Source organism: Gigantopelta aegis, chromosome 3 (genome assembly GCF_016097555.1).
Source record: "Gigantopelta aegis isolate Gae_Host chromosome 3, Gae_host_genome, whole genome shotgun sequence".
Taxonomy (NCBI): Eukaryota; Metazoa; Mollusca; class Gastropoda; order Neomphalida; family Peltospiridae; genus Gigantopelta; species Gigantopelta aegis.
This window is the reverse complement of record NC_054701.1, coordinates 33,704,782-33,765,515: the sequence shown is the minus strand read 5'-3', so window position 1 is coordinate 33,765,515 and position 60,734 is coordinate 33,704,782. Positions and strand designations below refer to the sequence as shown.

The following is a 60,734-nucleotide window of genomic DNA, read 5'->3' as shown; positions in this document are numbered from 1 at the left end:
GCACCATATTAGGTAAAGGACATCACATATCACGGCATTTGACATATCAGTCGTGGGTCACTGGTTGGGACGAAAAAAAAAAGAAGCTACATCGAAATGTCACACCTGATGGTGTTCCATATTAACGAAACTGGGTCTAAGGGACGGTCCATAAATATCGATGTGCTTCACAATCCGAACAATGTTAGGAAGGGGGGGGGGGGGGGGGGGGTAAAAGCCATGTTCGGATTGCTTTTCAGGTAAAACATCGGTACATCGAAGGTCAATGTTTCGTACACATTATATCAATGTTTTTGTTAGGATTAGGAGGGGGGGGGGGGAGGGGGTCAAACCCAATCCTAACATTGTTAGGATTATGAAAACCATTGACATTTATGGACCGTCCCTAAGCAACCCAAAAATGAATTCAAATCCACTGTCATTCACAATTATAAAATGTCGACTATTTCTAATGACGAAAACATGCCTGCATTTGCACGTAAACTAGGGCCAACGCGGAAGGTCTGATCAGTGTGCTTTAGTTGCTTTTTCACAAATCGCTTGATTTGCACGCTTTGCACGTGTATTCCATGTCGACCACGCGTATAGTTTCCCTATAATTGGAGCTTGCGTTCATCTACGGTACACATTCCACATTAAACGAATGAACGAATGTTTAACGACACCCCAGCACGAAAAATACATCGGCTATTGGGTGTCAAACTATGGTAATGCAAATAAATAAAGTGATGATCAACATCAATATAAAAATTCAAGACAAACAAAAACAGTGTAAAGAACTGTGCAAAAACACAAATATCACAGAATTTTACGGATACTGAATTTTACTCAAAACTTCAATTTTGTGCTGTATTGGCCTTTCTCAAAGAGAATGTTACACTCCTGCACCACGGTGAGGTTACAGCACACGCAGGGGTCCACATTAAACGATACCGAGTGCAATATCAACTAAATGTTGAAGATCGGGGAAAGGCTCTTGAATGGCATCAGGATGGCAATACACAAAGAAATGTTGGTGTCAGTCGACGTCAGAGCATCGTTGGTCGACTTTGGTAACGGTACCGAGCAACAAATTCTGTTCGAAATCGTCCACATTCGTGAAGATCCCGAAGCACTACAAATAGTGAGAACCGCTACGTCATCAATATGGCTCTACGTCAATCAGTCTAATTACAATTATCTCTACTGGTCTCGCCAGTAGATCTAACAGCATTGCGTGAACTCCCAGGTCCAGGTGACATTTCATCTATAAATAACAATTTAAATATCGACCAATTACACTTCGCCTTTTATAACGTTATTCGGGAGCATACAAATTCTACAAATATCGGTCGAGACTATTTATGCAATAGGCGAACTTGTTGGTCTATTTCAACATTGAAAAAACGAGGGAGAAAGTGCAGTAATAAACTGTATTGTATACTAGTATAAACGGATTTTATGGCTATATCATCACGTTGTTGTTGTTGTTGTTGTTTTTGTCTTGAAACGAATTTTATATAAAATTTTATATTGAAATTAGTTTCCGGCATACTTCGTAATTACCCGAATCATTTCGTATACCCTCGGCATAAACCCGAATGTTTTCAAATTCTTTTCAAATCACTGGCATGATTTTGCAAGTAAGGTTTTGATTGGTCGAATGAAAGGTCAACTGGACATGAGCTCCAACGGGCTGTTGTTAGATCCACATGTAATAGTGGAGCTAATTTTAATTAGATTGTACGTCATCGCAAAATCGATAGCACTGCACGCCGATTACATGACAAGCTACGGACTTCGACCGGAACACTATATATATAGTGTCTGATCAAACCATACGCAGCTACTCTCGATTCACTAATATCAAAACCTATATTAGCTCTGCCATTTACCTTTCGACCGACCGTTCAAAATTGCGCCAAATCTCCTCAAACAAAATTGCGCACGTTTCTCTTTGACATTAACTGTTCCATTCAAAACTCCATAGCACCACCAGCACCCCACCCGCCTGCTACCGATTTGATCGGGCTGCTGGTGCTCCCTTGCACCTGCCAGTGCAGGCGGACCCTCCTCTCCCCTCCCACCTTTCCTGTCATGGACGGAGGAGCCGGCTCTTGTGCCCACGACAGGCGTGCGCTACAACAGCTTGTTCTGAATGTGCACGTAAAACCCTATGACCTGACCTAAACATACGCAATCGTCCGAGAGTCGATAATTTGCGCTGCCGTCGCCAGGTTGTTCGACCACCACTGCTTCCCTTCCCAGTTCAACGACAGACGGGTTCGCGTCTACAGACGTCCAAGAGAGCGCTTCGCTGACGTCAACGTCAGACAACGTCACCAGTTGGGTGGAGACAGCATCGTGGTGTGGGGCGATATCTCCAGCCATCCCTGGACCCCCTCCATATTGGTGGATGACAATCTGACTGGATTCCGCTATCTGAACGAGATTATCCTGACGTTGTTTCTCCCAGGTCTAGCAGCAAATTGGGGACGGGGCAGTTCTGCAGGAAGACAATGCCACGCCAGGGTGGTGACGGACTTTCTCGGGAAACAAGATGTCGCCAGGATGCACTGTGCTTTAGTGCAGCATATTCGCATAGACGTAGCCCAGTGGTAATACAGTTAGAGATTATGTTATAATAGGTTTGGCTTTCTTCATTCCTTCATGGACATTATGGGAGCGGGACGTAGCCCAGTGGTAATACAGTTAGAGATTATGTTATAATAGGTTTGGCTTTCTTCATTCCTTCATGGACATTATGGGAGCGGGACGTAGCCCAGTGGTAAAATGCTCGCCTGATTCGTGGTCAGTTTGAGATCGATCCCCATCGGTGGGCTCATTGGGCTATTTCTTGTTCCAGCCAGTGCACCATGACTGGTATATAAAAGGCCGTGGTATGTGCTATCCTGTCTGTGGAATGGTGCATATAAAAGACCCCTTGCTACCAATGGAAAAATGTAGCCGGTTTTCTAAGACTAGGCCTACATGTCAAAATTATAAAATGTTTGACAGCCAATAGCCGATGATTAATAAATCAGTGTGCTCTAGTGGTGTCGTAAAACAAAACAAACTTTCATGAACATTATAGGTTACGTATGCTTGAATTTAATAGTATATGTTACAATAATTATATGAAAAAAACTTGGAAAAAGTTGGGGGGGGGGCATAACTTCCCCAGCCCCCCCCCCCCCCCCCGGCTCCGACGGGGCCCTGTATCTCCATATTTATGGCCAATATCACGCTGATTTGCTTAGGCATTTGCGTTAGCCAGTCCGTCGTAAATGGCGTGGAAAGCTGTCAACTACCCCTCTGCTGGTTCACAAAAATGTACCAGCTCATTGGTTGTAAAGGCGGCTATGGGGAAACTGGATTCGAGTTGTTCACCCTACCCCGGCGATGTTCTCCCTAGACTATCTGGGTTTGGACAATCTGATCCATATTTCATATATGATATACTATTTATTATTATTAATATTTTTTTTATTTTTTTTTAAATCAGAAACGATATTAAATTTTGCGCGAAGCAACTCGATCGCTGTTAACTGAAAAAAAAGAAGATCTAACGTAACTTGATTTGGTTGCCATCGGTTCTTAATACGAATTTGTCAGACCGTAAAGGTCCGCCAAAAATAAAAATTTAGACCAGAATTTAAGAATAAATATTCCCATGGCAATAAAAATGAGTTATTATTAACATTTAAAAAAAACAAAAACATAAATACGTCGTAGTATATTATTTTAATAGTAACCGTCGAAATACATTTAATGCGGTATTGCAACATGGCAGTTCGCAGCGAAAGCGTTGGCGAAGACAGGTTGAACTGATTTTATTATTTTATTATACTTTCTAAATGTTCCTAAACGCAGTATAGCTGGCGGTAAAAACATTCGATCGATTGTTTTCCCTCACTTTTTCCTTTTCCCCATTAAATGTGAATTATATGGACATTCCAGACCGTCAAAATGCTCGTGCTAGCAGCTGTCAATCATCAATCGATTCAATGTCGCCGTTTGGATCCGTCAGAGTCCAAAACCTTACCGGTGCCGCAGGAAGGCTCACCGCAGGGTGGTCTATAGGCCGTGTAATGTAATGCTAGGCAGCAGACATAACTGAACGGTTCATATTACAGGTGTAACGGGAATCCCTAGATCTCTCGGTGTATCTTAAACCCGTTCAGCGTTTATTAGTTTCCCAGATTCGATTGATCTGATCTGGCTTTCAAAGTAGCTGTCTATGATAAAGAGTTTCACTAAGGTCTAGTGCAGAAGACGAAATGAAAACACAAAATTAACTATGTCAACTTATATTTACACTTAACATAAAATAACACAAAACATTGATTAGGAATAAGATTGCTTCAAACTATTCATCCTACCCCAAACCTAACAATTAACACCTTGAAACTCCATACAACCTAATAAACAAGACATGTTCGTAGCTCAGGCAAACATAGTACCTTTCTGCTGCGAACAAAATCACTAATACAAAACCTCACAACCATTAAGCCACTATTACAAAACCTAACTCAACCACTAAACCACTGTTACCAAACCTAACACAGAACAAAAGACATGGTCTATTCGAACAGAAGTTAGGCATGCATGGTACCTTTGGCTGTCTCCCAAGTAAGACCTAGATATGTAGTACTTCCCCCTTAATATAGTCTCCTTAGGACATCTCAAAATAACAATCTTAAATAATTTCACTTTAATATAATAATAATAATAATTCAGCCAATGTTTAATTAATACCCAACTTAATCTACACTAATTACAAAATATATTTACCAAATTACAATACACAAAATATTACCAAATAAACAAATCTATAACCCATATAATAAAACATTAATTATTAAAAAATAAATCCATATCACCTATTTTCAACACAACTTAATTCCGTTTCCCTTACACAGGGAACAACCCGGAATCACAAAAGGTGTTAAATGGCAGAGTACTCTCACCCTCTGGCTAAGCAACAGATAATTATAATATGAACCGTTTGGTGATGCCTACTACCTAGCATTACACTACACAGCCTATAGACCATCCAGTCAGCTCTCGACCTTAGCGGTAGCCCGTGGTATTTTGGCTACCGATTTCTCACTCAGACTACCAGTTGTCTAACCCTGGTAGTTTGCGGGGCTACCAAATGTTCCAGTCACTCTAGGGATGCAACGATAAGGTCAAAACCGTATTGCGATATAAGAAACTGTATTGCAATATGTATTGCAATATAGTTGATATTATTTAAATTTAATATTTATGGGTTGGTTTTTTAAAAATAAAAACAGAAGGCATAACTTTTTAATGATCTTTATTAGTTTCAGCTGTCAGGCTAAATGTTTTAGGCCATATTTTTTTTTTTTAACACAATACTAGTCTACTAGAACACCGGTGTGACGGTGTCAAACTATTCATAAATTGTCACATTCTGAAATCCTTACTATCAGACTTTTCCATTGCTGCTCGCTTGACACAGAAATGTATGTATTGAGTCGCAATGTTTCGCCAGATCGACCGAACCAGAGCCGAGGTTATTAGCCGAGGTATTTTGAAGTATTCCGAGTTCAGTGAAAAACAGCGAAGTGTGATTCTCACTTGTTGTTTTATTTCTTTGAAGATGATAGCTGTAGCCGTATTCCAATGTAAATGAACAATGAATGATAATGTGTAAGTAACAAAACATTTATTTGTAATTATCGTTAACTGGTTATTTTCATTGGACTTTTAACACATTTTGTTTAGAAGTTAGAACCAAGTATAACCGACCGATCACTTCATATGCCAACAAGTAAGCCGACTACGCTTGACGTGATTGTTACATTTCCTGTCATCACCAATTAATAAAATGATGTGGTTTTTGTTTGTTTGTTTGTTTGCCTATTTCAAGTCAAATAAGATACAAGGAAAAAAAATAGCATATAAAAATTGCGATACGCAAAACTGTACCACAGTTCGTATCGAGCTGATCAATTATCGCGGTATACCGGTATACCAGTTTAATCATTGCAGCACTAAGTCACTCCACAATCAACAAGACGTTTAATTCACAGGGGTCTGAAATTCCACCTTTTGTGTGCGCGCTCTCTGCTGCCAGGAGTTGCTGTAACTGTTAATTGCTCCCCTAGTGTGACCCACAATATGATTTAGTGAAATAAAGGAGTATATATCTGCCAGTGGTAGGATTTGTTTTTTTAACATAGCAGACTAATACAAATAATTTGATGTAATTCAGTGGCCAGATATACAATTACATGGTTCATATGGGTCATGGAATTTTCATTTGGGTCATGGATTATCTATTCGTAGACATTTAAATGACAATCAACAACACAGCCCGTTGTTTTTATGCCTACTTATAACAAACGTTTTGTATGATCAAGACTATTTGCCGCCAGCTGAAGTCTAAACTAAACCATAACTCAGCCGTGGTTTATTTCCTTCTAGGCTACCTATGCAAATTGTCAGATTATTGTTTACAAAATTAATATCATTGAAATGTTAAAGAAATGTATAAATTGACAAATGTTTTCAATGTTAAAAATATTAATCTTTCTTACAAATAATTTTTAATTAAATCTCTTACACATCATTTACTAGCTATTGCTTTGCGTAATAACCTTGCTCAAAATAACATTTGATGTTGTCACGTAATAACACAAATACACATCCCATCTGGGATAATTGGCTTACGGCATTTACAGGTTTATTGTTATCAATAAAAAATGCTATTGTTTTGGAATAAAGGCAAGTTTTGTGAAGATTTTTCAAAATGACACCTATTGAAGATAGTTACGACCGTTTTAAGTATTAAAATATGCAACATTGATCTGAAGATCGTACAATTAGCAGACCGTTCTGCACGTGAAACCTGTATGAAATGTTTCAGTAATATTTTGTAAGCCCTTATTGCAAGATTAGGCCTAAAAACAATAAAAAATAATAAAAAATACTATTGTGTGTTTCTGGAATTGTACCAAACAAGTTAATGTAGGCAGACTAGGTAGGTTTTTTGGTGGTGGTTGTTAGATTATTATTTTTTCCACACCATATTTATCCTGGTTTATTCTGTTTTTTCCTTATGAATTACCAAGTATTAGGTAATTTTTCTGGGCAAGATCTACATACTCAGCCTTTGAACCTCTGCCAGTTGAAGCTGGTCAAAATTGCTGTACATACATAGTGTATGTAGCCTAATTTGAAACCAGAGCACATCAGCAGGGTGTGCTTTTTACAGTCACCAGGCAAGTGAAAACAATGTTGGTCAAGTCAAAACCTTATCGTGAGTTGCCCGTCTAGCGACCATATTTTTGCACATTCATTGCAATGAATTGTTAAAGAATGTTCAAAATGTGATTTTTGTAAAACAACCAAATGGTTAGTTTTGATAATAATTCAATTGACTGGTTCTCCACTATGTATAATATGCAGCCAAAGCAATATATGTTTTTTTATGGAAATTTGGAGCCAACCATTGCAACTTATTTCCTATGCCAAGTACAATATTTTAAAATATAAAATAATTTGGTCTACTAAAAATTGCATGGGCAAATCAAAGTGCTGACATGACTTGCGCGAATGGCAAGTGAAACAAAATCCCAAGTGCACACCCTGCATCAGTAATATACTGTGTGACTGTCCTGAAATTAAATTGTTAATTTAGTTTTTTAATTGATCTATTTATATATTTTCACCTGGTTTATGTGTATGTTTAGTATATTGTCTGTATGTATTATGTAAATGACACTCACTACTATAAAAGATTGTATAAATATTGCTTAAAATAAAAGCACAAAAAACCCCAAAACATGTAGGCCTAAGGAATTGTTTTATTTCCAGCAGATATTTCAACCTAATATGAAAAAAACTAAAATTAATGGAAGTAAACTAAATTATAACATTTTATTATTTGTTATGAACAAAATTGAAGTAATGTCTGATTTGAATTATCAAAAACGGCTTTAATAGTGAAAAATATGCCATAGTGATTAAAATCTAGGGTCTGTCATTTTAATATTTGGACATAATCTGATTTTTAAAACAAAATCACAAAATAAGAGTCAAGACCCTGACTTGTTTAGTTCATAGCTTATTTGGCAAATTATCAGTCCATGTTATTACTTTGGCGCCAGACTACATCGACGCATGTCGTGCCATTTGCAGTGACCAGTCAAATGTTGTTGATTCTCGTCCACATTCATTTCTGAATCAGTAATGCCAGAAAATGTTGTTACAAATTTTGTTCTGTTTTTAATAGGTTACCCTATGAGAGATTCCTGTTAAAAAATATTGTCCAAATGTAAACCCATGAGGCTTAATTTTGGTAAAATATGTTTTTAAGCCCATGACTTCATTTCACGTGGGCTTAGTTACAGGAAATTTCAGCAATAACAGGGCTTCTTAGGTTTTTTGTCTGTCCTGAGCACTCTGAGATCTTGTTAGCATGTTATTAAGAGCTGGAATACATTTCAAGTTATATCAGTCAAATTAAGCTTAAAGGTAGAGTAAACTCAAACAAGAGCCTTATGTGTTGGAAAGATGCATACCCGGACCACCAACAAACACTGACACTTTAACAAATGAAAAACGCGTAATTTTAGAGTTAATAAAAAACACAATTATTCATGCTAACTGGGGGCAACCATTTTGTTTCGTTTTTGTGACGTCCGGTGGTATAGCTTGGGGCGAAGTGACGTCAGCTCCGTCCATCTGCTCTGTGCACAGTGTAAACAAACGCTCTAATTTATGACAAGGTGCTTCGCTTTCATCAACCTGACTTGTAAAACAATATAAATGACTTAATAGTATAATAAACTATTTAATTAAATATATTTCAATTTGCATCAATAGAACGAAATGGAGAAAAAATGCATATTGTTAAGCCTATTGGTATACTATGTTCGAGCAAATATGACCACTCACGATACCCAAGTGATAATTTTCTTTTCTTTGGGACTACGTAATTGGTCAGTTTTGTGATTTTAGATGGGAAAGTCTACTTAATCAAGGGTTTTACAGAATTACTTACAGTAATAAAGCAAGACGGCCGATCGATTACGATTAGAGGGATATCTGTGCGGTTAACACACAATACCCTGTGATCTTAATAAAAGAGGCACGTCTTTTTAGTGTGTCTAGACCATCTAAATATACACCTGCCAATCAGGAATCACAGGTACAGGTCACGGAAAGAAAAGACCAATTAACTAAGAAAACACTCCGATTATTATTTCAGTACATGGGTTAATTTATGTACAAACCATAATAGTTATTTCACCACTTTGACAATGGTGGTTTATTTTGTATTAAAAGTAATATATAATTGTTGCTGGCTTACTGGGATGACTATTATTACAGAATTTTGCGATGCATCCGCAAAAATCAGGTATGTTTTGTTTCTTCAGTTCGAAGACTAATTCCTGACGTGACACGTTAGGTATTACGTAACCACCAGCTCGCCAGAGGGCGTATTCACTGGGATGGTACAAAATGGCTGCGCCCGTTATATATAATAGCTGTCACATTTAAGCGTTTTATTAATTAACTATACGATTATACTTGTTGATATTAAGCAATAATGTGCATTATATATCGTTGAATATGCATACCAGGTCAAATGCCTTGATTGTCCCATCCTTTAACATTTCAGTTTTATTTAGGTAAAATTATTTTGAAGTTGGCATGTTTTTACTCAGTTTGGGCATACATATTTTGAGCGCATTGTTTATCACTTCAACTTTGGTGCAATCTAAAGCCCTGTCTATATAAAGTTATATAATTCTGGATCTTGACTAAAAATAAATGAATACCTTAAAAAATATCCATAATGTAGTTAGATATAGCCTATATTATGGCTATGAAGTGTTTTGCTGTAGGATCCAGCTTTGTGACACAGGTGATATATCTAGATTAGGTGTAACATATGTTTGAGACATAACAGCCACTGAATAAACAGTGTATTGGGGTGTCATTAAAACAAAAACTCCTTTCCAGGTTATGTATTCAGACTCCTGGAAAATTAACCAAAATAGTGCTTAAAGGGACAGACACTAGTTTTTAAACACTACAACATATTTTTCACTATTAGAGCCGTTTGTGATTACTGAAATCAAACATTACTCATATTTTATTGTTTAGATTATCCATTTCCAAAGAACCTAAGTGTTTCTGGTCATCCGGTTGTTTCTAATATCACAAAATGCATTTTTCATATTTTTAAATACACACGTGCGTCTGAGAAGTAGCGGTTATTAATTAGAGTTTAAGTCTATTTTTGTAAGGATATTTTCCTGTTTTAATGTCACAGACTCTTGTTTCACTCTGTTGTAACTTTATCCAAATGTGTTACGGTTTGTAGATTAACTAAACTTAGTGTCCATTTTTACGAGTTGAAACTAGGGTCTGCGCCTTTAAAAGTCCTGGAAAATGAAAATATTTGTAGTGTATGAACTCTGTTCTAGAATACGGTAGCCCAACGCCTGTGGCAAGTGTTTTTCATAGTAGGGCTAGTAAAAAGTTTATTCCACTTTACAAGTAAAAGAAACAAAAAACAAAAAAACATCCCCAATCCCGAGGTGAAATGTCGCCATTTTCTTTCAATCTCATATCAAAATCTAATTATCATCAATATATACCATCGAAAAGTTAATCTACTTGTCAGTTTAATTTTATTCCTATATCTAAGCTGAACAGGCAAAAACAATTTCTAAGAAATACTGTAGCAATGTTGTTTACACTGGTAATCAATGATTTGCTATTTTAAGTAACACACTGTAGGAATATAATGCAAACGATGACCAGGCGAGTGCACAAAATTAGTTTCTGTTGCTGATACGTTAACATTTAGTGATGAAACTGATCTATAAACAATGTTCATTACTTATAAAAAGTGTGATACATTATATTTTATTTACCTGCAAAAAATAAGATAGCACTTGGCATTTGAGATAATTAAATAATGGTGTTTATTAGCAACCCCCAGTTTTGCAGACTGTAATTGCAGTTTGCATTTTTCAGTGGTACACTAAATAAAATATATTAATTTATTTGGAATAGTTAATGGTAAATTAAACATAATACAAATTGCATGTTAACTATTATTAATAGTGATTATAAAATGCTTTGGACATATTTGGGTTAGTTTTGTGGGGTTTTTTTTACTTTCTAGTATTTTTTGGTACAAATTTACGGTAGGGCTAGTAGATTTTTTAACCATGGCTAGTGGATTTTGAAAATCATTGATCCCATGGCTAGTGGATTTTTAGAAAATTCTAGAAGCCCAGTGTATAATCAATGGCGTAGCCAGCATGAGGTAGACGAGGCACTTACCTCGTCTGGAATTTCCCCAGATTTATTTAATTTTTCCCATGACACATTTGGCATGAGTCTCACGCATTTGTAACAAACATCACACTCTCACGCAACGTTACTATAATGTCACACTTTTTCTAAAAATTAAATTATTTTATAATCGTAGTTTATATTTAAGAGCTGAATGGAATTATATATACTGATATGCAGGGTCTTTGAATTCGTTACCTATTAATAATAATACAGCATATTGGTTCATTACTAACAGTCACTTGCGGGTGCTACCGATGATCGACTTGTATGGTTTGAATTAACCGAATTAATTAATAAAACTTGCACTCGCTCGATTTTGTTTGTTTGTTGAGATTTGTATTTTGGACTTGAACAAACAACAATAAAAAAAATCTCGCCCTGAATCTGACCAAGAGCCTACAGTCCCTGGACCCTGACTTCTAACTTTCTCACGCCTAAAAATTGCCACATATTTTTTTTACAGGTCTGGGTTTGCCTCAACGTTTTTTCCTCTGGCTACACCCCAGATAATAATATATAATAGAAATGTAGCGTAGTAGGCTTCATCAAATGCTACCTGAGGATTCAGTACCAAAGCATTTAAAATCCAGCTATACTACATGTATGAAGCCATTAGTCTAATCCTGAGCTTCAGCCCTCACATCAAGAAACTGAAACTGGTATTGGTAATTTAAGACTAACTTGTTTTTATCTTTTTTGCAGTATTCTGATGGAGGAGCTGGCTGTCCTTCAAGCAATATACATTGATGAACTGGTCATAGAGCAAGATGACAGGTACAGTGTAAACAGTTAAAGTTTGTTTTATTTAACAACACCACTAGATCACATTGATTTATTAATCATTAGCTATTGGATGTCAAACATTTGGCAATTTTGACATACAGTCTTAGAGAGGAAACCCGCTACCAGGGCTTCTAGGTTATGGTAGCCCCACTCCCATGGCTAGTGATATAGGCCTCTGAAAATTGCGAGAGTGATAGTTTCGTTTGTGCGTCGCTTGCATACATGTAAGTATAGTTTGCATAACCCATTTTTCGTTTGCGCATTGAATTTATGACATTATTTGCATGTTCATGGTAGGTTACCTAAAAGCGAAATGGGTTATAATTTGTGTAATAATTTCATTATTATCCACATTATCAAAACAAATATTTTTATGAATAAAAACCTACATGTAGGACCATTTCAAAATGTTTCAAACATAACTAAAAAGAGACAGTGAAACAATCATTCTGATAAGCGTTTACACTGGGGAAGCCGCATTAAGTTGTGGCGTCGCTTCACAAAATTACGTCATTCGTTGTGTAGGCCCCTGCGTGTGCTGTAACCTCACCGTGGTGCAGGGGTGTAACATTCTCTTTGAGAATGGCCAATACAGCACAAAATTGAAGTTTTGAGTAAAATTCAGTATCTGTAAAATTCTGTGATATTTGTGTTTTTGCACAGTTCTTTACACTGTTTTTGTTTAAGTCTTGAATTTTTATATTGATGTTGATCATCACTTTATTTATTTGCATTACCATAGTTTGACACCCAATAGCCGATGTATTTTTCATTAAACATTCATTTATTCATTCATTCATTCATTCGTTGTGTAGGTGAAAACATGACACACACATTGGGCATACTGGTTATATTTGCATGAATATCTTGAACTACATGTATGTGGATAATAACTATGAATATCCTAACCCTACCTCAACCCCCAATGTTAGTGTTTTTAATCTCTATCTCCCTCTTTAGGTAACATATCTGATTATAACTATTATTTAGTAAAATTATATTAACTTAATGTAAAGTACGGCTAGTTAGTTTTTAATCGTGGCTAGTAAATTAAAAAAATCACTGATGGCTAGTGGATTAAAAAGCCCTGCAATAACTGGAATATTTTTATTATTTAAGCATATAGAATAGATGATTCACTTCTGTTTGGTACATAAAAGATCCACCACATCGCTATAGTTTCGCAATGCTCGCTTATCTACATTATTATGGTCAACTACAAACTCAATGGCCGGCTTTGATTTTCTTCTTTTAGCAGGACGCCAGTAGAATTGGGACTTTACTTGATTTGTGCAGGTGCTGAGCTTCTCATGTGATTTTGAACAAATTTAACTGTCTTGATTAAGGGGTCGTCTCATATCTCCAAAACATATTTATATCCATAGAGATATGGTACAACACCTTTCCAGGAGTCTGTGGGGGATTTGCCTTGAAATTTTGACAGTGGCCAGCGGTTGGCATACGCGTTACATGTAAGGGGATGCTAATAATTACGTAACACTCTAGGGGTAGAGGAAGAGGGTGTTGTGTTCGATTTACGTAACATTTATCAAGACTATATGTTATTTGTATTCATTACTTAGACCTAAAAAGTTGTTTTATATTTCAATTTTGTTTTTTTTTAGCTTGGGCAGGTAAGGGTTTCGACACCCAATACCCACCCCTGCACATGCACCCGTTTCCTCTTAAATCAATATGCTCTAACATTGATGTTGTTAAACAAAACAAACTAATTTTACCCTTTCCAAACGAAAGAATATTTATTTGAATTTGTCGATTTTAACGTAAAATTAAGAAATGAAAACGTTCATTGTCTACGTTAGTATATTTTTATTTTAAAAATATAAACATGATCAATGTGTTACTAGTATATAAACTAAACTTTAAAAGTTCTACTAACACTTTATAAAATATTAATTCTGAAATAGGAAGGTACCATTGTCGATAATACGTTGTCAAGATCAACCCGGTTTTAACGAAAGACTCTAGTACTGTATCCTTAACTGAATGTTCTTCGTACAGCGCAAGATTTCTCATTTCATTTTTTGAGACGAACCATACAATTTCAAATCCACAAGCCCACGTGTTAACTGAAACTGACAACAGGCTGTTGTTTGTGCGTTGCCAAGCAATGGCGGTACAGGCGACGAATCGAGCTTATACTTTTGACGATCTCCGTTCATAGCGAACACACACAAGTTTTTTAAAAGTGCATTTGTGCTTGTATTTCATATTTGTACATGATGTTATAATATGGTAACCAGAGAATGTAACTTTAAATAGATTCAGTTGAATGTTCTTAATTGTGTGTTGTTTTTACTTTCAGGAACCATCCTTCAACAATAATCCTTGAATTGCATCCATCTACTGGTGATGATTTAACAAAACGTTTTGTCTGTATGACATTGGTTCTGAAACCGCCTCTAGCAGTAAGATTATTAATGATAATTTATTACATGTATGTACATTTCTGAAACAAATCCTCTGAAAATAATGTTAGAATTGACAAATGTTTGACATACATTAGCAGATCATTAATTAATTAATATCAGTGTTCTCGCTGCTCCATTTAAGTGGGGCGGCCCACTCCGCTATTGCATTTTGCCGCCCTCCTTTATTTTTCCACACCCTACTGTATTTTACAGCATGTATCACCGCTATTTCCAAATGCACACTTTTTTTCCACAAAAAAAAATAAAAAATTGATCAGTCTCCACACTGGATATCAAAAGAAAAATGCTGCGTTGTGTGTATGAAAAAGCAACTAACGAAAAACTTCAGTAGATTACGACAGTTACTGTAACGTAATTTTACAGTATTTTTAACAGCTTCTATTTAATCCCATACCTGTATCCATGTGTATGTATGATACACACAATAAAAGCTATATTTTATTTGAGCAATGAAAACATTAGATTTTTTTATGGATTCGGCAATCTCCGACTGAAAAACCACTTATTTGGCACCAAATTTGTCACGTGATCAGAATGGTCATTTTGTGTTTTGTTTCCACTAATTATCATCTGATATTTTGTCCTCAATTGCACATTTAATTGTTTGTAACTGCTGATTTTTACCTTCTGTTTATTCAGCAATTCTTTATAAAATATTATAAACCGTTCATTTTGGGTGGGATATCACTGTTTATAAAAACAACGGAAGTGGTAGTGTTTATCATTAAAATCATTTATCTTGGGTGCCAACTAATATTTATTACCCCAGCAGGCACTCATAACGAGGAAAATAAAAATCATAAAATCTCACTGAGAAATTATCATGAATTGGTTTAACGTACACTACTATTGGATGATTTGACGCCAACAAACCAATCACCTTGTCAGTACTAAATATGTCATCACAATTTGGCAAAGAACACACAATGACGTCACATAGTTTAAAGCGTTTGCGTTTACGTCTTTCTGGTTTCAGTGTTAAACTTGTAATAAAATGGTAATTTTATGCAATTCATTATAGATTTTTTTTTTTACAGAATATATAGAACTTTGGGTTTTAAAAATTATCTGTAAACCGTGAATAAAATACAAAGTTAAAGCAATACCCAGAACAGTAATTTACGTCATTTCTGTATACATGGACGTGTATATCGAAAATAAAGGCTTAAAAAAACAACAACAAATAGCTGGGATAATAAATAGAATAACAAACTCGGTACCAGTTATTATCAAATTCATGTCCCTCGTAAAAATTATTTCATTCAGGACATAAATTTGATAATAACTGATAACTTGTTTATTATTCTCTATATACACCACCTTTACAAAATCAAAACTACTTTTAAGCAGCTGGCCATATCAAAGCGATCGATTAATTCGATGAAGATGGGAAATAAAATATGAACAGATTTTTTAAAATCCCACATTAGGGGATCACTTTACAAACATCTTTATTGTTTTTCATATATCTTGAAATCTTTATTACAATAATAATTTTAAACCGGAACTGCCGTGAATGTCAGTCCAACATCATCTTCTGTTCAATTAAAAGATGAGTCGCCTTGTATTTCGTATAAACTTTTTGTACCAAATACTGAGAGGCAAAATAAAGAGTATGTCTTTTCACAAAGTCGACTAACACACAACAATATATGGTAACCAAGCTTTCCTCTTTTTTTTTTTTTTGGCTATTCGTTGTTTTTTGGGTTTTTTTTTTTTAAATGTGTGCTGCCGTATGGCTGCCTTCCACTGAATATGCTCCAGTGATTTCATTAAATAAAACAAATTTTAACTTTTAATTAGATTCTCATTTCATCTCAAATTCCATCAACCTCTTGAATATATATGGTAGCTTGTGTTTATTGAAAATCTTAAGTAGTAGGGTACATATATTAAAATATTCTCAATTTTTCTCAGTTTACTCAACTTACTTGTGAATAAATGTATCATTGGTTAAGATCGATTGACACTTTTCTGTGCTGCATATGAAATTTGGTGCAGATGTGTTCTTTTTCCTTTTTATATAAATTTTTATTATAAATATATATATACCTCTTAAATGTGTATGATATTGTAAGAAACAATAAATACCAAAATAATAGGATGTCTTAATGTTTTATTTATGCATTATTTATAATTTCAGTATCCAGATGAACTCCCTGAAATCGGCATCAAGAATCCTCGTGGTGTGGGTGATGAAGAATTACAAAGGTTTTATCACCTTGAAATAATTGCTATTGAACATTGTTATGTCAAAGCCGCCAACAATAGCAGGATTAGGCTTATCCTTTCAAATAATAACACTTTTGATGCCAATAAAAAACATTAATTCCTCGTACCTAATATATATATATATGGTCATATACATGTACAAAGAGAAAATGAAACTGCTACAGTGACATTATATTTCAAATGGTAATATTAGATTTGTCAGTAATTATGGGCTTTAGTTTAAGATTTTGTTACATTCAGTGGTACCAAAGCTATTAAAGTATCTATACTATTTATTTATTGATTGTGTTCAAATGTCAAATTTCAAGGGACACCATGAATTCAAAATCATGTTTGTTACAGTTTACAGGAAGCAATGAATGAGTTGGCTGAAATGAAGCGAGGTGGTCCAATGTTATATCAGCTGATTGAGGTAATTGTTATCATAGCTAGTTGTCTGTATGGATGTATCATATTAATGACATGCACTGACCAGTGCCTCACATGATTGGGAAGGCGCTTGAGGGGAAGTTGCCCCCGCCTGCTAAAAATACTAAGTGCTTATTTAGTTTAAACACGCCCTTTTTGTCTAGCTGGAGAAATCCATATACCAAGTTAAAAGTTAAAGTTTGTTTTGTTTAACAACACCACTAGAGCACTAGTGGCAAGGGATCTTTTATGTGCTCTCCCACAGACACGATAGCACATACCATGACCTTTGATATACCAGTCGTGGTGCACTGGCTGGAACGAGAAATAGCCTTAATTTATAAGTTTTGGAAACTGTCATGCATTTCTGGTCATCTTGATGTGAGCTCAAAGTGCATGTTATCTCAAACAGAAGCTTGGGTCAGTGACTTTAATAACATTATACACAAGCAAATAATCTAATGTGTTACTCAGCAAATGAAATGAGCTAACAAAATCTTTGTTCTTCATTCTCACCAGTGCCACACATTTGGTATATCAAATGTAGCATGTTTCCACTGTCATAGTTACTACATGTAAATGTTTGACATCCAGTAGCCGATGATTAATTAATGTGTCGTCAAAACAGAACAAACTAACGTTTTGTTAGTTTTCATCTTTTACATTTTCACTTTTAATTGTTGCAAATTTAATGTGTGTCTTTTCTTTCAGATGGCAAAGGAGACGTTAACTGAAGGGAATGTTCCCCGATGTCCTTGTGTGATCTGCCAGGAACATTTTGATGAAGGAGATGTTTTCACCAGAACAGCTTGCTACCATTACTTCCATAAGATGTGTTTTGGACGCTACATCAAGCATGCCTTGACACAGTCTGAGGATTCGGAACAAGATGAACAAGTTAGTCTTTTTATTTCATCTTTTATTATGGGCGTTATTAAAGGAAGTCTTGTTTTTCATTCTTTATTTTATGTTAAGAATTTAATTATCAGACCCCTTTTGGTTTCTCGCTTTCCAACAACTGTATCTTGATTATGAGATGTGAAGACAAATCTGTCTTTTTGTTGTTACGGAGTTGTCTACTCTAGAGTTGTACAATATCGATTGTAGACAATAATTGAAATATGTTCACTGTTTCTGTAGGTGGTGTGTCCCGTGTGTCGAGAGAACCTGAGTTTTGACTTGGAAGAGCTGGAGGACAGCACTGCGATGGAACTAGATGACTTCAAGTTCGTGCCATCACAGGAGATCAGAGATCTTCAGAAACAGATGGCAGAACTCCTGATAAAGCAGAAGTCTAACGGGGGAATCATTGATCTTCAGGAGGAAAAAGACAAATACCTTGTCAATGCTGTAAGTACAGATGATTTTTCGTTTTTTTTAAGAATTTTTTTATCTTATTATTTCTTGTCTCTGGTTATTTGAATGCAATGCCTGAGGTACACTGAAGATATCATTTTCACAAAACAAAAGCATATATAATTATGTCCTTACAAGTCACATGACATAAAAAGAATGTCAAATAATGCAATAATTATGTACACGTTTATTGTAAACCATGTGGATAATAAATTGGGTTATCAGAGAATAATATACCTTTTGGCAAAAATATGTTCTTTGTTTTCCTATGAGTCACTGTGTCATAATTACATCATTAAGTTTCAAAGATAATCTGTATTGTAAAATACTATATTTTCAGATATGAATACAATTTGAGAAAATAAATTTCATGCAAAAAAGGCTGACTAAAATTAGATGGGGGTGGGTGGGGGGGAAGAAGTTTCAACTGTACAAGTCTGGTGGTAACAATGCTAAACATAAACATTAAAATAAAAAAAGCAATTTATAAATACATACATGATAATAAACAATATTAATACTAAAAAGTTTGTATGATTTTCTTTCTTAAGTGCTGGTGATCAGTTTATCAGATGAAAGCAACATGTGCTGTTAAATGAAAGGGTAAACATGCATTATCACAGTATATTAAAAATGAGAAAATTAAAAGAAATCCAACCTGCATTTGCAATGTTTCTGCCAGAAAGAAATCTTTGGGTATGGCACTATGGAATTGAATGCAACCACAGTTGTGAAAATCATACAGTAATGATAAGAGTAATTAATTTTGTCCAAAAGTTAATTAAAAAACAAACAAATTAAAAACAAATTGGGTATGGCGCCATACCCGTTTTACCCTCTGGCAGAATCCCTGATTTGTATAGTTTGTACTTGTTTCTTCTTCACACTATAGGTTTTGCTTGTTGGCCCATTACAAGCCGTATTGATATAGTATTTTGATGGCAATAAATATTGTTAAAATTAAACTTGAGCTAGCATTGCACCTTCAAATTTGGTTCAGTTTTTATACCAATTTTGAAGATTACGGGAAAAGTGAACACATTTAGCACCTTACTGTATTAAATTGTAAACAGTAAATAGAACATCTTCATAAGGTTCAAAATTGTTAATATCAACTGGAGAATAAATGCTCGCAAATTGACTAATTTTCATTAAATCGCACAAATTTAATCCTGCGAAAATAAAGTATTTTACAGTGTTATCCAGTGAATTAATTCCCAACTCAGAATGTTAATTAGTAGGTAGCAGGTATTTGTTAATAGAAAAAACAACAATTCTGCCGCCTATATTAATAAAAACTTGATCTATTTATACATTATTCATTGACTTTTTTGATGACACTCAGTGGTAGTTGGTTGTACATACTGAATGTTGTTAAACCATTCATTCATTCATTCATTCATGATTTGTTTGTTTGTTTGTTCGTTCGTTCGTTCGTTCGTTCGTTCGTTTCGTTCGTTCGTTCGTTCGTTCGTTCGTTCGTTCGTTCGTTCATTCATCCATCCTTCAAGTGGAACGAAAGCTATTGCACCTTAAAGGGACATATGTTTACAGGAAAAATAATTCTGTTGAAAGGACATATGCAAATTCATTCATTCAATCATAGCTGTTATATGTATTCCTTTCTTTGAAAAGTGCATATAAATTTAATTAATCCCTTCATTCATTGCAGGATATTGTCATAAGTCTACCATCAGATGAGAAAACTGCAGCCAAGGAAAAAAGCCATGCTGAAAACAAACCTAAGGACACACGACATGAAAAAGGACAACACTATGATCGTTCACGAGTAGGACGTGACACTCCGAGAACTAACCCAGAAACCAAACATGTGTCTCATGTTGGAGACAAAGACTGGTACAGTCACAGGGAGAGGAAAGGCTGGGAGAGAAGGAACGATTCTGGCAGAGTGAGAAAGTATGACAATACAAGAAATGATCCAGAAGAAAGATTTGATGGAAGCCGGCGAACTCAACAAAATGGTGATGATTATGGAAGAAGGGGAAATCAACAAAGTAGTAGAAATGTTTGCGAGCATCACTGGAATGAAAATGCGAAAAGGAATAGAACTAGTCACGATAAAGGGAACTTTCAAAGAAGTGGAAGGAAAAACTTTGACAATCATAAAAATAATATAGCAGGTGATGAAGAGTTATCGGAGAAGGTTACAACGAGAAGTAAGAAGGTGCTAACCGGTGTTGATAGCGACTTAGCTCAGTCAGTAGATGTAGACAAACAGGAATCAGTGAAAACAGAAAAACAAGTTACGACCTCCGATTGTGATCGAAATGGACCATCACAAACTGAAAATCATGATACACATCAGCATGAAAATTCTAGGAACAGATGCAGTCCAGAAACAAAAAGCAAGACCTTGGAAGGTAGTTCTCAAAGATCTAAAGCTGATACACATCAAGATAAAGATGGCAAGCATGATAACACATATGAGAAGCAAATGCATAAAAGTGACAAGCCAGATTCTACATGTGACGGAAAAGGGCTGAAAGGAGAGACGCAGGATTCTAGATACAACAGACAGGATTGTAAAGATGACAGACAAAAATCTAAAGGTGACAGAGATCATTCTAGATATGATGGACATGAATCTAATGCTGACAGATGGAATTCTAGATATAACAAACATGATTTTAACAATCGTGAGTTTGAACAGGATTCTAGACGTGACCGGCAAGGATCTAAAGCTGATGGACATTATCCAACATCTGATGCACATAAATCTAACCGTGACGAACAAGGATTCAAAGGTAACAGACAGGGATCTAAAGCGCATGGACATGACTCTACATATGATGGACAGAGATCTAAATCTGACAGACACAGTTCTAAATATGATGAACAAGACGGGCACAGTTCTAAATATGATGAACAAGACAGACAGAGTTCTAAATATGATGAACAAGGCAGACACAGTTCCAGATATGATGAACAAGGCAGACAAGGGTCTAAATTTGATAGGCATGAGACCAGAAATAACAATAATTATGATTCTTATGGTGGAAGACAACATAGGTTTAGAAATAATAGGTATTACGAAGATTACGACAGAGATGGTCATCATAATGATAAATATTCCAGACAGAGAGGTGACCATAGAGACGATGTTTATAGCAAGCATCATGGTGTAAAGGTCAATGGAAAGAGTAAAGATAACAAAAATGTCAGTACAAGCACTAAAGATATTCAGACGTCTAAGAAAGATGCATCTGCTTTACAAGAAAGTTGTCAATCACAGAACAGTGATGAAAACTCACAGTCGAAGCCAGATCAGGAAAAAGTTTATTTTGAAAAACAACTTGACTCTGAGAAAGTAAAAACTGAGAAAAAATCTCTTGCTGAACCATATTCAGAAAGTGAATTTAGCAGTAAACAATCGGGAAGAGGGCGAGGAAGAGGCAGACGAATAAACACAAGGATGGGGCAGATGTATAGTGATAGGGATTCTGAGAGAAAATTGCAGAATACTCAAAGCAAATCAGGTATGAATACTGATGAAACTTCGAAGGAAGAAAAAACAAATTCTGATAACACCCAATGGGAAGACACTGATATTAATGAAAATATATCTGAAAGACTAAGAAGAGAAAATGCAAAATTTGGACAACAGCATTCTGAGGATGATAGTCATTGGTATGAAGAAAATGATAAGAATTTTGGAACAAGAAGGCAAGAAAATGTCAAAATTGGTACATCAGATAAGAGTCAGTTAGGAGAAAGTAACAGGAATAGAAGAGGAGGTCCAAGGACAGGCAGAGGTAGAGCTAGGCTGCCAAATTCTGACAGAGGATATGACGGGGACAGAGGACATGATAGAGACAGAGAACATGATAGAGACAGAAGATATTACAGAAACAGAGGATATGAAAGAGACAGGGGATATGATAGAGACAGAGAAACAAGAGGCAGTGCAAGACATAGGCCTGAATCAGGAAGGATACGGAAATCGGGCTATCATGAGGAAAAGTCTATAAAAAGTTTTTCAAAACGAAATGGTGAACCAGAAAGAGAAGAAGGAATTAGAGAAGTTCAGGTTAGTGAGGACAAAGATGTTTTGAAAACTTGTGGAAAAGAAAAGGAGGAACCAAAGTCTAACCACCAGAATTCTACAAATTCAGCATCTTGTGATTTAGTCTGTGATAAACCAGTGAGAGAGAATAGTTCTGCTGGTAGTGGTCGTGGTCTGGATCAATCATCAACTGTACCTCCTGGTTTTCATCTTACAGGTCCACCACCGGGATTTGACAATCAAAAGACATGCAGATTAAGTGTTAACAAGGACGAAACTGTTCCCGTTGAGAGGGTTGATTCCTCACCATTAGTGCCACCACCTCCAGGTTTTGATGTCCGGTAATTCTGGATGATGATATGCAGGCAACGATGTTCGAAGTCTTTCAAATGAAAATTTGCCAAAGAATCTTTACTACTGCAGAGATATTAGTTTGGTTTTTGAATCTGTTGATTTAAAATGAAAAAAAAGCATATATATGTATTTATATGCATAAATTATTTATTTTAAGACTTATTTTAATCTCATACGGGTGCAAATTGATGACTGTTTTCTTTGGACAGTGATGCATACATGTACTTGCACAAAAGCTTCATGTGTAAATATTGTTTTTGTTTACCCAAGTCAGTCAGGCATTGTCCCATGGTGGTTGTTTTTTTTGGGTTTTTTTGTTTTGTTTGGGTGGTGGGGGTTGGGTTTGTTTTTTAGTTTTTTGTTAATATACACATATTATAAATTAACAGGGACTTTCAGTCTTAAATCTATTTTATTCCTTTTCTCAGCTTTAAAATAAAAATCAATTTTCTAAACTCAAAGCTGTGATAATTGGGAGTAGATTCAGAGAGATTCAGATGCTGTAAAGATGGGTATTTTTCATTGATAACCGAAGTTTGTCAAAAAATTAAGTAAAATGAATTGTATGTATTAAGTTATTAATATTTGTTAACCAGGTATTTTTGTGTTTTTAGTAACTTATTGTTACATGTAGTACGCTATTAATAGATGTCCATTTATATCTTACTTTAATTTATAGAAATAATTTCATTGAAAATATGTTCATAAAGTTGCAAGTGGCATATTTTGCTATTTTATATTTACAGATTGACTGATACCACATATCCAAATTCAGACTAACATCATGCTTCATTCTGATTTACCGGCCTCAGTGGCGTCGTGGTTAGGCCATCAGTCTACAGGCTGGTAGGTACTGGGTTCGGATCCCAGTAGAGGCATGGGATTTTTAATCCAGATACCGACTCCAAACCCTGAGTGAGTGCTCTGCAAGGCTCAGTGGGTAGGTGGCTCTGCAAGGCTCAGTGGGTAGGTGTAAACCACTTGCACCGACCAGTGATCCATAACTGGTTCAACAAAGGCCATGGTTTGTGCTATCCTGACTGGGAAGTGCAAATAAAAGATCCCTTGCTGCTAATCGGAAAGAGTAGCCCATGTAGTGGCGACAGCGGGTTTCCTCTCAAAATCTGTGTGGTCCTTAACCATATGTTTGACGCCATATAACTAAATATGTGTTGAGTGCGTCGTTAAATAAAACATTTCTTTCTTTCACTCTGATTTCCCTTATTAGAATTTCTAATTACAGAAATTTAAAAATAGTAAATAAAATTATTTGATTTCAGGTCAAAGTAAAATGTTAACAGTGATTTAAAACCCACAAGAAAATTCAGTCAAAGTGATTGTTAAGCTGATTGAGGGTTAACTAAGAGATCCTTATTCAGATTTCCAATATTGCACATTTGCATCATCACTATAATTGCACATACAATTTAATAACCACTACATGTCCTTGTATCTAGAGATTTTCTGTTGCTGGGTTTAATGGTCCCAATTGGACAGAAATTTAGATTATGAAAGTTTCTTTTGTTTAATAAAGATCTCTAGATAGAACACATTGAGTTATTCATCATCGATTACTGAATACCAAACATTTTTGTAATTGTGTCATATAGTCTTAGAAGAAATCTGCTACATTTTCCAATTATTAGTAAACAATATTTTATATGCACATAAGCACACACAGTACAACACATACCACAGCCTTTGGTATACCAGTCGTGGGGTACTAGTTGGGATGGGAAAGAATCCTATCAGAAAATGGGTTAACTGAGCATGTTCAGTCGTTCGACTCTACCGACTGAGCTAGATCCGGCCTCTCATTTGTGCAACCAATCATAATGTCAATCTCCCATGGTTTAAACAACAATCAATAAGTAATAGTTAATAGTAATAAAAATCTAACTCTTATTCAATTTTATTAAGAGAAAGAAATGTTATATAGATAAGGACCACAGGTGATAAATAGAGAATATTATATGACTCAGTTTAATGCCATTTTCTAATGTACTTGTTCATAAAAGTGGCATTAAACTGAAAGTCGTGTAGTATTCTCCATCTATTACCTACCTATAATTATTGCTTAGAATTCATCAAACAAAAGTAAACATTCAGAGCAGCTGGTGTTCGAGTGTCAGCATGGGCCCCACCCACAATCGAGGTTAATGACCAGGTTTTGATTTCATAAATAGTTTATTCGATGGAGCTTTTAAAACTATAAAGTTCAGCCAGTCATTTTTCGCTAACATTTATGAGCTATTTTGACTGGTTTCTGAAAGGGTCATTCTTTTTAGCATGAAGCGCATAAACTAGTTTGCCCCCTCCCCACCCCACCCCTGCACTCACACACCAGCTGCACCAATGCATATTAATAAAGAATACGAGAAATATTTGATAGATTAATTCGGTCCAGTTTGTTGCATCAATTTAAGCATGGATCCAAAAGGAGGGTGTTGGAGAGGCACCCACCCTCTCTGAAATGCATGCAATATGTTGTGTTTCACGGAGTGTTAGGCAATCGTTTTTGTCCGTTATTCGTGGTTATGCATGGTCTATAAGGTAGTACGGTACATATTCACTGTTATTTTTAATGCTGATATACACCCCATTCACATTTGTTATCATCAACTGGTGGTGCGTTTATAATGTTGTTCAGTATATTTCTGTGAATGATATACAGATGATATATGTTAGTTTACTTTTCAATACCGTAGATGCCCCTTTTAAGCATTGCACACACTACCTTGAAAAATCCTGCATCTGTCCTGCCAGTTATGGCAGTATTATTTTAAAAATGCAAAATTGCCACACCATACCCACCAGTTTTACAACCGCGTTGGGATCCCTGCTCGATTTCACGTTGGATACGCCACTGGATTATGCTGTGAACAACTAGACTCTGGTATTTCAAAGGATGTGGTATGTGCTGTCCTGTTTATGGGGAAGTGTTTGGTTAGAGCTTAAACCAATGTACGTCTGTGTGTGTGTGTGTGTGTATTGCTTTATATTGGATTATATATAATCTTTTCGACTTGACAAGATGTGGAACGGTGTGGTTGCATCGGTTATACATACCTGACACATTCATATATGAATCACTATCCGATGTATATTGAATACATTTTAATAATGTGATAATATGGAATGGTTAAAATTTTAAACTTGGAAAGATGAAGTAATCCGTTTGTTTTAAAAAGGAACCGATTAATTGCAATGCAACTCTGTGATGAATAAAGTTAAAATTCTTAAAGCAACATATTATTAAGTTTTAAACCCATACCATCTCAAATATAATAATGATAAAACAAATCTTTGTAAATATATATTTGTTTAAATCTCAACAAATTACCATCAAATGATCAGGCCTGTAGCCAATGGGTGACCATGCCTGATGCGATGAATTTTTTTTCAATATGCCCCCGGACCCTCCTAAGCAACATGGGCGCAGCGCCCTCGTGTGAGTCACTTCATGCCTCACCATAAGACTAAACGACCCCGCCCCTCTCAAAATCCTGGCTACGGACCGGTCATTAAATTGTATAGATTAAATCTCATTTTTAATACAGACGTGAAAACAAAATGCTAGAAAAGCCAATGTATACAGGTTCAATTGCATTCTCATTAAAGTAATCAATAATTCAGTACAAGGTGAATTAAGATAGAATTACGCATGCTTTAGTTAGGCTGTATCGAAAAATAATATTTAACCTATAAAATTTGATGGTGATTTGTAAAGAAACTTCTTTTTTATTTACATTGAAATTTAAAAACAAAATATTATTTGAGTTGCTAATGGTTTACAACTTAATAATATGTTTTAATAGGAATATTAACTTTATTCATTATAAAGTTACATGCCAATTCATCATTTCCTTTTTGACGCAAATGGACTATAGTTGCCACATGGAAAGCTGGTTCACTGCCAATGCCTTGACATTGTGATAGATTATTCCTCTTTTCCATGTAGGGGCGAGACGTAGCCCAGTGGTAAAGCACTCTCTTGATGCGCGGTCGGTTTGGGATCGATCCCCGTCAGTGGGCCTATTTGGCTATTTCTCACTCCAGACAGTGCACCATGACTGGTATATCAAAGGCCGTGGTATGTACTACCCTGTCTGGGATGGTGCACATAAAAGATCCTTTGCTGCTAATCGGAAAGAGTAGCCCATGAAGGGACCACAGCGGGTTTCCTCTCTCAATATCTGTGTGGTTCTTAACCATGTCCGATGCCATATAACCGTAAATAAAATGTGTTGAGTGTGCGTCGTTAAATAAAACATTTCCTTATCATCAGCTATGACATTGGTGTCTGCATGCCTCCACGAAGCATAATATGTCCCTGGCCTCCGTTCAAGCCACTAAGTGGCTGCCCCAAGTCTTGCACTGCATGTTATCTACTACTACTGGGTCAGACACACAATTATTTTCAGATATCTATTCCGGATACCTTTTTGAGATATAGGTGTACTGTGATATGTAAAAGACCAAACAAGAAGTATTCACCAAGGAATTCTGTCCTGTCATCTGTTACATGTTTGTTGGTATCATTTGTAAGAAAGTCATCCCATACAAACATCTTTAGTAAGATTTGACCGAGTTCAGAGATTCTCTGCTTTTGCCTGAATTCAACAAAAATGTCCGAATGTAGAAAATAAATAAATCATTCAATCATATTAGCATTACTACCAAACAGCTATATAGGGTTGTAAACAAATCACTGCACATTTGTACATGGACCCTAATTTTGAGGGTAGAATTATGGAAATTCATGATAAAAAGGTCTCGGGTTGGCATATTTTTCCCGAATATCTATAATGTTTGCCCGAATTTGAGGTTTTGAGGATATGTACAAGACCATACAAGAAGTATTCACCAAGGAATTCTGTCCTGTCATCTGTTACATGTTTGTCGGTATCATTTGTAAGAAAGTCATCCCATACAAACATCTTTAGTAAGATTTGACCGAGTTCAGAGATTCTTAAGAATAAATTCATCTGGTTTGTAGATATTTATACTATTAGAAACTTCATTCTATCCTTTAAAAAAGAAAGAAAATTGTAAATACAAAAATCAATTCAACAGAAACAAAATCAATTCAGCAACAAACGACAAACTTGTAGTACATGTAGGCAAGGTTAAAGTGATTGTACACCAAAATATAGCTCCATTTATTTTCGGCAATTTAAAACATAATTATATCTGTTGTAAGATGTGTTCTTTAACTTATTTTGAAGAGTAGCCACCAAAATTAATATCACACAACATTTATAACGGGAGTGATGGTACAATATAATCATAAATAGCGGGTTATTAAAAAAACTAAACAAGATGGCTAACGTCCGACACCCATCCACCTACCACTCCAAAATTTGCCATCATGGATTTTGTTATTCTACAATGCTTGTATTGGATTAATCATCATTGGAGTCAGCAAAGTATACTTTACGGTCTCCAATGTCTTGTACGGGCCGATAGTTGTTGACAAGAGGCTCGTACTCAGTACCCACCATGTGAGAGGTAAGCAGTCCTCGGAACTTCATCAGCTGTTGGAAATATAGTCAATATTATATATATATATATATATATATATATATATATATATATATATATATATATAATGTATGTTGAGGTTGACTGTTACATACATAGATATTAACGCACTGGCGCAGGGGATAATTAAATATTTTCTGGCCTCACAAAGTGTCCCATGCCATCGCTGGGACTCGAACCTATGGCATCGAATCGCCTGCAACTTGCAGACTTGCTACGATACCTTTTGAGCTATTGAGGCATCCATAAAAAGGATGCTCTTTAACTCAATTATATGCATGGGGCATGTATTGTGTGTGTGTGTGTGTATATATGTATATGTGTGTGTGTGTGTGTATATATATATATATATATATGTGTGTGTGTGTGTATACATGCTTGTGTGTATCTTTGCATGTGTGTATGTATAAGCATATATATTACGTAGATGCAAACATGCATGCACATGCACGCGTGCTCACACACATATACATTATGTTATGCCAGTCGGTCAAACAAGTCATATGGTGAAATGACTGACATGTTTAGTCACTTGTCCAAACCAGTATAAAGTATGGGAAAATAACTACATGTAATATGTCATGTCTTCTGGCCCAGTCATATGATAAAATAACTGTCAACACATTACCAGTAGTTACATTTCGCTTCACATCTATTCCTACTGCTAGAGATACTGTAGGTTATTTAAGTTATAAACCTGTTTCGAACATAGACTAATCTATTTGGACGTAGTCGCCCACCTGTTCACTGGATATCTTGATTGTTTCACGAAATATTGTCCACACAACAGCCTCGTTACAGTCTGGGGTGGTCAGACTTCCATAGTAACGGTAGTATTCTGTCAAGTTGGAGGGTAATACGTCACCGAGTACGAAACCATTGATACTAGAGGACGAATCTAAAGAAAAAGAAAATTAACGTCATTACTAAAAACCAGGTACACACACGCACACACACGCACACACACACATACAATTTCTCACACATGACAGAGCAAACTATAGCCTTTCATGTGCCTGTCCGTAGGGTACTGGTTCGAACAGGTAAAACCCAACGGGTCCACTAATGGCGATCCATCCTACAATCCATCGCAGCAAATGTTTTGAATATTACAAAAACGAGTTTCTCTAAACTCAGATCATCCAATCACCCCCACCCCGCTCGCAATTACAGACTTATGGTAAGAACCAACGCGCTTGACATATATGAAAGTAATTGGTATACATGTATAGTCCGTCGCATCCAACATTTTTTTTTTTTTTTTTTTTTTTTGTAAATAAAATCAGTTTGGTTTGACGTAAGAAAAGAAAGTAAATGTGTTTTTTGTTTCTTTTAATTACTATGTTTGTGTGTAGTATAGAAAACAATCGACTGGAAAATAAAGAATTTGTAGTAAATTCCAAAGTATGACAAAAGTCGTTCCCTATGGGGAGGACTATAACAAGCTTGTAACGAACAAACGGACCTTATCTGAACATCACTGTCGTCATCGTGATCATCATCATCATCACGATCGTGAATCGTCATCATTATCACCACCAATCATCAGCATCAGCATCAGCATCAGTATCATCACAATACCACCACTACAGACTAGACATAGTAAACTGTGGGCGAGTGCCACTCACATGAACATGACTAATACACTATGATCTTTGGATCTGCTGGGAAGACTACATCATACTAGATACTACATTCTGTGTGAGGCTTTGGATCTGCTGGGAACACTACAACATACTAGATACTACATTCTGTGTGAGGCTTTGGATCTGCTGGGAACACTACAACATACTAGATACTACATTCTGTGTGAGGCTTTGGATCTGCTGGGAACACTACAACATACTAGATACTACATTCTGTGTGAGGCTTTGGATCTGCTGGGAACACTACAACATACTAGATACTACATTCTGTGAGGCTTTGGATCTGCTGGGAACACTACAACATACTAGATACTACATTCTGTGAGGCTTTGGATCTGCTGGGAACACTACAACATACTAGATACTACATTCTGTGAGGCTTTGGATCTGCTGGGAACACTACAACATACTAGATACTACATTCTGTGAGGCTTTGGATCTGCTGGGAACACTACAACATACTAGATACTACATTCTGTGTGAGGCTTTGGATCTGCTGGGAACACTACAACATACTAGATACTACATTCTGTGAGGCTTTGGATCTGCTGGGAACACTACAACATACTAGATACTACATTCTGTGTGAGGCTTTGGATCTGCTGGGAACACTACAACATACTAGATACTACATTCTGTGAGGCTTTGGATCTGCTGGGAACACTACAACATACTAGATACTACATTCTGTGAGGCTTTGGATCTGCTGGGAACACTACAACATACTAGATACTACATTCTGTGAGGCTTTGGATCTGCTGGGAACACTACAACATACTAGATACTACATTCTGTGTGAGGCTTTGGATCTGCTGGGAACACTACAACATACTAGATACTACATTCTGTGAGGCTTTGGATCTGCTGGGAACACTACAACATACTAGATACTACATTCTGTGAGGCTTTGGATCTGCTGGGAACACTACAACATACTAGATACTACATTCTGTGTGAGGCTTTGGATCTGCTGGGAACACTACAACATACTAGATACTACATTCTGTGTGAGGCTTTGGATCTGCTGGGAACACTACAACATACTAGATACTACATTCTGTGAGGCTTTGGATCTGCTGGGAACACTACAACATACTAGATACTACATTCTGTGAGGCTTTGGATCTGCTGGGAACACTACAACATACTAGATACTACATTCTGTGAGGCTTTGGATCTGCTGGGAACACTACAACATACTAGATACTACATTCTGTGTGAGGCTTTGGATCTGCTGGGAACACTACAACATACTAGATACTACATTCTGTGAGGCTTTGGATCTGCTGGGAACACTACAACATACTAGATACTACATTCTGTGAGGCTTTGGATCTGCTGGGAACACTACAACATACTAGATACTACATTCTGTGTGAGGCTTTGGATCTGCTGGGAACACTACAACATACTAGATACTACATTCTGTGTGAGGCTTTGGATCTGCTGGGAACACTACAACATACTAGATACTACATTCTGTGTGAGGCTTTGGATCTGCTGGGAACACTACAACATACTAGATACTACATTCTGTGTGAGGCTTTGGATCTGCTGGGAACACTACAACATACTAGATACTACATTCTGTGAGGCTTTGGATCTGCTGGGAACACTACAACATACTAGATACTACATTCTGTGAGGCTTTGGATCTGCTGGGAACACTACAACATACTAGATACTACATTCTGTGTGAGGCTTTGGATCTGCTGGGAACACTACAACATACTAGATACTACATTCTGTGAGGCTTTGGATCTGCTGGGAACACTACAACATACTAGATACTACATTCTGTGAGGCTTTGGATCTGCTGGGAACACTACAACATACTAGATACTACATTCTGTGAGGCTTTGGATCTGCTGGGAACACTACAACATACTAGATACTACATTCTGTGTGAGGCTTTGGATCTGCTGGGAACACTACAACATACTAGATACTACATTCTGTGAGGCTTTGGATCTGCTGGGAACACTACAACATACTAGATACTACATTCTGTGTGAGGCTTTGGATCTGCTGGGAACACTACAACATACTAGATACTACATTCTGTGAGGCTTTGGATCTGCTGGGAACACTACAACATACTAGATACTACATTCTGTGAGGCTTTGGATCTGCTGGGAACACTACAACATACTAGATACTACATTCTGTGAGGCTTTGGATCTGCTGGGAACACTACAACATACTAGATACTACATTCTGTGAGGCTTTGGATCTGCTGGGAACACTACAACATACTAGATACTACATTCTGTGTGAGGCTTTGGATCTGCTGGGAACACTACAACATACTAGATACTACATTCTGTGAGGCTTTGCTGGGAACACTACAACATACTAGATACTACATTCTGTGAGGCTTTGGATCTGCTGGGAACACTACAACATACTAGATACTACATTCTGTGAGGCTTTGGATCTGCTGGGAACACTACAACATACTAGATACTACATTCTGTGTGAGGCTTTGGATCTGCTGGGAACACTACAACATACTAGATACTACATTCTGTGAGGCTTTGGATCTGCTGGGAACACTACAACATACTAGATACTACATTCTGTGAGGCTTTGGATCTGCTGGGAACACTACAACATACTAGATACTACATTCTGTGAGGCTTTGGATCTGCTGGGAACACTACAACATACTAGATACTACATTCTGTGTGAGGCTTTGGATCTGCTGGGAACACTACAACATACTAGATACTACATTCTGTGAGGCTTTGGATCTGCTGGGAACACTACAACATACTAGATACTACATTCTGTGTGAGGCTTTGGATCTGCTGGGAACACTACAACATACTAGATACTACATTCTGTGTGAGGCTTTGGATCTGCTGGGAACACTACAACATACTAGATACTACATTCTGTGAGGCTTTGGATCTGCTGGGAACACTACAACATACTAGATACTACATTCTGTGTGAGGCTTTGGATCTGCTGGGAACACTACAACATACTAGATACTACATTCTGTGAGGCTTTGGATCTGCTGGGAACACTACAACATACTAGATACTACATTCTGTGAGGCTTTGGATCTGCTGGGAACACTACAACATACTAGATACTACATTCTGTGAGGCTTTGGATCTGCTGGGAACACTACAACATACTAGATACTACATTCTGTGTGAGGCTTTGGATCTGCTGGGAACACTACAACATACTAGATACTACATTCTGTGAGGCTTTGGATCTGCTGGGAACACTACAACATACTAGATACTACATTCTGTGAGGCTTTGGATCTGCTGGGAACACTACAACATACTAGATACTACATTCTGTGTGAGGCTTTGGATCTGCTGGGAACACTACAACATACTAGATACTACATTCTGTGAGGCTTTGGATCTGCTGGGAACACTACAACATACTAGATACTACATTCTGTGAGGCTTTGGATCTGCTGGGAACACTACAACATACTAGATACTACATTCTGTGAGGCTTTGGATCTGCTGGGAACACTACAACATACTAGATACTACATTCTGTGTGAGGCTTTGGATCTGCTGGGAACACTACAACATACTAGATACTACATTCTGTGAGGCTTTGGATCTGCTGGGAACACTACAACATACTAGATACTACATTCTGTGAGGCTTTGGATCTGCTGGGAACACTACAACATACTAGATACTACATTCTGTGTGAGGCTTTGGATCTGCTGGGAACACTACAACATACTAGATACTACATTCTGTGTGAGGCTTTGGATCTGCTGGGAACACTACAACATACTAGATACTACATTCTGTGTGAGGCTTTGGATCTGCTGGGAACACTACAACATACTAGATACTACATTCTGTGAGGCTTTGGATCTGCTGGGAACACTACAACATACTAGATACTACATTCTGTGAGGCTTTGGATCTGCTGGGAACACTACAACATACTAGATACTACATTCTGTGAGGCTTTGGATCTGCTGGGAACACTACAACATACTAGATACTACATTCTGTGAGGCTTTGGATCTGCTGGGAACACTACAACATACTAGATACTACATTCTGTGTGAGGCTTTGGATCTGCTGGGAACACTACAACATACTAGATACTACATTCTGTGAGGCTTTGGATCTGCTGGGAACACTACAACATACTAGATACTACATTCTGTGTGAGGCTTTGGATCTGCTGGGAACACTACAACATACTAGATACTACATTCTGTGTGAGGCTTTGGATCTGCTGGGAACACTACAACATACTAGATACTACATTCTGTGAGGCTTTGGATCTGCTGGGAACACTACAACATACTAGATACTACATTCTGTGAGGCTTTGGATCTGCTGGGAACACTACAACATACTAGATACTACATTCTGTGAGGCTTTGGATCTGCTGGGAACACTACAACATACTAGATACTACATTCTGTGAGGCTTTGGATCTGCTGGGAACACTACAACATACTAGATACTGCTGGGACATTACTAGTGTGAGGCTTTGGATCTGCTGGGAACACTACAACATACTAGATACTACATTCTGTGAGGCTTTGGATCTGCTGGGAACACTACAACATACTAGATACTACATTCTGTGTGAGGCTTTGGATCTGCTGGGAACACTACAACATACTAGATACTACATTCTGTGAGGCTTTGGATCTGCTGGGAACACTACAACATACTAGATACTACATTCTGTGAGGCTTTGGATCTGCTGGGAACACTACAACATACTAGATACTACATTCTGTGAGGCTTTGGATCTGCTGGGAACACTACAACATACTAGATACTACATTCTGTGAGGCTTTGGATCTGCTGGGAACACTACAACATACTAGATACTACATTCTGTGAGGCTTTGGATCTGCTGGGAACACTACAACATACTAGATACTACATTCTGTGAGGCTTTGGATCTGCTGGGAACACTACAACATACTAGATACTACATTCTGTGTGAGGCTTTGGATCTGCTGGGAACACTACAACATACTAGATACTACATTCTGTGAGGCTTTGGATCTGCTGGGAACACTACAACATACTAGATACTACATTCTGTGAGGCTTTGGATCTGCTGGGAACACTACAACATACTAGATACTACATTCTGTGTGGGCTTTGGATCTGCTGGGAACACTACAACATACTAGATACTACATTCTGTGTGAGGCTTTGGATCTGCTGGGAACACTACAACATACTAGATACTACATTCTGTGAGGAGGCTTTGGATCTGCTGGGAACACTACAACATACTAGATACTACATGTCTGTGGATCTGCTGGGAACACTACAACATTTCTGTGAGGCTTTGGATCTGCTGGGAACACTACAACATACTAGATACTACATTCTGTGAGGCTTTGGATCTGCTGGGAACACTACAACATACTAGATACTACATTCTGTGAGGCTTTGGATCTGCTGGGAACACTACAACATACTAGATACTACATTCTGTGAGGCTTTGGATCTGCTGGGAACACTACAACATACTAGATACTACATTCTGTGTGGGCTTTGGATCTGCTGGGAACACTACAACATACTAGATACTACATTCTGTGAGGCTTTGGATCTGCTGGGAACACTACAACATACTAGATACTACATTCTGTGAGGCTTTGGATCTGCTGGGAACACTACAACATACTAGATACTACATTCTGTGAGGCTTTGGATCTGCTGGGAACACTACAACATACTAGATACTACATTCTGTGAGGCTTTGGATCTGCTGGGAACACTACAACATACTAGATACTACATTCTGTGAGGCTTTGGATCTGCTGGGAACACTACAACATACTAGATACTACATTCTGTGAGGCTTTGGATCTGCTGGGAACACTACAACATACTAGATACTACATTCTGTGAGGCTTTGGATCTGCTGGGAACACTACAACATACTAGATACTACATTCTGTGAGGCTTTGGATCTGCTGGGAACACTACAACATACTAGATACTACATTCTGTGAGGCTTTGGATCTGCTGGGAACACTACAACATACTAGATACTACATTCTGTGTGAGGCTTTGGATCTGCTGGGAACACTACAACATACTAGATACTACATTCTGTGAGGGATCTTTGGATCTGCTGGGAACACTACAACATACTAGATACTACATTCTGTGAGGCTTTGGATCTGCTGGGAACACTACAACATACTAGATACTACATTCTGTGAGGCTTTGGATCTGCTGGGAACACTACAACATACTAGATACTACATTCTGGAGGCTTTGGATCTGCTGGGAACACTACAACATACTAGATACTACATTCTGTGAGGCTTTGGATCTGCTGGGAACACTACAACATACTAGATACTACATTCTGTGTGAGGCTTTGGATCTGCTGGGAACACTACAACATACTAGATACTACATTCTGTGAGGCTTTGGATCTGCTGGGAACACTACAACATACTAGATACTACATTCTGTGAGGCTTTGGATCTGCTGGGAACACTACAACATACTAGATACTACATTCTGTGAGGCTTTGGATCTGCTGGGAACACTACAACATACTAGATACTACATTCTGTGAGGCTTTGGATCTGCTGGGAACACTACAACATACTAGATACTACATTCTGTGAGGCTTTGGATCTGCTGGGAACACTACATACTAGATACTACATTCTGTGAGGCTTTGGATCTGCTGGGAACACTACAACATACTAGATACTACATTCTGTGTGAGGCTTTGGATCTGCTGGGAACACTACAACATACTAGATACTACATTCTGTGAGGCTTTGGATCTGCTGGGAACACTACAACATACTAGATACTACATTCTGTGAGGCTTTGGATCTGCTGGGAACACTACAACATACTAGATACTACATTCTGTGCTGGGAGGCTTTGGATCTGCTGGGAACACTACAACATACTAGATACTACATTCTGTGAGGCTTTGGATCTGCTGGGAACACTACAACATACTAGATACTACATTCTGTGAGGCTTTGGATCTGCTGGGAACACTACAACATACTAGATACTACATTCTGTGAGGCTTTGGATCTGCTGGGAACACTACAACATACTAGATACTACATTCTGTGAGGCTTTGGATCTGCTGGGAACACTACAACATACTAGATACTACATTCTGTGAGGCTTTGGATCTGCTGGGAACACTACAACATACTAGATACTACATTCTGTGAGGCTTTGGATCTGCTGGGAACACTACAACATACTAGATACTACATTCTGTGAGGCTTTGGATCTGCTGGGAACACTACAACATACTAGATACTACATTCTGTGAGGCTTTGGATCTGCTGGGAACACTACAACATACTAGATACTACATTCTGTGAGGCTTTGGATCTGCTGGGAACACTACAACATACTAGATACTACATTCTGTGAGGCTTTGGATCTGCTGGGAACACTACAACATACTAGATACTACATTCTGTGTGAGGCTTTGGATCTGCTGGGAACACTACAACATACTAGATACTACATTCTGTGAGGCTTTGGATCTGCTGGGAACACTACAACATACTAGATACTACATTCTGTGAGGCTTTGGATCTGCTGGGAACACTACAACATACTAGATACTACATTCTGTGAGGCTTTGGATCTGCTGGGAACACTACAACATACTAGATACTACATTCTGTGTGAGGCTTTGGATCTGCTGGGAACACTACAACATACTAGATACTACATTCTGTGTGAGGCTTTGGATCTGCTGGGAACACTACAACATACTAGATACTACATTCTGTGAGGCTTTGGATCTGCTGGGAACACTACAACATACTAGATACTACATTCTGTGAGGCTTTGGATCTGCTGGGAACACTACAACATACTAGATACTACATTCTGTGAGGCTTTGGATCTGCTGGGAACACTACAACATACTAGATACTACATTCTGTGTGAGGCTTTGGATCTGCTGGGAACACTACAACATACTAGATACTACATTCTGTGAGGCTTTGGATCTGCTGGGAACACTACAACATACTAGATACTACATTCTGTGAGGCTTTGGATCTGCTGGGAACACTACAACATACTAGATACTACATTCCTGTTCTGTGAGGCTTTGGATCTGCTGGGAACACTACAACATACTAGATACTACATTCTGTGTGAGGCTTTGGATCTGCTGGGAACACTACAACATACTAGATACTACATTCTGTGTGAGGCTTTGGATCTGCTGGGAACACTACAACATACTAGATACTACATTCTGTGAGGCTTTGGATCTGCTGGGAACACTACAACATACTAGATACTACATTCTGTGTGAGGCTTTGGATCTGCTGGGAACACTACAACATACTAGATACTACATTCTGTGAGGCTTTGGATCTGCTGGGAACACTACAACATACTAGATACTACATTCTGTGTGAGGCTTTGGATCTGCTGGGAACACTACAACATACTAGATACTACATTCTGTGAGGCTTTGGATCTGCTGGGAACACTACAACATACTAGATACTACATTCTGTGAGGCTTTGGATCTGCTGGGAACACTACAACATACTAGATACTACATTCTGTGTGAGGCTTTGGATCTGCTGGGAACACTACAACATACTAGATACTACATTCTGTGTGAGGCTTTGGATCTGCTGGGAACACTACAACATACTAGATACTACATTCTGTGTGAGGCTTTGGATCTGCTGGGAACACTACAACATACTAGATACTACATTCTGTGAGGCTTTGGATCTGCTGGGAACACTACAACATACTAGATACTACATTCTGTGCTGGGAGGCTTTGGATCTGCTGGGAACACTACAACATACTAGATACTACATTCTGTGTGAGGCTTTGGATCTGCTGGGAACACTACAACATACTAGATACTACATTCTGTGAGGGCTTTGGATCTGCTGGGAACACTACAACATACTAGATACTACATTCTGTGAGGCTTTGGATCTGCTGGGAACACTACAACATACTAGATACTACATTCTGTGAGGCTTTGGATCTGCTGGGAACACTACAACATACTAGATACTACATTCTGTGAGGCTTTGGATCTGCTGGGAACACTACAACATACTAGATACTACATTCTGTGAGGCTTTGGATCTGCTGGGAACACTACAACATACTAGATACTACATTCTGTGTGAGGCTTTGGATCTGCTGGGAACACTACAACATACTAGATACTACATTCTGTGTGAGGCTTTGGATCTGCTGGGAACACTACAACATACTAGATACTACATTCTGTGAGGCTTTGGATCTGCTGGGAACACTACAACATACTAGATACTACATTCTGTGAGGCTTTGGATCTGCTGGGAACACTACAACATACTAGATACTACATTCTGTGAGGCTTTGGATCTGCTGGGAACACTACAACATACTAGATACTACATTCTGTGTGAGGCTTTGGATCTGCTGGGAACACTACAACATACTAGATACTACATTCTGTGTGAGGCTTTGGATCTGCTGGGAACACTACAACATACTAGATACTACATTCTGTGAGGCTTTGGATCTGCTGGGAACACTACAACATACTAGATACTACATTCTGTGTGAGGCTTTGGATCTGCTGGGAACACTACAACATACTAGATACTACATTCTGTGAGGCTTTGGATCTGCTGGGAACACTACAACATACTAGATACTACATTCTGTGAGGCTTTGGATCTGCTGGGAACACTACAACATACTAGATACTACATTCTGTGTGAGGCTTTGGATCTGCTGGGAACACTACAACATACTAGATACTACATTCTGTGAGGCTTTGGATCTGCTGGGAACACTACAACATACTAGATACTACATTCTGTGAGGCTTTGGATCTGCTGGGAACACTACAACATACTAGATACTACATTCTGTGTGAGGCTTTGGATCTGCTGGGAACACTACAACATACTAGATACTACATTCTGTGTGAGGCTTTGGATCTGCTGGGAACACTACAACATACTAGATACTACATTCTGTGTGAGGCTTTGGATCTGCTGGGAACACTACAACATACTAGATACTACATTCTGTGTGAGGCTTTGGATCTGCTGGGAACACTACAACATACTAGATACTACATTCTGTGAGGCTTTGGATCTGCTGGGAACACTACAACATACTAGATACTACATTCTGTGAGGCTTTGGATCTGCTGGGAACACTACAACATACTAGATACTACATATACATATATGATATTTAACCCACGAATGCCAAGGTATTCAAAATAAATATTACAAATGATCATATTTATTCAACTTACAGGGTCGGTGTATACTGAACACTTCCATGTTGATATGATGGATATTTATGAATTTGTATATACGTTTTATAATGTAGCATATCTGCTACATTGGGCATTTGAGGCGGATACATGCTATTAACCTTGTAAAATACATTATTATGACATGTATCTGTATTTAAAATAAGTATTGTGATCAATGGTGGAGCTTGAGGGGTGACTGCACCCAGAGCCGTACTTTGGGGGAAGGGTAAGGGGGCAGTTACCCCCATTGAAAAAAAGCGAAAAAAAATTGGTTTTTAAAAAAGAAGAAGTTTAAAATGTCCTTTTCACTGTAGTGGAGAAGAGGATACACTACTATGCTCTATACTATACGTTATTCTATCCCCTCTATCCAGTTATTGTAGGCCTGGACTAGCCTGGACACACATCTTTAATGTTCAAATATTATATTAATTAAGGAATACTTATTGCTTTTAACTAACAGTTAACCGAATTTGTTCTGACACAATGGAACTAATATTTCATTGGCATCGTTTTGCTTTTGATTCATGTATTTCATTCTTGTGTTTTATTAAATATAAATATTGTTTATAACCACATTTATTAAACAACTTGAGATATTCTAAAGAATTTCAGTTTAGGGGCTGTTTAATGGGTTTTGACAGCCATAAATAATATTCATGTTTCTGGATTTCTTGAACCATTGAATCACATTGAATGTTGATATTGAATATAATATGGTATCAATATTTGTTTTGGTTTGTTTTAAAAGCGTATGTTGGCACTACAGCCCTACTCCCACTCCCACGTATAATTTGATATTTAATTTAATGTTGATTATGATTCTTTATGTTTGAACTTACTTCGAAGAAAAACCCAAGGACTGCCAACCCATCAGCTATTTCCAGTGCTGCTCCTATGTTTGGCAAACCACGCTTCATGCACACGATATGCATCTATAAAACAACGACAACAAAAATTCATAATATATCTTACTGCATCTCCACTCGTCCTTTTTCTTGTCTACACAGAGAATACTAAACGAGTTCCGTGTGAGACCGTTTATATTACACCTCGTGTGTTTTTAATCGTACATGACTTGCTCGTGATTTACGATTGAAAACACACCCGTTGTAATATAAACGGTCTCACACGGAACTCGTTTAATGTTCTCTGTGTAAGTGATGGAATTTTATGAGTGGAAAAGTACTAGTAGTCACCTACTAATTACGTTAAACCAATGTATTGACCAGTCGGGTTAGCCCTTATATGAAGCTTCGTCAATGGAAACTCTACGTAAATGTTATTACAAAGTGATCTCTTTTTGCGTGCGTCTCTCCCTCTCTCTCTCTCTCTCTCTCTCTCTCTCTCTCTCTCTCTCTCTCTCTCTCTCTCTCTCTCTCTCTCTCTCTCTCTCTCAGATGGGTGATAACAATGTTTCGAAAATAGCCCTTATATGAAGCTTCGTCAATGGAAGCTGTACGTAAATGTTATTACAAAGTGATCTCTCTCTGCGTGCGTGCGTGCGTCTCTCCCTCTCCCTCGCTCTCTCCCTCTCCCTCCCTCCCTCCCTCTCTCTCTCTCTCTCTCTCTCTCTCTCTCTCTCTCTCTCTCTCTCTCTCTCTCTCTCTCAGATGGGGTGTTAACAATGTTTCGAAAATAGCCCTTATATGAAGCTTCGTCAATGGAAGCTGTACGTAAATGTTATTACAAAGTGATATCTCTCTCTGCGTGCGTGCGTCTCTCCCTCTCCCTCGCTCTCTCCCTCTCCCTCTCCCTCTCCCTCTCCCTCTCCCTCCCTCTCTCTCTCTCTCTCTCTCTCTCTCTCTCTCTCTCTCTCTCTCTCTCTCTCTCTCTCTCTCCCCCTCTCTCTCTCTCTCTCTCTCTCTCTCTCTCTCTCTCTCTCTCTCTCTCTCTCTCTCTCTCTCTCTCTCTCTCTCTCTCTCTCTCTCTCTCTCTCTCTCTCTCAGATGGGTGATAACAATGTTTCGAAAATAAAAATCGAATATACGATTTTAATTTTATATACCTTCTCTAGCTATGGCAATCAGTGTGCCCCTCATTTCAAATACCGTTCATATAGGCTCCATTTGTCCATTACCTCCATTGGAAACCGTTGGCCATTCAGAGTGTGTTCCGATCCCCTGCTGTCGTCAGAACCCCAGCGGAAATGACACTGAAGAGCTTTGTACATCTCGGGCAATCCACCTCCCAACACCCACATATTGCCATTTGTGACGGTCACACTGACTAAACACAGAAAAGACAAACAGTTTAAGGAACTGCTCAACACAATCTGCAGAGTGTAGTCAAAAGGGGACACCATAAAGAATTACTATACAGCCTAGTTAGGCAGACATAATTTACTTTGTGTGCACCACATAAACATATAAACTAACATAAAAAACGAACAGCCTTAAGACATTATACCACTGACAAGAAAAATTGAAAATAATTAAAGTACTCCTATATAAATACATAATTATGGAAATATTCTTCAGATTACCGAAGAGATTAACAGCCATCCCCCCTCCAAACCCCCCCCAACAGAACAACAACAAAGCAAACAACAACACCTCTCCCACCCCCCAACAAAACGAAACCCCACCAACAACAAAACAAACCACACCAACAAACAACACCCCAAAAAAACCCACCCGAAACTCCTCACACGCACGCGCGTGCGCGCACACACAAACCCAAACAATAACAGCAACAATAAACAAACAAGAAAATCTCACAAGATACCCAACAATTTTTTAAATTATAAAAATCAATTTACCCCCCTCCCCCATAAAAACAACCAGAAACAGTTACCTGTGTGTCCGTTATTACTAATGATCGGAGTAATGGGCTTGTCGAAGTTGTACAGTCGAAACGCGGGCAACATGTAGGAATGCTCAACTGTTCGTGTGTCAATGTTGATGGGAGATTGTCTAGAAAGACCACATTTTGAGTGTGCCATGTCTTTCCAGTTAGATGGGCCTGCACGAATGAAAACATGAAACATTAATCAAAGAAAATCACTTATACAAAAATCAGCACAATTACTATCAATGACCATTGTGTGTTTTTCTGACTCTCCATTCATCCATCCACATACACACAAAGAAATAAAAATGCATACAGTTAAAGTTTGTTTTGTTTAAGGACACCACTTGAGCAAACATTTGGTCATTGTAACACAGTCATCAGAGGAAACCCTCTACATTTTTTTCTAATGCAGCAAGGGATCTTTTATATGCACTTTCCCATAGACAGGAAAGCACATACCACGGCCGTTGACCAGTTATGGTGCACTGGTTGAAACGAGAAAAAACCCAATCAGATGAATGGATCCACTGAGGTGGTTCGATCCTGCGACGCAAGCACCTCGAGCGAGCACTCAACCGACTGAATGTCAAATATATATATATATACTATATATATATAGGACTATCACAATGGAATATATAATATATATATTTTATATATATGTATATATATATATATATATATATATATATATATATATATATATATATATATATATAAATAACCAAGTAACACGTTTCAATAGGAAGGATTCCTTACCATGGCCTCCGGAATAGCTCCATGCTGAAAGATAAAAAATAAATTAAGAATTAATATATAATGAATGGAATACTGCATTTAAATTACCGCGAAGTGAAAAACCAACATAATAAAATAACGTGCTATTTTCTGCTATTGTTTCAATAAAGGAATAATTATAATACTCGATTTTACTGATAAAAGAAGAAGAAAAGATAAAAATAATAATCCGAACAAAAACAATAGGGCTTCACCGCTTATGCATTCGGAAAAGCCCCAAAACCCACAAATTACACTACAATACTCACTGAGTATACACCAGGAATCTATTATCGTTAATAATATATCTGTTTAACGAATTGTATTATCACCTCCTTCTCCTCCTATTATATTTACGTGCGATTTCTCAAAACTGTTGATCGGAGAGATCTGAAACTTTGGAAGCTGGTAGGGAATCAACTGAAGATGTGCAAGAAATAAAAAAGAACATTGTAGGTCAAAGGCATGACAGCCATCTTAAATTAAAAAATAAATAATATATATATGTTTTTATTTCGTTGAAACCGATTTTCTTTGAAAATACTGAGTCAAGTTTGTTTTATTTAACGACACCACTAGATCACATTGATTTATTAATCATAAGCGACTGGATGTCAAACATTTGGTAATTTTGACATTTAGTCTTAAAAAGAAAACCCACTACATTTTATTTTCATTAGTAGCAAGGGATCATTGATATGCACCATCCCACAGACAGGATAGCACATACCACGACCGTTGATATACCAGTCGTGTAACACTGGCTGGAACGAGAAATAGCCCAATGGGCCCACCAACAGGGTTCGATCCCACACCGAACGCGCGGGCACTTTACCACTGAGCTATGTCAAATGCAATGAAACTCGGCGCACATAATGAAGTGAATGGGCCATTTGAAGATCACCAAACAAATGGCTCGTGAACATCTTAGATTTATGATTGCCATATTTGAATTCATTTGAACAAGCGTATCTCCAAAACTAAACATGCGATCAAGGCGAAACTTTGTGGAAATGATAAGGTAAAAACTGCTAAACAAATGCACGGGGTGGGGAGGTGGGGGGTGGTCGGGAGTTCGACCCCCCCCCTTTCAAACAAAATGCCCTTTTTTTTTCTTTTTCTTTTTTTTAGCACGGCTGTATAATTAGATCCACCCCTTCACACAATAATTATTCACCATGTCCGTGGTAAAAATAAGCATTTTCTTTAGAACATGTGAACTGCACTAAAACGGGAGGTATTAGTTGATCGGTTATCGCCGGTTTCAAAGCAATAAACGTCTGCCGAAGAGTGCAGTCCCTTAATGCCATGCTTTTGTTTTTGTCTCGTCTTAAAGGAACATTCCTGAGTTTGCATCATTGTAAGATGTTTCCGACTAATAAAATATTTCTACGATTAAACTTGCATATTAAATATATTTTCTTGTTTAGAATATCCGTGTCTGTATATTCAATGTGTTTCTGGTCGTCTTAATATTTGTAAGAAACAAAAACTGGATTTTAACTTCAAATAATTGTACGTACGAAAAAAACCCTATATTTTAGGAAATAAGATGAAATGTAACCTAGTATAAATATTAGAACGATCAGAAACACGTTTAATATACAGCCACTAATATTTTATGCAGAAAAATATATTTGATATGTAATTACAATAGTTAAAAAGTCTCTGTTAGTCGATAACATCCTAAAAAGTGCAGCAAACTCAGAAATGTCCCTTTAACAAAGGAAAACAAAAAATGGCGAGATAGACCTACAGGTTTGAAAAATGGACAAAATGTGGTCTAGGTGCCCTCATAGGCGTACGGGCTCTCATTTTTGCCAGAATTAAAGTTACATTCTCTGGTTACCATATTATAACATCATGTGAAAATATGAAATACAAGCTCAAATGCACTTTTAAAAAACTCGTGTGTGTTCACTATGAACGGAGATCGTCAAAAGTGTTTAACGACATCAAAGTTAGAGCATATTGATTTATTAATCATCCGACGCCATACAACCGTAAATATAATGTGTTGAGTGCGTCGTTAAATAAAACATATCCTATCCTTCTTTCCATCTGCTGTTGGATGTCTAACATTTGGTAATTTTGACATATAATCTTAGAGAGGAATCGGGTGCATGTTCAGGGGGAGGGTATTGGAGCTCGAAACCCTTACTTGCCCAAGCTAAAAAAAAATTGAAATATATTTTCTGGGGGACCATGGCCCCATATAAACTTCGCTCAACACAGTCTATAACTCCAACCCCGCTGAAATCCCTGCACACGCGCCTTGGAAACCCACTACATTTCGTTTTTCAGCAAGGGATCGTTTATATGTACCATCCCACAACAGGATATCACATACCATGGTCTTTTATATACCCGCCGATGGGGATCGATTCTAGACTGACCGCGCATTTCCAAAAAACACGTTTTTAGGTCTAGGTAATTAATAAAAATAACATACAGTCTTGAAAATTTTTACGTAAATCGAACACAGTACCCCCTTCCTCTACCCCTAGAGCTTTACGTAATTAGTAACACTCCCTTACATGTAACGCGTATGCCAACAGCTGGCCACTGTGAAAATTTCAAGGCAAATCCCTCACCCACCGACCCCTGGAATGGCGTTGTACCAAAACCTCTATGGATATAAATATGTTTTGGATATATGAGACGACCCCTCAATCAAGACAGTTAAATTTGTAAAAAAATTGCGAAATCTCACGTGATCTCTTGTTGGGGAATTCCACACTTGTGATACGCCAATGAAAACCGAGATCGGTAGGAGCCCGTCAAAAGTGTCCCACTTTCAAAATACTACCTTTGTTTTTGACTTGGATAAGCCAGCGTAGTGAAACCAATGCGGAGTGCGGCGGCATATATGCACCAAACGTAATTGGATTTTCTGTTCTATATGCTTAAATAATAAAAATATTCCGGATACTGCCACTTTAATTATTCGAGTACAACTTAAAATTTCCTATGGGTCAGTTAAATCAAGATAGGTCTTTAATATGATATTAACAGTGCATGCTGTTGTGTAATTTCGTAAACATTTTATATAGATTTTTTCAAACATGATTTTTGTGTAATTTATAGTAAAAAACTGATGTTTCCATTTTTTGGTCTGCCATCTTGAATATCTGGCGGCCATTTTAAAAAATGGCTACCTGAAAAGTTAAAAAAATTGATATATATATATATATATATATATATATATATATATATATATATATATATATATATGTTAGAAAGTGTATGATTTTTGTGTAATTTGAGTGCCAAATAGTATATAAAAAAAATCATGTTTAATTTTTGTATCCGCCATCTTGAAAACCTGGTAGCCATGTTTAAAAATGGCTACCCGAAATATATATTTTTTTATTATTTTCACATATATGTGTTTAGAAAGTGTAACATATGTTTTAATGGAGGGGGAGGAGGGGGATGTTTTATTTAACGACGCACTCAGCAGATTTTATTTACGGTTATATGACGTCAGATATATGGTTAAAGGAAGGGACAATTAAGGCATTTGGCCTGGTATGCATATTTAACGATATATAATGCACATTATTGCTTAATATCAACAAGTATAATCGTATAGTTAATTAATAAAACGCTTAAATGTGACGGCTATTATATATAACGGGCGCAGCCATTTTGTACCATCCCAGTGAATACGCCCTCTGGCGAGCTGGTGGTTACGTAACACCTAATGTGTCACGTCAGGAATTAGTCTTCGAACTGAACAAACAAAACATACCTGATTTTTTCGGATGCATCGCAATGTTCTGTAATAATATCCATCCCAGTAAGCCGGCAACAAGTATATATTATTTTTCAATACAAAATAAGCCACCATTGTCAAAGTGTTGAAATAACTGTATTATGTTTTGTACAGAAATTAACCCACGTATTGAAATAATAATCGGAGTCTTGGTTAATTGGTATTTTCTTTCTGTGGCCTGTACCTATGGTTCCTGATTGGCAGGTGTATATTTAGACGGTCCCCAGACACTGTGTCTGACACACTAACAAGACGTGCCTCTTTTATTAAGATCACAAGGTATTGTTTGATAGCTGCGCGGACACCCCTCAAATCGTAATGGACATTATCAGCCGTCCTGCTTCATTACTATAAGTAATTCTGTAAAACCCTTTATTAAGTAGACTTTCCCATCTAAAATCACAAAACTGACCAATTACGTAGTCTCAAAGAAAAGAAAATTATCACTTGGGTATCGTGAGTGGTCGTTTTTGCTCGAACGTACCCTGCCAATAGGCCTAATAATAAGCATTTTTGCTTTGGATGTTTTTAATGAGAAAAATACTATAACTCCATGTCGTTCTAGTGATGCAAATTGAAATAGATTTAGCTATATAGTTTATTATACTATCAAATCATTTATGTTGTTTTACATTTCAGGTTGATGAAAGCGAAGCGCCTTGTCGTAAATTAGAGCGTTTGTTTACACTGTGCTTAGAGGAGTTGGACGGAGCTGATGTTACTTCACCCCAAGCTATACCACCGGATGTCACAAAAACGAAACAAAATGGCTGCCCCCAGTTAGCAGGAATAATCATGTTTTTTTATTAACTCTAAAATTACGCGTTTTTCATTTGTTAAAGTGTCAGTATGTGTTGGTGGTCCGGGTATGCATCTTTCCAACACATAAGGCTCTTATTTGAGTTTACCCTCCCTTTACCGCACAGATATTGAGAGGAAACCCGCTGTCACTACTTCATGGGCTTTTCGATTAGCAGCATGGGATCTTTTATATGCACCATTCCACAGACAGGACAGTACATACCACGGTCTTTGTTACACCGGGATCGATCCAATACCATATCGTGCATCAGGCGAGCACTTTACCACTGAGCTACGTCCTGTCCACTATTTCACCTGTCACCTGTTGGACAGAAGTAGACCACTGTAAAAATGTTGATGTAGCTTGACATTTGATGACACGTTTGATGCTAACATGGCTGAAACTATTAGTAATCACTTCACTCCCGAGGCCGTTGATTTGAAGATCTCTTTTTGTGTAAGATATTTTAAAATAATATCCACCATTTTACACCCAGAATGTCAAAATTAATTGTACTAGTTATGAAAAGGTAAAAAACCCACGTTTATCACAGCTAACGAAGTAACTATGTTGGGAAAACAGTCACAATTAGAATTCTCAGTAGCCATGTTTTTAAAATGGCCGCCATACATCCAAGATGACGGAAGAAAAAAAGAAGAAAACATCGATTTTTTTGTGTTCCTTATACTCTAATATACTTAAAAAGGTATGTTTTCAAAAATCTATATAAAATGTTCACGAAACCGAAATTTCGGACACGACAGCATATATTATAATGTGTATATACACACCAGTATGTTGTGGCGGCGTATATTATTGAAGTAGTGTATTAGATTTTGTTCAACAAACCTTTTTAAACACAACTCACATTTTAAATGACTGGCTATCCAGAGACCGGGACTGACATGCTTGAAACCTTAGTGGTATATAAGCATGTAAATAAATATTGGTAATGTAGGGCCGTAGCTATGATTTTTTGTTTGGGGGGGGGGGGCAATTGAGTAGTTAATTGTCTAAAACTCCTTTTCTTTAAGTTTCTATAATGCTTTCCGAATTTTTTCGGGGGGGGGGGGGGACATTTTCACAGACATGATTTTCAAACAGGACAACACATACCGTGGGCTTTGATATAAGTCCTGAAACACTGACACTGGTTGAGGCGGGGAAAACACGACGGGTCCACCAAAGGCGATTGATCCTACGACCCATCGCACCTCAGTGAACGCTACATACCACTGAAGAAAGGAAGGAATGTTTTATTTAACGACACACACAACACACTTTAATTACCGGGATTTCTCACCACCTTGAAGAAGATCAAATGTTTTCTGAAATTAGGCCCAGGGCTTGTATTAAGATGTTGGCAACAAACATTATACTATAATAAAAACAAAAGGTGCATACAAAGCAATCTAATTAAAATTAGCTCCACTATTACATGTGGGTACAGAATGTTATAATCAGAAACATCATACAGTGGTAGCACATTCAGGACAGTCCCTTTGTGGATTCATGACGCTTAAATTAGCTAAGGAAGGAAGGAGATGTTTTATTTAACGACGCACTCAACACATTTTATTTACGGTTATATGGCGTCAAACATATGGTTGAGGACCACACAGATAATGAGAGAGAAAACCCACTGTCACCACTTCATGGGCTACTCTTTTCGATTAGCAGCAAGGGATCTTTTATATGCACCATCCCACAGACAGGATAGCACATACCACGGTATTTGATGTACCAGTCGTGGTGCACTGGCTGAAGCGAGAAATAGCCCAATAGGCCCACTAACGGGGATCGATCCCAGACCGATTTTCATTTTAGTGAGTTATTTAATTAGGTAAAAATTATATGTGTTTTATTTTATTATTATGTTTAATCATGTAAATGTAAAGATAATGAAATATGACATATGCAACAATGATATTGAATCTTTAATTTTAGTACATTTAAAATCTGTCGTCAGACGTACAAAGTTTTTTCTATTTCTAATAGTAAATACGACATATTTTTTGTTGTAACCTAGGGCAGATTTCTGTTGAAAAATATTATCAAATTTAATTTTATTTACGGTTATATGGCGTCAGACATATGGTTAAGGACCACACGGATATTGAGAGAGGAAACCCGTTGTCGCAACATCATCGGCTACTCTTTTCGATTAGCAGCATGGAATTTTTTATATGCACCATCCCACAGACAGGATTGTACATACCACGGCCTTTGTTACACCAGTTGTGAAGCACTGGCTGGGACGAGAAACAGCCCAATGAGGCCACTGACGGGGATCGATAGCAGGTCGATTGCGCAACAGGCGAGTGCTTTACCACTGGGCTACGTTCCGCTCAGTCTATAACGGAACTACTTAGTGTATCCAGCCCTCATGTCACATAAAAAAACAAAAAAAATACCAGATAACGAAATCAACACAGAAATGTACATGTGCGTACATTTCCCGTTGAATCCTACGCGGCATTGACAGCTGTTGCAGATATGTAATCTACTCAAACGTGTTCGTCGGTTTTCAGTTATAGCTGGTGTTAATGTGGACACGATCGCCATCAGATGTTGTAGTGTGTAGACTTGATGATCAGTATTGAGCAGGTTTCCTACTCAGTGTTCGTAAAACTACAAGTTTCTGTACATCCAAAAAGCAATTTCTTCTAATAGTGTAGGTTGAAGTCATGTTCTTGTTTTTTGTTCAAAATATTACATTCGGCATCTCTCTTGTATTTTTGGGTCTTCAAAACAAACCCTATGTGATACATATATTGTGTGTGTGTGTGTGTTGGTTTTCTGTTGTTTTTGTGTTGGTTTTATTGGGGGTGGGGGGTTGGGGGTGTCAACAATTCCAGTTTGTCTTGATATATAAAGAAAAGGAACGTTTTGAAAATAAACTAAATGTTCTATTTTTATTTGAAATTTGTAAAATATTTAGTAGTGTCGGAAATAGAATAAAAAAGATTTTTGTCATTATTTCTTTCATATTAAACTGACAAGTAAATATTTTATAAATACCTATTTAATAATACTCTACCTAATTTAGCATTTACTTGTTTGGGCTCTCATTGATGTACAAGGTGGTGTTTACTCTTGAAATTAAAATAAGGATGTCAGTAAACAGGAGATTTGTGACCTTTACTGGAACAGACTATAACACATTTTGATGGGTATGTTTCAGTTTCATTTACCCTTAAACAAACTTTTAATTTAAAACTACAAGATAACTGATTATTTTAAATTGCAGCATAAATTATTAATTTTGACTAGCATATTTAGTTAATATAAATTCAATATAAATACAGTAGAAATTTATACAATCTTGCAACCACTTAAATGTGTTATATCAGAAGTTATACTGAAGGCCAAAAGAAACTTTACCATAGTTTTAAATCACTCTGGTGTAAAAACAACAAAAGATAGTCGGATGAGGTAAAATATATTGACTAGATCAATATGTCAACATTAACATAACTAAAAATGAGTGTCATTCAGCATCTGATAATGACGTCACATTTTCCCAAAGCGAGGTGGTGTACACAATTCGAGCTTTCAACTTCATGGACGACATGCAAAGCATACAGACAATCACTCAAGTCCAATAACATGTCACATTAATAGCGTGTGTGACCACCCCTTGCCCCAATACAAGCAATAATTCTCCGACGCATAGAAAAAATCAGTCGTCTGATGAGGTCACGTGGGACACGTTGCCATTCTTCTTGAAGGGCCTGGATCAGTTCCTGTTGGTTGGCTGGAGGGTGTGGTCGTTGTCGAACACGGCGATCCAAAACATCCCAGAGGTGTTCTATGGGGAACATGTCTGGGGAGCGTGCAGGCCACGGCAATACGTTTACGTTGTTGGCTCTAAGGAAGTTCTGTACGATTCTGGCTGTATGAGGTCTGGCGTTGTCTTGCTGAAAAATGACACCACGTGGCTGCCGTTGGAGAAATGGTATTGCAGTTGGACGAAGAATGTCATCTCTGTAACGTTGAGCTGTCAAGTTTCGTGAACGATGACCAATGGTGTCCTTTCCTGTGCACAGATACCTCCCCACACCATGACACTCCCTCCACCATCCCCTGCGCGTGCTGTAACCTCACCGTGGTGCAGGGGTGTAACATTCTCTTTGAGAATGGCCAATACAGCACACATTGAAGTTTAGAGTAAAAGTCAGTATCTCTCTGTGATATTTGTATTTGTATTTTGCACAGTTCTTTACACTGTTTTTATTTATATCTTGAATTTTTCTGTTGATGTTGATCATCACCTTATTTGTTTCCATTACCATAGTTTGACACCCAATAGCCGATGTATTTTTCGTGCTGGGGTGTCGTTAAAGATTCATCCATTCATTCATTCCCTCCACCATATGGCACGACCTCCTGAACGCAATAAGCCGCCACTCGTTCTCCCCTACGGCGGTACACACGCTGTGTTCCATCAACTCTGAACAAACACAACCGGCTTTCATCAGTGAAAAGAACCCGCAGCCAATCACATCGCTGCCAACGTCGTACAGTCCTAGCCCATGTCAATCTCAAACGACGATGTTGTGGTGTCAGTAAGTGTCCTCTATATGGTCTGTAAGCCCTTATTCCATGAGTCCTGAGTCGCCTTGCCACTGTCTGTCTACTAACCCTGTGACCTAAGGCATTCATTGCTGATGACGTCACTGTCAGGAAGCGATTTCGTAGATGCAAGGTACGCAAGTACTGGTCATCACGGGGCGAAGTCACACTGGGTCTGCCTGTTCTTGGCCTGTCTGATGTCTGCCCTGTTTGGCTGTAGCGTTGCATCAAGTTTGTAACAGTAACACGGGAACAACCGATGGTTCTGGCGATGTGGGCATGAGTGGCTCCCATCTGTATCATACCCAGGGCTCTCTCGCGTTGTTCTGGTGTCAGTCGTGGCATTCCTATGGTGGGTTTTTTTTATCTGTGTGGATGTTTGACATGCCGCCTAAACCATTTTTATACCCTTATTGCACGTGCAATTGCTGTTGTTCATAGTGCACGAGTTTTTCACTTTTCTGTGTGTTCCACCCAAAACGTGCAGTGGGCGGGTATAATTTTTCTGCATACATTATTGTTGTGCTTGGGCTATGTGTTTTGGATTGAGTTACTTCTTAAAAACAATTCATTTTTTCTTAAATTCCAAATTGAAAATGGTAAAGTTTCTTTTGGCCTTCAGTATATATGTGCGCGATCTGTTTGTGATAAAGATTCTCCAATAAAAATGTATTTTTTACTATTAGATAAAATCATTTCCTATAATCATTTATGGGCATATAGTTAAGGGTGTAGTCTTTAAATGTTAAAGCAAAATTTAATAAAAACATGATTTGCAATAGCTGTCATTATACAACTTTGAAATAGCACCTTTAATACCAGAAAATAGATCACAAACTCAAAATGATTCTTGACAGTTTTGCTCAAAAGATACTTATAAATGTCTACAAATATTTTGTTTTGGAGAGGAATAGGAGTAAACCATCATTAGAAACGATCCCTCACACATTGCAACAGCAATGAAATTGACATGTTGACCAAACTTTGTTATAGTCTGTTCCAATAAAGTGCACAAATCACCTGTTTACTAACATTTCTTTTAATTTCAAGAGTAAACACCACCTTGTACATCAATGAGAGCCAAAACAAGTAAATGCTAAATTAGGTAGACTATAATTAAATAGATATTTACAAACTATTTACGTGTCTGTTTAATATGTAAGAAATAATCGACGAAAATCATTTTTATTCTATTTCCAACAGCACTATAGTATGTGATTTTTTGTTTGTTAAGGTTTGTCTGCTAGCTGAACATGTGTTTCGTATGCGTGTAGGATAAAACATTTACAAAAACAATATACAGATATGCTATTTTCAAACTCTATGAACAGACAATGTTCTTCACTATAGAGTATATTACTGTTTTATTTATCTCTTGACCAATGTTTTCACAATTTGTACATGAAATGTTTTTTTGTTTTGTTATTTCCAAGACAGGGTTTTCTTGCGCATAAAAATATAACATTTTGTGTTATTTCTAAAGCAGTGTTTCTTTTCTTTCCATTGAAAAAAACACTGAAAATATTTGCTGGTATGTTCAAGTTCAAGTTCTTTATTACGTTAAGCTGTCCCTAGACTCTCTAGATACCTCGCTCACTTCGGAAGCTCGATCCACACTCATATTTTTCCCTTTTTATATTTTTTGAACCCCACCCTTTCACAAATCCTGGATCCGCCCCTGACATGGTCGGGGGGAGCGGGGAGCTGACTGAGATCGAGGGTGCAATGCAAAGTTTCTAGAAGGTTCGGGTGTATGCTCTCCCGTAAAAGTTTGAAAACTAGATGTCTTTAAATGCAATTTCCTGCATTCTACAAGTACAGCCCTCGTGCTCCCCCGCGCCTGGACCAGTCAAAATACCATACTTATTCCCGCCCGCTACTGACCCTGGTCAGGCTGCTTGTGCTCCCTTACACATGCCAGCACGGGCGTTCCCATCTCTCACCCACCCAACACCTTTTGTGTCCTGGAAAGAGGAGCCGGCATAAGTCGACACCTGTACCCATGACAGGCGTGCGCTACAACAGCTGAATGTGCACGTAAAGCTCTATGACTACGACTATGATCAAACGCATTTATGTGTGTAATAAAGTCTTGTTAGATTGAGTCTCCATTTTAAAATTACTTTCTATGGCATAAGAAAGAAGGAAAGAATGCTTTATTTATCAACGCCCTCAACACCTTCTAATTACGGTTATATCGTCATGTGGTTAAGGACCACACAGAGAATGAGAGACGAAACCCGCTAACGCGACGTCATGGGCTACTCGTTTCGATTAGCAGTAAAGCATCGTTTATAAGACAAGATAGCACATACCAAGGTCGTTGTTACACCAGTTGTGGAGCACCGGCTGGGACGAGAAATAGCTCAACGGGTCCGTCGAGGAATATCGATCGTAGACCGAACATGCACCAGGGGACCAACGCCGCTAACTCCTGTACCGGCGGCAGTCCCCACCGATTCATCGCCCCCTGTAAGAGAGCTTCAGCAATGTCAGGGGCGGTTCGGGGGAAGGGCAACACCGGTAGCTCCACACTCTTTGGGAAGAGACTAAAGCTGGTGGATTCACTGTCAGGGACGGACCCTTCTATGCTGTAACCGTGCTATTCGGTGTGCGTGCGTGCGTGTATGTAGTGTGTGTGCGTGTGTGTAGTATATGTGTGTAGCGTGTATGTGGTGTGCGTGTGAGTGTGTGTATGTGTCTATGTGTGTGTGTGTGTGTAGTGCGTGTAGTGTATGTGTGCGTGTGTGTAGTGTGTTGTGTGTGTGTATTATGTGTGTTGTGTGTGTGCATTATGTGTGTGTATTGTGTGTGTGTGTGTGTGTATTATGTGTGTGTGTGTGTGTGTTGTGTGTGTGTATTATGTGTGTGTGTGTTATGTGTGTATGTGTGTGTGTATTATGTGTGTGTGTGTAGTGTGTGTGTGTATTATGTGTGTGTGTGTGTATGTGTGTGTGTGTGTATTGTGTGTGTGTATTATGTGTGTGTGTATGTGTGTGTGTGTGTGTGTATGTGTGTGTGTGTATGTGTGTGTGTATTATGTGTGTGTATGTGTGTGTGTATGTGTGTGTGTGTATGTGTGTGTGTATTGTGTGTGTGTGTGTGTGTGACCAAAGCCAGCAGCTCTTCTGTGTGCCCATTGCGAAGATGTCAGATTGCTACTTCCTAGTGTGTAGGATGGCAAATTGAGTCTTGAAGCCTCTCGTTGCCGCTTGCCTATATGTTAATTTTATTTTTTGTTCAGTGGTTGTTTTCTGATTGTAAATTAGGAACTATAACATTACATGTATGTATTACAGCATGTATGCCTAAATCAGTAAAGTTATTATGAAAACTATTGCATTTCAAAATGCCACTCAAATATTCGAAGTACATGTATCTCCTTTCAAAAGCAGTTTGTGAAGTACGAAAGTTAAAGTTTGGATTTTATACTTTTATCAACTCGTTCTGATAAATTATGATATCACAAGACACTCGGGGAATATCCTCTCTATATGCATCACCTCACAGACAGGATAGCACATACCACGGCCTTTAATATACCAGTCGTGGTGCACTGGTTGGAACGAGAAATACCCCAATGGGCCTACGACTGATATTGATCCCAAACCGACCACGCACCAAGCGAGCGCTTTTTCACTGGGATATATCTCGCCCGTGAGGTACATAAACTATATGCATTTATTAAAATATAAATATAATATACAATTATTAATTCTTTTTTTATTATTGTAAACAAAATACATTACATATCAGTAACGATATACATCCTCCGATAATTAATTATAAGTCAAAAGTGAGTATTATATCATTATCACGAAAGTGTAAAACTTATAAATGTTTAATTGTGTTTGTACTTTAACTTAATAAAAAAAAGTGCCTTGGCCTGATCCGTAAGTATTCTGAAAAACAAATACTATTTTCATTATAATAAAATGAGTCTAACGTATGTCATTGAAGACACACTATGTACTTACAGGAATCTCCACACGACACCATCACCACCAGAGACAAAATAATGAAAGATGTCCAGATCTCCATGTTTCCAATCTGACCGTTGTTTTAATTTCCACTCTGTTCTCGTTCATCAAAAAGTGAGATGAAACAGTTCCTTATATTGCAGGCGAACCACCAAGAGGCGTGGACCTCACATCAAAACTCCCGCCCCCTTTGGTCATGTGATGCCAACTTCACAGTGTATGAACGGAACTGTATAATTTAAAACAAATTTCCGTAAGCTGTCACTATGTTTAGCGACGACCACTTACTTTCGATTGGAATTAGACATTTCAGTGCGAATAAGTTCGACAATATTTATCTTCTTTCTAGGTATAAACACAAACTATAAATTGCTGTTCTGGCAAAAACAATCCATCCCAAATTAGCAAATTTTATACAAATAAATAAAAAAGAATAGACGTATTCTAACATTTTATTCATCGCTACTGGGGAAAAAACCATAAAAACAATTCATTTGGACTCCTTTTGAAAGCAGATTGTGTCACACAGTTTTGAAATATTTTTGTTGTTATGAGGTATGGATGGTATTGTTGAAAAATAATATACTTGCAAAAGACAACACTTTTGACAGTTTTTCAGCAAATTTGAAATTAGTGACAAAATGAGCTAACAAAAATGAATGTGATTTGTAACAGCAAACTTTTGACAATAAGAAAAACGGAACAATTGTATTAGATTTTAGATTTTAACCACGATTTTGTCGCATGATCACCGATGTTGAAATCAAACAAAAAACATACCATGTTCCAGTACGGAGCTGCAGAGTTGATAAGACGACTTCAGAAGGATATTTCTGAGTAAAAATGTCACTTTGAGTTCCTAAATTATTTGACCTTCATAGTCCAAAGGTTCAGTAGCGAGTAAATCCGCCTCGTGCGCGGATTTTGGCCTGCACCCTGCGTCTCATCCCTCCAGTCAAACGTCGGATATAGTGAAGGGGAAATTGCAGCCACTCCCAATACAAAGCTGCTTCCAATTCACGCAAATTCTGTCCAGGTGGCTCCTTTGCCTGCATACGACGCCCATTATGTCCCAAGTGTGCGTCAGCAGATTCAGATCTGGACTGATGGCTGGCCAAGGCAGTGTCGTCACAGCGTTGAACTGGAAGTAGGCTGTTACTGCCCGGGAACGACGAGGCCTGGCGTTGTCATCCACCTATACAGGCCTTGTGGCGAGTGGGTGGCTGTGGTAATTGGGAAAACAACTTCCAAGACACCTTGAATATACAGTTCACCTGTGAGATTACCGTGACATTTATTTTGACCAAATCCAGCTTGCAGTCATGAAACACAAACCATTACCCAACCTCCCCCGTAAGGGACAGTTGGTCTGACGTTTCTGGGTGTATAGGCCGTATTTCTGCGCCCCCATCCGTGACATGGAGCAGGAATCTGCTTTCATCTGACCAATGGAGTCTCCGCCATGTCCTCAGATTCCACGCCAAACACCATGCCAAACGTATTCTCTTATGGTGATCTGCCAGTAGGAGGCGTTTGATGACCCTCCTGGATGAGAGTTCGAGCGGTTCCTCGAGGTTCTGGAGGACAGACGTCGATAGGGCAGCCGTTGTCGCTTCAGGATGGGACTTGTCGTTGTACAAACCGAAGCAGTGCTGTGACGTAACCCGAAGTCGTCCAGACCGTGGTAGGTCCTTCATATGATTGATTTACCCATGTTTTCTGACCAGTCAACTGATGACTGTGTAATGGTAGACCAGTTGACGCCCGATAGCTTCGAAGGACATCTCTGCCAAATGCACAATCGATTATCTGCCATCTTTGCACTTCTGATATCCTCCTTCGCATCATGTTGACAAACAATGATTGAACAGTGCAAAGAAAGAAAGAAATGTTTTATTTAACGACGCACTCCGCACATTTTATTTACGGTTATATGGCGTCAAACATATGGTTAAGGACCACACAGATAATAAAAAAGGAAACTCGCTGTCGGCACTTCATGGGCTACTCTTTTCGATTAGGAGCAAGGGATCTTTTATATGCACCATCCCACAGATAGGGTAGTACATACCACGGCCTTTGATATACAAGTCGTGGTGCATTGACTGGAACGAGAAATAGGCCGTGCATTGGGCTATTTCTCGTTCCAGCCAGTGCACCACGACTGGCATATCAAAGGTCGTTGCATGTACTACTCTGTCTGTGGGATGGTGCATATAGAAGATCCCTTACTGCTAATCGAAAGGTGTGTTTCCTCTCTCAGTATCTGTGGTCCTTGACCATATGTCTGACGCCATATAACGTAAAATAGAATGTGTTGAGTACGTCGTTAAATAAAACATTTCCTTCCTTCTTCCTTCCTTTGTCAGTGTTACCAAATGGCTGACATCCAATAGCCGATGATTAATCAATCAATGCGATCTTTAACTTTTAACTTTAACTTTTACTATTTGATATTTTTGTTGACAATTATGATTTTATTTATATACTGTTCCATATTGAAACGTTAAAGTATTAGGTTAAGTATTTGGTTTCTTAACATATATCCACACTGTTATGAGTCGGCTTGTTATCGCAAACCTGAAACAATAATTGAATTCACATATCCCTGGTTCATACTGTATAACGTAACGGGTTATTCCTCGTTCGAGCCATGTCTGGTATATCAAAGACATTGTTTATGGGATGGTTCAAATAAAATATCGCTTGCTACTAATAGAAAAATGTAGCGGGCTTTCTCTTTAAGACTATATGTTTGACATCCAATAGCCGATGATTAATAAACCAATGTGCTTCAGTAGTTTCATTAAACAAAAATAAACTTAAATAAACTTTAACTTTGTTTTCTAGATGTCGCATTATTTACGAAAATATGGTGCACTTTGATTCACTGTGAGTCAGTGTGTTAATTGCACATGTTATCTCACTGCATATATGTAAATTAAAGAAATGTGATGCACCATTTTCGCCATTGCAGTGTATGCTGCGCATAACGCATGAACCTGATCAATATTATATCGTGGTTTGAGTTAATTTCAAATGTTATATGTTCCCTAAATTGCTGTGGATAGTGTATAAATGTCTATTTTGATAATTCCTTCTGAAATGTACGGAAACAAGACTAATGCAGGACCCAAAGGGGGGAAATTAAGTCAATTAAAAAAACAGTCATGCTATAACCAAAAAGTCTTCATAATTGTAAAGATGGTTTATCTAATATGTTAATGTCATTCATGTTCAGTTCCCCGTTTGTCTCCGGGTTAGAGGTGACGTTTACCATAGTTGTATTAGTCCATGGGCCAGACTAGAATTTGGTATCACCCAGAGGGACAAAGGATCATAGGCTTTTTTTTTTTTTTTATAGGTCTATGCATGTCGATAATAAAATGAAGTGATAGCCTTCCGTATCGAGTAGCTTTCTGTCATTTTCACACTGAAAACTGAATAGTGTGTGGGAAAAACTCCGAAGCAAATTTTGGGGGTCGGGGAAACGTAATTTGGAATAACTTTCCTTAGAATCATCCTATCATAGCAATTCACCACTCAAAAATGTGTGTTTTGAAGCCCTTTAATGATTACATATCATAATATGCAAATGAATCACA

General features: G+C 37.8%; 2 protein-coding genes across 2 annotated transcripts; one reads left to right on the top strand and one right to left on the bottom strand.

The window, feature by feature from the left end:
- Positions 1–3,765: 3,765 nt before the first annotated feature.
- LOC121367913 (hornerin-like) lies at positions 3,766–23,864 on the top strand. Its single transcript, XM_041492364.1, has 8 exons — positions 3,766–3,800; positions 12,034–12,105; positions 14,441–14,543; positions 16,711–16,778; positions 17,142–17,211; positions 17,919–18,104; positions 18,348–18,557; positions 20,236–23,864. Exons 1-8 carry the CDS (start codon positions 3,766–3,768, stop codon positions 22,930–22,932), a joined length of 3,441 nt encoding a protein of 1,146 aa, XP_041348298.1. The 3' UTR covers positions 22,933–23,864.
- A 3,258-nt stretch (positions 23,865–27,122) lies between these two features.
- LOC121368611 (putative carbonic anhydrase 3) lies at positions 27,123–57,246 on the bottom strand. The gene is made up of 7 exons (XM_041493350.1): positions 57,127–57,246; positions 43,977–44,000; positions 43,221–43,388; positions 42,505–42,653; positions 41,267–41,359; positions 29,226–29,399; positions 27,123–28,478 (listed from the first exon to the last, which is right to left on the bottom strand). The coding sequence occupies exons 1-7, from the start codon at positions 57,188–57,190 to the stop codon at positions 28,347–28,349; spliced, it is 804 nt and encodes a 267-aa protein (XP_041349284.1). The 5' UTR covers positions 57,191–57,246; the 3' UTR covers positions 27,123–28,346.
- Between the last annotated feature and the right edge of the window lie 3,488 nt (positions 57,247–60,734).

Excerpts from the sequence above, each read along its gene's own strand:
- LOC121367913 (XM_041492364.1), top strand. The coding sequence starts at position 3,766 with ATGGCAGTTCGCAGCGAAAGCGTTGGCGAAGACAG. Across the intron at positions 12,106-14,440 it reads GTCATAGAGCAAGATGACAG|GAACCATCCTTCAACAATAA; the intron begins GTACAGTGTAAA and ends TTTTACTTTCAG. Across the intron at positions 16,779-17,141 it reads GGTGATGAAGAATTACAAAG|TTTACAGGAAGCAATGAATG; the intron begins GTTTTATCACCT and ends TGTTTGTTACAG.
- LOC121368611 (XM_041493350.1), bottom strand. The coding sequence starts at position 57,190 with ATGGAGATCTGGACATCTTTCATTATTTTGTCTCTGGTGGTGATGGTG. Across the intron at positions 42,654-43,220 it reads TAGTAATAACGGACACACAG|TCAGTGTGACCGTCACAAAT; the intron begins GTAACTGTTTCT and ends TTCTGTGTTTAG. Across the intron at positions 29,400-41,266 it reads TCCTTGGGTTTTTCTTCGAA|TTTTCTTTTTCTTTAGATTC; the intron begins GTAAGTTCAAAC and ends TAATGACGTTAA.